The 64,435-nt window shown below is 40.4% G+C and overlaps 3 protein-coding genes and 1 long non-coding RNA gene across 8 annotated transcripts in view; 2 read left to right on the top strand and 2 right to left on the bottom strand.

Moving 5' to 3' along the window:
• LOC145433028 (uncharacterized) overlaps nucleotides 1–13,966 on the bottom strand; it is a 14,442-nt gene extending 476 nt beyond the window's left edge. The window contains exons 1-8 of one of the 3 annotated variants that reach the window (XM_080309907.1): nucleotides 10,336–13,966; nucleotides 5,462–5,530; nucleotides 4,788–4,920; nucleotides 3,985–4,052; nucleotides 2,829–2,966; nucleotides 2,256–2,359; nucleotides 1,936–2,007; nucleotides 1–244 (exon numbers count right to left, since the gene is read on the bottom strand). The exon at nucleotides 1–244 is cut by the window's left edge and continues 476 nt beyond it. In XM_080309907.1, coding sequence (XP_080166033.1) covers nucleotides 220–244; nucleotides 1,936–2,007; nucleotides 2,256–2,359; nucleotides 2,829–2,966; nucleotides 3,985–4,052; nucleotides 4,788–4,920; nucleotides 5,462–5,473 — 552 coding nt within the window. In that variant the 5' untranslated portion in view covers nucleotides 5,474–5,530; nucleotides 10,336–13,966 and the 3' untranslated portion in view covers nucleotides 1–219. Of the gene's footprint in view, nucleotides 245–1,925; nucleotides 2,008–2,255; nucleotides 2,360–2,828; nucleotides 2,967–3,984; nucleotides 4,053–4,787; nucleotides 4,921–5,461; nucleotides 7,502–10,335 lie in introns of those variants that run through there. The other 2 variants (XM_080309909.1, XM_080309908.1) reach the window with 2 other exon arrangements.
• A 7,382-nt stretch (nucleotides 13,967–21,348) lies between these two features.
• On the top strand, nucleotides 21,349–23,701 carry LOC145433027 (uncharacterized). The gene is made up of 9 exons (XM_080309906.1): nucleotides 21,349–21,501; nucleotides 21,569–21,849; nucleotides 21,914–22,054; nucleotides 22,118–22,246; nucleotides 22,314–22,457; nucleotides 22,513–22,732; nucleotides 22,811–22,973; nucleotides 23,032–23,274; nucleotides 23,336–23,701. The coding sequence occupies exons 1-9, from the start codon at nucleotides 21,479–21,481 to the stop codon at nucleotides 23,660–23,662; spliced, it is 1,671 nt and encodes a 556-aa protein (XP_080166032.1). The 5' UTR covers nucleotides 21,349–21,478; the 3' UTR covers nucleotides 23,663–23,701.
• Nucleotides 23,702–30,426: 6,725 nt separating this feature from the next.
• On the bottom strand, nucleotides 30,427–37,704 carry LOC145433026 (uncharacterized). 3 transcript variants are annotated; one of them, XM_080309902.1, is made up of 8 exons: nucleotides 37,623–37,704; nucleotides 37,500–37,561; nucleotides 36,804–37,010; nucleotides 35,387–35,569; nucleotides 33,908–33,979; nucleotides 33,312–33,501; nucleotides 32,534–32,681; nucleotides 30,427–31,531 (listed from the first exon to the last, which is right to left on the bottom strand). In XM_080309902.1, the coding sequence occupies exons 2-8, from the start codon at nucleotides 37,549–37,551 to the stop codon at nucleotides 31,286–31,288; spliced, it is 1,098 nt and encodes a 365-aa protein (XP_080166028.1). In that variant the 5' UTR covers nucleotides 37,552–37,561; nucleotides 37,623–37,704; the 3' UTR covers nucleotides 30,427–31,285. The 3 variants fall into 3 exon arrangements, with proteins under 3 accessions (XP_080166028.1, XP_080166030.1, XP_080166029.1); XM_080309904.1 differs by lacking the exon at nucleotides 37,623–37,704 and having other exon boundaries at nucleotides 30,427–31,465; nucleotides 37,500–37,614; XM_080309903.1 differs by lacking the exon at nucleotides 37,623–37,704 and having other exon boundaries at nucleotides 33,908–33,976; nucleotides 37,500–37,614.
• Nucleotides 37,705–50,924: 13,220 nt separating this feature from the next.
• Nucleotides 50,925–52,270, top strand: LOC145459340 (uncharacterized). Its single transcript, XR_013921353.1, has 2 exons — nucleotides 50,925–51,099; nucleotides 51,799–52,270. It is a non-coding gene; the product is annotated as an uncharacterized LOC145459340 (long non-coding RNA).
• The last annotated feature ends 12,165 nt before the right edge of the window (nucleotides 52,271–64,435 follow it).

The raw sequence follows: 64,435 nt of genomic DNA, 5'->3' as shown, positions 1-64,435 counted from the left end.
AGAGTATATATGTAGCATCGTCTGCACACGGCTCTATGCACGCTTTTAATTAGTATTCGAGTAAGGTAGAATAGTTTCTGCACATGAGACGCAACGTCTTCGTATTTTGGCGGCGAACGTCTGCCCGCTTTCGCCCACTAGCGAATGCGCTGCATATCCATCATAACGCTTCGTCGTGACGTTGGTGATACCGCTCGACTTGAATGCGACCTGTTGGCTTCATGACTTCGCAACTAGGACTTTCCTGAAATTGCGAAAAGTTCAAACGTACATATTGAATTGCATAATTCACTGGTTCTCAACCGGTGGTACGAGACGCATTGTCAGGTGGTATGCGAAACCTGCGAATTTGTAAAATTGTTGATAACCTAATTTGTATTACGTTTTATAACCTAATTTGTATTTTTTTAATTAGAGAAATCAGGTGGCATTTTCGCTTCATAACTGCTAAAACTTCAGCACTCACATAAACAGAATGGTCGTCTGAGATGAAATATTCTACTGTCAATAGGCTACTGATGCAAACATATTGTTGTTGAGGGATGTTTTGTTTTGGTTTTGGAACAAATTTGTTAGCAAAAATCCTTTTTCTCCTGCGATATACATAACCACTATTCCAGATTAACTTCAAAATGAGCTGCTATATGGGAAGAACTAGGTTCGACGTTAATGTTTTGTTTCTCAATTTTCGTGCCATATATGTCGAGTACATTCCCAAAGATGTCGTCGGAAGCGTTACGTGTTATTATTACATTGGCCATCAGGTGTCTTTGTGAAAATGGATTTTCGGCACTCGTTAATATCAAATCGACAGCGTGGATTGGAAAGGCACGAACGCGTATTCAAGAAATGCAGCTACATAGTTCGCTTTGAGATAATAATAATAGAAGTCCTCCCAATTTCCACATAAATAGTATGATGTTACTTTCAAGAAAATTCATTTTGTTACTGTTTATCAATATAGCCTACAATTCATATTTGCTTAAGACAGATTGCGGTTGAAGGATAATTGAGCTAAATTTGAACTCAAACTTGGGGGGTCCGCGTGGTCCATGACGATTCAAAGGGGGTCCACGAAGACAAAGAGGTTGAGAATCACTTATCAGTGACGTCTTACTAAGTATGAAAGATGCGGAAAGCCCAAACATGTACCATTTATGCTACCACAAAGAATATAATTTCAGTTTTAATCACAATTACGATATCGGTATTATGTCGACCATGCCTATTTCATTGCACTTTGCCTGCGTCATGTTCACAAATGTGTAGGGTTGTTCAAAAATAACTTATTCTTTCGGATTCCGTGGATTCACTGATTAAATTTCGTTAGACTGCCTCAAAAATGCTGCCAACAAAATTTGGGGCAATTCTAAAAATTAGAAGCCGCCGCAGAGCCACTTGGAACTTTTAAATTTATTATAAATTTTGTTTTAAGTTGCCTAAAAGAACGATGTATAACAATTTATGATCACTTTTAACCGGTACAAGCGAAGTTATTGCAGTTGAAAATTATGGATACGCAAAAATAGCATTGTCCGTGGGAATTCGCAGAATTGTGAATGAAAAATTCATATAACTTCGCTTCCACCGGTTGGAATTGCGTCAAATTTGTTTTGCATCGTTTTTGTAAACAACTCGACAATTTCATTGGGTTGACAGTAAAATTGGAAACTTTTTTATTTTAATTTTTTATAATAACTTCACAAATTTTAATTGGCTCTGCGGCGGCTTATACCGGTTGGAATTAAGCCAAACTTGGTGTGGAGCGTTTTTTAAGGCAACGTGACAATTTAATCAGTCAATCCCCGGCATCCGGGAAATAAAGTTATTTTTGGACCACCCTATTGTGTAGCATAGTATGACATATTTCTTATGCCGCGTTTTTGAGACCTCAGATCAAAAGCGACTCGTATTTTGATATATACATACATTTACTTTTCCGGCGTCGAATCACCGAGTTCATCTTGCTGCTTCTTCTTCTGTTCAAGAAAGGCTATCAACCTCAATCTGAAATGCGGTGTGCTGATTGTACAACGTGTAACAAGAACGCTGAATTCTATCCGACCGAGATTAGACATCACATACGCAATAAGTAATTATTAGGGAGCCGTGAAAAGTACGTTATCTGCATCCCAGACGCAACGCGCACGTCTCCAAGCAACTGGCGTGCACACTACACATTACATGTAAGCCGCAATAAAAACTTCCACCAATTTACAACGATGTATTGACAGCACAATCGTAAATATACCGACCTACTTCGCCTTTTTGCTGAAGGTGAAATTCGTCTCTTTTTTAATACTTTACTCGCGCTGTTCATGGAAGGGACCGGCGTTGATGCTTCAGATGAAGATACGACCTGCAAGTGTGTGATATATAGGTGGGGGAAATTTAGATGCTTATTATAAGTATAAAATTGCATTTCGGATTCATGTCATCATATTCGTTGGTCAACGTTGATAAAAAAGACACTTCATGCCATCCATTCACAAGACCATTCACGTTGAAACTTCAGATGTTGCCAAAATGCTCAGCGTTACTGATCAAGTATACATAGATGCAACTACATAAATTTGCACTCAATTGCAAGTAGAAGTAACAATTCCCATGGCATGTTAAGGATAATCCAAGTATGAAAGTGAAAATACCTGAGAAGTCCGCAAGTAAGTAGCCTCAAAGCGTAGATTCGGTGATGGGGACCCTAACCCTAACCCTAGTTTCAAAGTTGCAGGATTTATCTATGCTACTAACTAAAACGACAATTGGACACTGCAAATAGTGATGCAGTGATACAGAGGCTATTCCGACCGCGCGTGCTACTGTCTTACCCGAGGAGGAGAGGTCTGAGGTTCAGCCTGTACTGCAGTGAAACTGTGTACGCCAATAGCGGGTGACTGCAGGTCTATTGTGGCATCAGTAGAGGCGGGCGGAACGAGTAAGTTTTCCAACGGAACGTGAACGATGTTCTGTACGAGAAAAATCAACGATATGGCTAGGAACAATGTTTCGAGTACTAAAAATCCGTATCGAGTATAAATTCTAATGATCGAATCGAGTGCGCACTGAAATTATATTCTCCGTGCCATCAAGATTTGAATTATCAACGAGAATTATAGTTTCGATACTATTATCCACCTTAGAAGGCTGTAAACCTCGAGCGGTCGCATCACAGCAGCTATACGCACGTTAGTGGAAATGACATATCCGTGAAATCGTGATCGACCCAAAGCATTGACACAAAGTGCAATGAAATGAGTATGGTAGAAAAACCAGAAACCAACTTATCTTCAGTGTGATGTAGAACTTGCTTTGTATTATTTGTAGTCGAATAAAAGGACCATATTCGAACTTTCCACATCATTCATACTGCTATGACGTCATAATAAGTAGTGGTACTTTATCAAGAGTCGAATCATTCAAGTATTCACTTTTGCTAGTCCCTAATCAAAAACAATAAGCAATTCAATCGATATTACGATTATATTGTTGTTAAGTAATGAATGAAAACAAGATGGTTACGAATATATCAGAAACTAAGTACTTGGGTGCTTTTGAGTATATTCAGTTCTACTTCCACTTGAAGTAGTTTTGACACGTCTTATAGATCGCTACTTCTACTTGTAATTGATTAGAAATCCACAGCGTTATTTCCAACACTACTTGAGTAGCAACGCTGACTACTTTGACCAGCTATGCCTCCATTTTTTAAAATAGGCGAGATACGAGATTAGTTCGATTCGAACTCACGCCATAACAATTGAAATATCGATCGTGTAAGCTTATAGCCAGCGCCTAACACATGATGGCAGAAGTGAGTTCATTTTCATTTCTAGAATGCCACTACGGCAAATAACAACAGCAGACATGATGTCATGGAATTACGCATGGTTCACACTCCCAAGGGTATCCATAATGTTGTAGACCATGTCTCAATGGAATCGCAGTATAATGTAGCATACACAAAATGGATTAGTCTTTTCTTACCTGCGGTGAAGATATCATGTGAGGGTGATGAAGTATTTGCGCGTTGTGAACAATGTTATTCGTAGGAACTGAAAAAATAATCAATAAATAAATGATAATTGTCTTCCACGACTTATAGGACTAGACTAGATGTAAAAGGGGTTGATGAATTCTAGAATCACAACAGCAATGCCTAACCATCAACCATACCATATTACATTTCTAAATGCTGGGAAATTCTAGCTATAGGATTATAGACATACAACAAGCGTGTATATCCACTAATATCCATTTATATCACAATCATTTTATGGAACATAATTCGCGTACTACATTCAATCAATCTGTTCTGTATCATGTCAAATTTGAATTATATTATTTATTTATTTAATTCCATCTAATAATTCTTTATATTGTTTGCAATGATAAATTCTCTCTCTCTCTCTTTATTTTGTGAGATAAAGGCCTACTGAGCTAAGAGTAACCCATTTTATATGTATATGGGTGTTCCCTGTATATTCTACGTTCTGTCAAACCGAGGTTTCAGTAGTGCTGGTGAATTGTGGTGCTGGTTTATGGTACCACCAACCTCATTTTGGTAATTTCGGATTTACAATGCCACTTCGGCTGCAATTTTCATTTCGTCGGTTTACTAGGCATTGACGAAATTTATGAAAACTGGTTGCAAGTGCATGGCTTGACCCGCATAAAATCATATATATTGTAAATGTCACGGTCCTAATTAGTCATTGTCTCGTCTGAAGTTGGCAATCACAGAAAAGATACGTCGTGAAAACCTCATAGCTAATGTATAACTACATTACCTGTAAGAAATGAATGGTCCAACAATTGAGGCGTGGAGTACTGGTGTGGACGAATCTGTGCGGGATGCATCGGAATCGTAGGCAATGCGCTAAGCACGCACATATTCGGTGATAACCACAGCGTAGATGCAATCTGTAAATAGCAAAGAGTAAAGATTCCCTGCATAAGAATATTATCGCCGGTTCAAGGTTGAAGTAAAACACCTTATGTGAATGGAGAAAGGTCCTAGCCTACTGATACTCGAGGAGAACACAGAAACACATTGTCGAATTAAGAGGCGTATACACAGTATATACAGTGGTAAAGTCATCTTCATAAGTGGTTCCCAAACTTTTAAAGCTTGTGACGTTGTGGCACACTTTTTTCAACGCAATAGACATGCTTGTTCAATGTTCATGCGAACACATACAACCGTAGCGAACATGTATGTTTATGAGTTGATTGCGCGCTTTTAAGAAGTCGCATATGCTTGTCTGCACGCCTTATTTGAAATAGTAGGTATACACTTACAGTTATCTTACGAAATTACCAACAGATTAGAGAAACACCTGAGAATTTGTGGTGGCACACAGTTTGGGACTCGTTGCAATAACAATCGCACCCTCGCAAAGAGGGAAATAGGCCGAGAATGCGAGGCAAACAAAGACAATCATATTATGCAAAATTTGCTTACTTGATGATCCATGAGCGAACGTTTCTGTCAATCGCACTCTTCTAACTATCCACTATTATGACGAAAGAACTGCACAGAGAGTATTGAGAGTTTTAAATTTACGCATTCGCTTTATTATACATCTAAAATGCTCCTGTAACAGAAACACAGCCTGTTCGTCAAAATACAAAATCCATGTAATCACAATTACGGACAGCATCATTCAGGCTGACTAACGCCATAGGGATTCAGTCAGCGTTATGGCGCGGTGACGATTACAATGCGGGTTCATGCTCAAAATTCCCATGAGCTGACTCTCGACAATAGAGTCAAATCTCGTTTTTGCAATATGGTATTGTACTCTGACTTTTGGCAGCTGAGTAAATGTCTCGGACATCCCGGAGGAGGCGTAGCGTGTTACCGAATCTGGTCACATCAATCCTATTTGCCATTGAAGATGTGAGACATGAGTGTCAGACGAAAAATATTTATACCAAGTCCAGGACGAAGAAATTACGAATCTATCGATCTGTTTTACGATTGACAAGTTTAAAGAACCATAGAACAATATTATATCCCCGAGAATTGTAAATATATTATAAAATACACTATAGCAGAGGCGTGCGTTTGAGCAACATGAGGTCCGCGAAGATTTCAATTTTAAATGTGTGACCCGCGAAATTGCTTTCAGATATACCTTATAGTCAGGCCGTGTTATTTTTGGCATATGCCAAAACTGCCAAAAATAACTTATTTTTGGCATTTTTCGATTTTTATTTTTGGCAGTTTTGGCATCGTCCTCTAAATAGATAGTTTCAGCCTCGAATTAGTCACAAAAACGCTTTATTTGGGCTAGTTTGTCAAAAGACACCACAAAATGTGCAGCATCCACGTATAATCAGTGCCAACAAACGATAAGAAGAAGAAAAAAACTAACGATTGCATAGGGTAATAATATCAAACGAAACCACAAAATGTGCAGTATCCATCGGAATCGGTGCCAATAAGCAAAAAAAAAAGAAAGAAAAGCCTAACAAACACGCTCAACAGCTGATTGTTACAGCTGTTGAATAGACTTAAATAGTTTGCACTGTAACAGTGCTTCCAAACTCAGGTCAGCTAAGTTTCTCCTGAATTCTTTTCTCGCCCAGCGAATCTGGGAAATATCGGCTTCAACAGTAGCCGTTGAGGGAAAGAATGTTGCCAGTCATCCACAAAAGGTTTTCAGAGCTTCAAAATCTTTGGAGGGCCGAACCGGCTTCCATGCATCATGAAAAGAGATCACTTCGCCAGTGCCATCGATCTTATCGCGGAAAGAATTTTCTTCCCGATCCTTTTCCAGGAGTTTCCTGTGTTGTCTCTTAACACATTCTATTTAGTAGCCCGACTATCATTTCCCCTTCAGTCTACCGATATATTTTCGGAGGACTTTTGTCACTTCAGGTGGCTTTAATATTACCAACTCGCATGGAAGAGTCCTGGGAAAGTTGGCTTGTTTAAGAACATTGACGCAACAAGACTGTCTGGCAAAACGAGACTATGCAGCTCAGAAATAGCCAGACAGTTTGTTGCGTCACAATGTTCAACTGGATCACAATGCAAAAATTGTGGTTGATTTTGGGGATTCCAGTTCCATGAGCAGAATATAATTTAGATTTTAATAATCAGTACTGCGGCAGCTTCTCATTGATACCCGTTTTATCAAATTTAGTGCCCGACAAGCCGGTCAAAAATGGTTGTAAAATTGCCTTTCGACAAATGGAAAGTATGACGTAAACCAAATGCAGTCAGCCGTTCAATCTCGCTGTGCCCACACCATTTAGGACACCATGCTTTCCCCCCTAATGGGTGGGCTGGACCCAGATTAAGAAACCTGCCTTTCACAAACGCTCTTCTCGCTTGTAACGAGGTCCTGTTAACACAACACCATGAACGAAATACACTATTTGGCAGGCCGTGTTATTTTTGGCATATGCCAAAAATTGCTTATTTTTGGCATTTTCAAATTTTTATTTTTGGCAGTTTTGGCATCTGGCTCCTGAAATGCCAAAAATAACACGGCCTGCTTATAGTCTTGCGTACGATTGAGCTGAACTCAAGTGAGCTAAAATTGAGACAAAACAATAAAGATATGCATCTTTTGACTTGGCATTGGAATATTTCAAAGAAAATTCGGTTAAAAACCTTGAGAGATTTGAAGAGCTTCTTGTCGGTACAGAACTTCAATATAGAAGCGTTTGTTATATTCGTATTGAAATGAACCCGAAGATATTCGTCAGCAACTAGTAGGGAATTGGCGAGAATATCATATATCCATAATCGTATCACAAAATATGTCGTCACCGGCATGATATTTCGAATAATCGGGGCGAAGATAGCTTACTGTACTATTTTAGATGGTACACGAACGTCGAATACCATGTGTGGGCGCAGACTTGGTTGGCGTATTTTGATAAAAGGCAACTCCTATGCACATAAAAGAAAGCGTCAACAACCTCTCCCGACAACACGAAATCTGCCGTCTCGATATTTTTCGCTCAAATAGGATTACCCAAAAATGATTTGTAGCATCTCACGCGAGTTTGTTCCGGGTTTTTCTTACTGTTGTGTATATTCCGGCACCTAATTTTATTGATAAGTCTTCCAATGTAACTATACTAGAAATCACGTGCGCGACCTGCGGATTTTTATATCCTTATTTATATCTGCCTGTCTGTCAAGAAGATTCCACACCGCACGGCATACCTCTGTCGTATGGTCAATGGTAATGTTATTACGTATCTCCTACTACAATATAGACTTGCGGAAAGATTGTAAATACTCGGGCCGTTGGGAAGGTACTGGGGGCATTTGCGGGCAAATTACGTTGTTTGTATCCCAGTTAAGATTAAAGCTGATATGCCTGAACTAAGTTGATACACGCGGTGGACTTATCACCAAAATCGAAAGGACCATATACTATCTATGGTATGCCCGGCGGATGAGTATATTCAATGTTATGGGCAATTGATTTTAAGTCTAAGGAAAAGTCACTTGCGCGTATTCCACCGGGACTCGTTACAATAACATTCACTTGCTGTTTCAACCACGCGACATCCCGTCTATTGTCGCGCACCATTGTTGTGAAACCTACTGTGACCGTGTTTATATTAATTATGATTTTGTTACGAGCTATCAACCTTACGATTTGGGTAATGTCGGATACGTAAACTATCCCTTTGTCGATATAGCACATCAGTCACTCACCGCTAATGTGGATTCATTATGTTCTCGAGAATATTCTAATTGCTAATTCTGCTTCATATTCAAGGCTTCGTCCTAAGCATCGCGCGGGTTTATGAGGGTCGAACATAGGCAAATAAAGATAACAACCATTTCCGCCATATGCGGGCGAACTAGAGTCTTTGTATGCAAGTATGTTCGATCAAGAAATATTACCCTATTTAGATTTAGAGCAGGGGTGTAAAACATACGGCCCGCGAAGCAATTTTGAATAGATTGAGAAATCCGTGTGGTATCCGGCGTATTTCTATCAAATGATGAGATTTTTCGTAAGAAATAGTTCAATTAAATAATCCATTTACCTTAAGAAAACAAATGCCAGGTATGTGGAATGGATAGGCCTCATTGTAATCATCCTATAGCGATGTTGTAATTTCACTCTATAGTCACCGAGAAGGCAAAAAAGTGCACTAGCGCACTGAATTCAGACTGTGGCGGATAAATGAATTAAGAATAGTTTTTCACAGAAACGAGAACGCCAATGCGAAACAGTTGTACGACAGTTACCAAATATGATTTAAATATATGTGGTCGCACTGCTGTATATCATTTTAACATTTTGGAATCGTTTGACCGGTACGGCCCGCGAGTGATCTGAAGGTTTGAGTCCGGCCCCCGACGCAATTCGAGTTTGACACCCCTGATTTAGAGCCTATTGAAACGGCGTAGTCTATATTTTGCCAAGTCCGAAAATCAGCAATAAACGTCTCAAACAGTACTCTATACATAAATCAATGCGAATACAAAGGCTGGTTGCCAATTTATATCCTGCAGACTCGCGTTCGGCCCCTTCCCAGATCACCCAGATTAAATCCTAAATTCTGTCAATATGACAGAAAAATTATATGCCAACTCCATCAGTGGGTGCAGGCAAAGTGATATTTCATCTCGAATCTTTTTGATAACCGACTTATGGGGAGGGCTGGGCACAATGATCCGAGTACTCGAATTTGAATCGAGCATTAGTTTTAATGATTCCAATCGAGTAGTGAAAGACAATTTTTTTCGAGTATTGAAATTATACGCTGCTCGCCACCGAAAGTTAATTTATCAACGAGAATGGTAGTTTCAACGCTATTACTACTGTGGAAGCCTAGAAACCTTGATTGGCCGTATCGCAGCATACAGAAAATAACACATCTCCGAAGTCATGATCATCCCACAGCAGCATTGTCACAAAGTGCAATGAAATCGGTATGGTCGAAAAAATACCAAAAGTATCTTTAATGTGATCTATAACAGGCATTATATTCTTTGTGACTGCATGCAGGGTACATATGTGAAATCTGACATATTACATTATGTTATGACGTCATAACGAGTGATACTCGACTCGACTCGAAGCATGATACGTGATTCGGAATCGAATCACTCTTGTACTCGATTTTGCCCCGCCCTGCTTATATGGGCCATCATCTGCCAATGTTGGAATGAGTTCTCTGAGTTACGGTAGATATCACGTTGGTACAAAATGAACATTGAGTATGCTCAAGTCATCACATCCACCTAAAATTATGAATCGGAAAACCGCAGACAGCAAAGGCATGAAAGGAAATTTCAATAGAGCCATCGCGAAGATTGCGTCAAGCTACAATTCGTACAATATGTGTTACCAAAAGATGGTCGAAGGCTAATCGTTTCGGATGCAGTTTAAACCAGACAACGTGACAACCTGAAAGTGAAAAATCTTTCTCTCGGCATATTCAAACATGCAATCGATATCACACTGCTACCACGACACAGACCAACAGAACACTATCACTATCAAATTTATAGATTACATATACGTTTCTTAGACTCCAACCAACTTTTTCGGTAAACAATTCTGAATAAATGGCATTCGGCCCCAAGAGTCAAATGTAGCAATTTAGACGATTCGCAATGACATACTACTGTATGCGTCTGAGGTCTGACATACTCGACTCTCGACATATTGACCAATGGACATATTGACCAATGAAGTAATAATTATCCAAGTACGTGCAGTATAAAAGTAGAAAATACGCTACGATTTACTTCTTACTATGTGAAATATTTAAGTGGTAAGTACAGTAATTCAGGATTATTTAGGGGTACAAGTATCTTCAAAGCTAGAGTCAACCTGGTAAAACTAATTGCACATTCGTAATCAGCAAGCTCAAAAACCCAGAAAACAACTACTAGATGTTCTGTTATTTTTCCTTCATTTTGTTGGCCAACGTAATAATAATTTGAGCATTATGATAATGGCCTTGTTCTGCCAAGCGCATTCAAGTCTACCTATAGTCATTGTGTTTATGCTCATTTAGACTGCACTTTAGGGAATCTCTGTTGAATTCCGTATTTATCTATAATTGGGTTTGTTGTGATGGCAACAAGAGAGTTCGAAAATTCTTTAGATGCGGTCTTTCCTATTTGTGTGCAAAATATCTTCATCGGCAATGGCAAATATTTCCACCCAATTACGCATTATCAATAGTCGACGCGAATCACTGAAGAGCAATCCCAATTTCAAACTATGCTGCATGAATTTTCGCTTCGTCGCATCGGGAGATTTTGGCGATCCAGTAAAGTCTAAACGAACCTTCGCATACGGAGGAACGCGGGTGTGTTCGATATATCTCGTGGGAAAGGAAAACCGTACAGGTGTCGACCAAATTACATTGGAAACTTAGTTTGCAATCGAAGAAATACGGACATGTCAGCGATAGATCACACTGCGATTGATCCATATGGGAATGCGAATCAATGACATTGACTTGCTGTCCATAGGCCAATAATCTGATGTTGAATCCAGTGCTGGCCAGCTAGAATATTTTTAGCTTTCCCAAATTCTAAAAAAAAAAATAGAATCCCAGAATACGATAAAAATCTTGGAAATTCAATTGAATTCATAATTAGGAAGAAACGCAAGTAAATAAAGTTAATAAAATCATAGTTCAGTCACTAAAGCCCGAGAATGGAAAATTTCTGTACACCAAGCTTGGCTCGTTTTGCACCGCACAGTTCTGTAGCATTTTCAGAAAAACGAACAATTAGACTAGAATTAAAATCAGAGCATAGAGACACTTCGCGAATTAGATTAGAATAAAGTTACCGGTATTTCGCTCTAATTAAACCACTAGAATTATCTACTTGTTTTCAAGTTTGATTGAATCCCAGCGATCGATACATCTTCTTTAGTCGTAATTAATACTAGGAAATCTCACAGACGAACTACCCGTCCCTGAATTGAAATAGTCGAATCTAACGCTTCATTAACGACCCTGCGTTGAAGTATAGAGACTACAATCTCTATAGTTGAAGAACGTTTGCGTGATACGCATCATTAGCTTATTTCTTCGCATGGATTAACTTTTTATATCTTTGTATGCACTACTAGGTACTTTATATGTCAAAACAGGATCAGTAGGAAGACGAATTTAACGCCTATGCCTAATCTCGTAACTGCAATAGATCAGGAAACGTCGATAGGGTAAAACAACATCACACGCTTCTCACTGCATGGTACCACCAGAATGATCGCAATTTCATCATATGCCGATAAAAATATGTCGGACTGCATTCAAGCTGGTTTCCCCGCGGTTACGGATTGATTGTTTACCCGGCGTGCCCAATTACTGCCCATGATCGGCCATCGATCAAATGTAACGACTTCTCGTGAAGCGCCGTAATTGATCGATGTACATATTCAATCGTTTCAATTTACAACAATACCAACAAACGGAATAAGAACATTCCTATTTAATCGAATCCGACAATCCATCATACGCGACTGGTAATTCGTGCACAATAATTCAAACTCAATGCTGTACGATAGAAGAAGAACCAACGTTCTTCTCAAGCGTACTGCGAAAACTCCCAATCAAAGAACTATAGAACCAACGGTAAGTCAATTTTGCTTTGAAGGAACGCCATGTGAAAATGGGGTTATGGATATTTGGCATATCACGATCAGAGTTGGATCAATTGTAATTTGTAATTGAGCTGAATGTAATTAATTACATTTTTTCATGTAATTGTAATTGTAATTGTAATTAAAGCATTTCTATTTTGTGTAATTGTAATTGTAATTTGATCAAAATTTTGCTTCATTACAATCTCAATTACATTTTCATGGAAACCTGACAATCACAACATAAAATAATAATTTAATCAATCATTTATTCGTCGCACCAGTAAAAATCCGGTACGAACCAGGATGACGACGAGGGGCCTTAAGGCCTTAGCAAACAGTCACCACATGTAATAATTAGCCTATTTACATCGGTGTTCTATGCGTGCTGCGTTATAACTAGATAATTCAGTCACGCTATACTGTTCCCATACTTCAGTGCCAACAGAAAACTCCGTGAAGTACAATATAGGCTAAACCAGTGGTTCTCAAACTGGGGGCGTGACCCCTTGGGTGGCGTGAAAGCATCTGAACGGGGCGCGACGCTCCAGTGAAGCCGATTCATCTCCGTTTTATGGTTATTGCTCGGTGTATAGTCTGAATTTCGTATTGGAGAATTCTCTCATCAACACTCAACAGTCATAACCTTCCATACCATCAAACCATATATAAGGATTGCTAATTTTATGGTTTCATTGTGTGCTACGACGATAAGGGGGCGCGAAATATTCACTGTCATAAATGGGGGCGTGCCTAAAAAAGTTAGGGAACCAGTGGGCTAAACTAAATCTTAATATTTCAAAAATGGATGAACAGCAAATTAACTCTTCTGAAACCTGTGCTGAACCATTTCCTACACCACGGTCAAAGTTTTTTTTTAATCTCTGACCAGTACCGAGGCTTTTGCATCAAAAGCAAAAAATAAAATTCAAGTTTCCAACTAAGGCTTCATCAAACTTGATCACGCATTTGTAGATATGTTATCCCAATCTTACCTCCAATCTTGGCCAAATTTACTTTGGCCAGAAACTTTTCGCACCCTAATGTTCATCAAATCCAATCTAACAGTTTCCGAGCAAGTGATAATGTAAATGCCAACCACAATATTGTAATTCTTAGTTATCAGGAGGTTCTTTCCTTTTGCATTTATTTTAATTTTACGGACCGTATCGGTATCATCCTTATCGCTGGCGCCTTACCAATTACGTTTTATTATCCTGAGTCAGCTCTAAGTAGCCTAATCGTTTGATTACATTTCGTTGACTGTCCTGTAGCCTATTTCCTGTTAGTCGCTCAAACCTTTGGTTCTTAACAGTCGCTTGAAACATTTTACTGTGCTTGTAGTTTTCAGTACTCATGATTAGGAATAGTTCGAATACGTTCAATTTTTTTTAATTAAAGGGTATTCTACATATCAGGAATGAAACATGTATAGCTCGAGATTGTTGCTAATTACGTCACTACGTCACTACGCTGCTCACTCTCGAAACTAAATGACGACGACCAACCCTCACGAGTGTCAGGTGAAGGTATCATTGTTCACTGTTAGTGTTCAATTGTAGACTGCAGTTCTCTACCTCCGAGAATCTCTTCGATGTAATATTACTTGGCTCTGTCTCATTAAGACGAGAGCACCGAGTCTGCAGCAGTATAGAACAAAAAGCAACTTGGCGTTGGGAATGGAGTACAACCACACATCCAACTGACGACTGTAACGCGCCTTGTCTTCGGCTTACCGATTAATTCTACAAGTTTCGAGTTATAGACCGACCTAAAATGCGAAATGCTGAATAGGCTCTACAAACTAATTATAGTATAAACTTACTCCACTCCTGATCAGCCGTTTTCATGTCAATTTTCAGAGTAAGATATCTTCTACACTCGTTATTATTACAGTCGCGTTTGTATACATTGGAGCGATAAAAGTTTTATTGTTATCGAGTAAAAAATCACGAGTAATCCTTACTCTCACTAATGCCTCTGTTTCCGTTTCTCAGCCGACGCCGTCAATGCGCTTGTAAATCAGTTTACGGCGGCTAATAAATTCAACGACTCCATCGCCGCGATATATTTCACGAGTTTTAAGTCGGAGGTGTAGTTATGCTATAGACTCGATGGTTATGGCTCCGGAGTGTAATAAAAATAACACGGTCACCGGTCATTGCACTTCTTACGCTAATATACTACAGGGACTGTACCACCGTGATTGTGGCAGAATTTCATTTGCTTGGTACACTGCGCAGTACAATGTGTACAATGTGTACTGTACAACGTCCATGTGTAGAAAATGTGTTTATTCACTGAATTCACATCATAGCATATGGGACAATTCAGGCCGCCGGCATAATGTAATGATAACAAACTTTTGTACCGGTACCAGAAAGTGGCGTCTACCTGATTCGCACCCTAGGCTATCGTGGAAGCCATCGTGACAAACTATTTCTGTTTACAGTGTGGGCTACTGAAGATTACGCTAGCTGCTCTGAAGTCACTGTTACATATAATACGCTAGTCATACTGTTTACGAGATAGGCTGCAATCAATCTAATGCTGGACGGGATTATACACGCAGCGCATGCATCTTTGGCTTTCACTGTGATGCTAGTTTAAATGATAACTAAAGTCGATGTAGAACAAAGGAGCTGACTACATGAACTGAACAGTGAATATATTCTGATTGCCCTCCTAATAGAATCCTATTCCGGAGCCACGCTCGTAAATCGGTTTAACGTTTCGCATCGCAGACGCCTTTGTTATGATTGAGACAAAGCTGAAAGCTCACGCTTGAGGTTGTCATCATTGCCGTTGAACCATAAACTGGGAGGTCGAATCGCATTAAACTGCTGGCGGAAGACGGATGACAGATGGTCGAAGTCTTATATGCAACGTACATAATTTTATTTCGGAGTATTGTCAAACATGCTCCAGGAATCACTTCACAGCAGAGTTGGACATCTGGAAATCATCGAGCTTTTCCAAAATAGATTAGAATTAGAATTATAGCTACACCTTTCCCAAAATTATATCAGAATTAGAATTACCAAGTTCGCAAAAGAAACACAACAAAAATTAAGTTCAGTTCATATCAAACCTGAGTTCATTCTCATGAGCACTAGTCAGTTCTCCTGTGGTATTGTTTTTGGAAAACCAGAAATGAGAATAAAATTAAAATGAGAGCATAGAATAGGGTTGCCATACGCCCGGAATTTCCCGGACATGTCCGGGATTTCACTGTTAAAACTGCGTCCGGGAGGAATTTCTAAAATATGCCTAAATGTCCGGAATTTTGAAGGCTTGAAGTAAGCTCATATCTTTTTTTCGTAAATCAACCTAAACAAGACTATTTTTGGGCAGATTTCTGCTACATGAAATTTTTCTTCGCGCTGCGCGCGATTTAGTATCATATATATTGGTTTTAATATGGGTACTACCGCCATCGCAAAAAGTGCGATCAAAAAATAAATAAAAAATAACATTAATTTACAAAAAGAAGTCTAATTGTAATCGCAATTACAATATAGCGGTATTCATAGAGTCGTCGTTCTAGGTCGTTTGGATGCTTTATTCAAAGATGTTGGTTCTAAACCTGGGGGTAGTTTGCCTTTATTCTGGGGTTCGCGAAGATGTTGAACGTAATAAGCTTCCAAAATTGGCTCTGAGTAAGTCTGGGCAAATGTGCCGTCAGCTCATCAAATTGTGAGCTGGGCCACGGCACATTTTCAAATTGGAAATGGATTCGCGACCATAAAAGGTTGGAAAACACCGGATGTGCGGTGTTTATATAGCTCAGTGGTGACGTGCACACCCGCATTAGGCTGATAAATAATCTTATCGGCGTGACATGAACATGACTAAACGATGTACAATTACGCTCCTTGCATTTTCGAAGTCATCATCCTACATCAGCTCTATTCTACCGCTGACTCTGATTATGTGGACAGAGAGAGCATTAAAATTATACAGTAATATATGGAAGAGCCAATATTATTGACACAATTCATTCAAATTATTTAACGACCAGATGCATATAGCAAACCCCCAGAAGTTGCATCGAATACCCTACGATGGGCCCAAGACCAGTGTTTATTTGGGTGGGATGGGGCTGCAATATGTGGCTACGGCCCAGGTTACAACATACAATACACAACCACATACTCCTGAACCAGATCGCGACCACCTCTAGTCGATAGACAAAGCGTTGCTGGTGTGACGTCATATTGATCGACAATGCGCTCACATCTCATTTTGAAATCCGCTAGTGGGCGCTGAAGAGCGTCCGGAATTTGTGAAACAAAAATATGGTAACCCTAGCATAGAAACATTTCACAAATTAGATTAGAATTCGAATACCCTCATTTTTCTTTAATTTAACTAATTAGACAACTTGAATTATATAGTTATCCAAGTCTGCTTCACAGTAGCCTATCAATAATACGGTAACACGACTACAAGTAGTGAAACCCTTATGTAGCGTGTCTATAGAGCAGCGATTCTCAACTGCCGCTCGGTGTCAACTTTAGTGCCAGTCCGTCATTATACATTACAAGTTTATTCAACAATTGCAAAATGCAAGACTTTGGCTGGTTTTCCGCTAATTATAGAAATCAAATTGCAAATGTTATACTCATTTCGAACCTATTTTTCTGCATCGTGTCTCAATATAGAGCCTACACGGACCACTGTTGACTTGGCGTAAGTCGCAATGCCGCAAGACTTCTATCACACTCTTGTGAACAAAATCCGTTATATTTTGACGGTACAATTCAAGGAAATTTGCCAGTGCAATAGCATCTAACGCACAGCAAGGTCACGGTTCTTTCAAACTAAGCCGAACAATCGAAATCAAGGTATAGTAAGTTTTAGCAGAACTTCACCTCGCAGAATGTTCAATGAAAGCACATATCAAAAAGGGAGCAGCAAATATCCAATGTGTGCCTTCAAGAGACAAACATTTGTCGTAATTACGTTTTGGGTTAATATTGATTTTGAAAGTTAACCGGTCCGCTAACTTCGTTTTGAAATTTCAAGGCCCACAAACTAAAAAGTTTAAGAACCATTGGTCAGATGTCGTTCCAGTCAGCTAGGACAGAGGTGGGCCGGTAAAACTTCAAAACAAATGTTGAGGACAGGTGAAACCTCAAAAATCGAAATTAACCCTTACTTTGGTTAAAATAAATGTATGCAATTCAAGGGTAATATCTTCATATTTAACATCTTTGGAAATTCATGTTTTTGTAGGATTTTCATTTTTATTCGGCTATATCTTGGCCATGTTTATGTCTGACGCAATGTAATAGTTCAATACTGACTGACGGGTCGACGTGAGCTAATTTTTTTCAATTGTGGTTATTGTGATTAGACCACCTACGCAGATGCGTCTGTTATTGTACTCTAAGCTAAGCCTAACCGAAATTTCCAACATAAATGTTGGGCAATTCAAAGCATAACTCACAATGAAAAGCAAATCGAACGTGAGTGGTTACGAACTTATAAAAAAGAGGTTCTTAAAACAACACTACTCAAGGAGCTGTTTTCCCCGATTCAATGCGCGATGGTATTCCCTAATTCCTTAAAAGGCGACAGGTGATTCGACTGTGTTGCACATCTGCATGTTCGCGAAGAAATTCGTTTGGCACTACCGGAACTGATGCTGCAGAAACGCTGATCACTTGTAAATTATATTGGTAATATTGAAATTGAAGATTTAATTTATGACATTTTAACTGCTGGTGAAATACAGCCCAGTATTAAAATGTTGCCAAATCTGTTACCAAATATAGCGAGTTAGTCACCAGGTGTGACTACTATCAGATTCGACAGTGTGGCCCATATACATAAACCAACGATACACACCTATTTGAGATACCAGAGCACGGAATGAGCCTCGACGCATTTCTGATGCGCTCGCGATCTCAGAAAAACGATTGCGGTGACGCGTTTGGAATGTAATTTTCAAGTAGTCTCATGCCGTGCATACAAATCATCCAAATATTGTAAATTTCGATGTTATTTTTGATATGTAGGTTGATAGGACTTGAAAATATTATAAAAACATAGTTTAAACAAGCACCCTACACAGAGTATTATAATCTCTATCTGGAGTCTTCTACACTGATCGACATGCAGTCATAGACATAAACACGTTGTATTAAGAGTGCATTGCAAACAAATTTCGTTTGCGAGCAGAATCAATTTATCCATCATAAACTATTCACGACGCGTATATTCTTACACAGAATAGTATTATTTGTTCCACTTCTATATTCCTGGCCGTAAGGTTGCGAGACGCCCGAAAAACATTTCCTCGCTTCCCATTAAACGAGTGTAAACCGAAGTGATAACTGATAACGGAGTCTTGTACTGACAAATAATGGCGTTGCATACATACGATCCAAAGCGATTATTCGGACACAAAGGAATATTGAAAGTAGTCGGAATGCACAGGTGTGATTAAAGTGGAACTAACACAGTATGTTGACAAGCGCAAAATGTCATCTCCCAGTAACGCCGTGATGGTCAGAAGAAAACACACAAACCGCTTACTCTCTGGACGATTACATGTGACGGGTGGCATTTGTGTAATTAAGGATGTAGTTTTACCTAGTTCTACCATAAACGAGAAATCTCCTTCAATACACATCCAATGTATTACTATAGATAGCTGGTGCACAAAATAGCTGTGCAGCAACATCGTGTTAAAAGAATAAACCAAAAAATATAATTTGAACGCAAAACGAAAACACGATAATGATTATTTATTGGAAATCAGAGTGACTTCTACTGCTGCCTACCGAATATCGGTTCTGAAACGTACGGCTTTACCTTGGAAGTTTCATCGTATTGTTCGGTCGAAACGCAACAGCGTAATCCCAATATCCTAATTACGAATGATGTATGGTCGAAAATACTAGAAATTATCTTCAATGTGATGTAGAACTTACGGAATTTCTTTGTCGTCGCAAAAAGGTACACGACACATTACCACCTGTTATAAATGCATGCGCGAACAAAATATTCCTAAGCGTTATCTTACTAACTACAATGCCCTCTAAAATCTATGACCCACAACGCTAATACACGCTTCCGTTACCAGCCATAATGTCACTTATGAAATTTGAAAGGTTATCACGACTCAATAGACTACAGCGAATTTAACTCGACCCTGCTCAAGTATGGATTGGATAGGTTATATTATGCCCTCGATACGAGATGCGAATGCGATATACGTCTTCACTCTTCACCGATCGATGAAACGGGCAATCGTAACAATGCATACCCGTCGCCTAATCATCAATTAACGCGTATGGTTTCTTCTGCTCGATTGTGCATAATTTAATCAACTCTCAATGACATCCGACTACTGTATCATGGCGTGGTTTGTGAAGGCAAAGTAGCTACTGGCAAATACGATGTAATAGTTCGTTATATGGAGTCCTATGCAATAATATGCATCTTGTGACTACATGACTCATCACTAGGGTAAGTTTTTGTTGCACTAAAAATCATGTGAAAGTTGCATTCAATTTTACCAAAAGTTGCATTTATATATTTTTTGAATTATTGGGGTATAAGACACTACTTAAGGTTCCGTTGTATAACCCAACAGTCTAAATTTGCGGGGTATCAGCTGCTTTCGTTTCTTTCTTCGTTATTCGATCGATCATGCATAGATTCCCATGTTCTTTAGGTTTGAAACCGCCATGACAGCATTTGGATGTCATCGCGTGCAGAAATGCCAAATTCGGTACTTCCCTACTTCACGGACGGCCTGGCGAGACCGCCCAAAATACATACGCAGCATATACGACACGCAACAAGAAAATAATTTCCACAAATATAGCCGAACAACCCAGCGATAGTCCTTAAAACAAGCGAAATACCATATCCCAAACCCCCTATAGGTCTACAAACGTTGCCCAAGGCATTGCAGTAAAACGCAGCGTTGACGACTTCAACAACATCAATAGCCTGATAAGGTGACCCAGTGAGAATGTAATTTTCGGCGGTCTCGCCTTGGCGTCCGTGAGAGGGGAAAGCACCCGAAATTTAAACGACATCGAATCAATCAAGCGATCTATTTAGAGATATTTCGAGTTATATCGCGCTTGGCTGGGGTTGTTGAATTTCTGGCTTGTAAGCCATCTCCTCATAGATTACATTGAGATGCAGATAATAATCCTTTACATAGCTCTTTGTTAAACAAATCAAAGTGGAAACATACTAAACATAGTTTTACAGCATTTTTTAATATCCATCATCGGCATTTTGCGCAATACTTGATCAAAGTTGCCTTAAAAAGTTTGATGAAAAAATTGGAAAAGTTACAAAAGTTTGCAATATAAAATTTCCCTAGTCATACTACATATATTGTGAGTATTTAGGAAGCTCTCATAGAAGCTGCAGAAAATTTGCAAAAGCTGCAAAAATTACAGATATGTCTGTAATGTATTTTCCATCTACCTACACCTACTGCGTGGGAAGCGTGATCAGAAACAAGTCGCTACCATTTTGGGTTCATATATTTGTAAATCTGACTATAACGTTCGGTGCCTCATCAACCATGAACCTCACTGTACGTCACTCTCCGGCATACTTCATAGAGCCATGCGTTCCTTGTATTCCGTCCTGATCATATATGCAGGAGTATCTAGATATCCCTAATCATAGGGTAATTGCTTTTTGTCCAGTCTCAAACCTACCTAACTTATAAAATTATCCAAATACTTGATGGATTTCCCGAGATGATAATAAGAAGTGATCAAGCAATCAGTCGCTTCAGACTGCGCGAGATCACTCGGGAATATAAAATGAAGCTGTCAGTTGGTTTGGAGTTAGAATCTGGGTTTTGCTTCTGTTGGAATTTGTTTTGCGTTCGATAAAGAATGGTTTTGACATGTTACTTTACGTGAGTATAGCTGGAAGACGTTTCAGAGTTAACGCTAAATGTGACTATACAATAGACGTGTATTCAGGTTCCTCGCTTTGAGCTGCGTTCTGGCCGTGGCTGGTGCTACCGACGAGAAAATACCGAACGTTTGCGATACTGGGCCGTGCGTCGATGGTAACCAACAATGCCATCCCTTATCTGAGACAGACTACCGCTGTGTGTGCTCTAGTGAATGTGGTAATGCCAGTTGCAATGCTCGGCCTTGTCCGAACGTGAACCACGTATGTAATGCGTTATCCCACACTGACTACGAGTGTGTCTGCCACCCGGATTGTCAAGGCGCCAACTGTTCCAACTGCCTGCAAGGTGAGAGGATTGATGTCCATGAAAATGGTGTATTACGTAAGCTTTACGCTTCATATCGTCACAGACGCTAGGCGGATCCGAAACGTTTGCGATACGCGACCTTGTACTCATGAAAACCAAATATGCATTACAATATCGGAATCCAGCTACCAATGTATATGCCCGGACGGCTGCGGGGGAGTCGATTGTTCGAACTGTCTTGCAGGTAAGAAGCATATAGTCGACAGTATATGGGCGGGGGGAATGCTAACTCCCGCTTACCATTTAGATTTGACACCATCCGCATGCAGCCCGAATCCCTGCGTTGGTGATTGTTCCTGCTACGAGTCGTGTAAGCACGCTGGTGGCTATTACTGCCGTAGTGATACCGGTTACCTGGGAAAGAACTGCGCTGTTCGTGAGTACCTGGGCGTTTGCTGTTTTCTAGTTGGCGATGCTTACTGATGTTTGTGGCTACGATCAAGCTGTTCCTGTATTGCGGTGCGAATCTGACAAAATTGTGTTGAGCGTCTCCGAAAACTTCGTCGACGAATACGACCTGGGCATGAAGAATAGCTACATATCGGTAGCACCCAGCCTCCATGAACACACTCGTTCGGCGTGCAAATGTAACTGAATCTAATTATGATCATGCATTTATTTTAACGAAGAAGTTTTCAACAGTATATTTCCCAACAAACGGCGCGTATGAGATGACGATTCCCCTGCCGTTCTCGGCCTGCAACACCACGTCGCGACGAACTGAAGAGGGCGTCGTATTCACAAACCAAATGTGGTTCAATCGAGAACTTGGCAGCGCTATGTTCGACATGCCAATCCCCGCCGTCGAGTTTCAGTGCACGTACAGTCGCGTGTACGAGCTCGTTACATCGATTCAACCAGTGTAAAAGATTTACTTTTTTTTCGTGTCCTTGTACCTTCAATCGATATATCTCTATCATGTTTCCCGGTTATATTGCAGAGTCAGCAATCCAGGCTTGGTGGTTTCAAAGACGGATATCTTCCCAACTATTTCCTTGTGCAAGGTCCCTACTTGCCCTGGTAGTTGCCCGGACATATACAAGGTTAGCGGAGGAGCCTCTTATACTGTGGGTGAATTGATACATGTTACCATGTCGCTGGACGTAAGTGATAGGCTGGACTTGTGGCACCATCATTTTCTTATCCTTTCTCATGTTTTAGTCCGGGGCCATGAACACCGGAATCACTCAAATGTACTTGTCTTGTTCCGGTGACGAATCAAGCCGCAGTGTACTTGACATAGTCGTTGATGGATGCACCGCTCAGTCGGGCTTACTGTCGAAAATTCGTTCGTCCTTTACATCGGACATCGCCTGCGTCTCCTTTCAAACGCCACGTACGTTGCAATGCACGGAATTCTACATTCACGCGGAGTTGATGTCCTGTGCCAGTGACGATGTAGAGGTGGGTAGCGTAATAATTTCTCTTCGTCCGGATATCTGCGTATTACATTTCACATTCTCAGGTATGCTCCCCTGCCGCCGACAACGTAAGATGCCGATCTTCGCGTGTAAGACGTAGCGCACCCCCCGTGGCCTGGATCGGACCAATTTTCGTGTTCAATGGTTCCGATGGCTCGGGGCAAATTACTATTAACGGTATGGATGAATATCTGGACGATGTGATCACGCGCATTGCGGCGACTATGCCCCGTGGAGCTACTGAGGAAGAGAAGTCTCCTGGAGTGGGCGTGATCAATGTTGTCGTGGTGGTCTTCATTGCGGCGACTGTAATAGCGTTGCTAGTATTGATTCCGTTTGCGTATGCTCGATCAGGGCAAAAACGTTTTTGATTTTTGCAGTCACTGAACAATATACTATCCAGTTACCCGCAGTCGATGTGTGATAGATCGATGAACATGATTTTTCCCAGATTTAGCAAGGCGATTACGTCGTCTGTAGCCGAGGAACAAGGGTAGTGCTTCATCGCCAACGCAGTGACGTATCGTTAATAGGGATGGTGTGAACCTCTGAAAGGTTCAGGTTCGTGTGAACGCGAACCTTTTTGAAAGGTTCTGTGTGAACGCGAACGTGAACCTCATGATGTCACGTGACGTCATATTGCTAATTCCAACCCTACATTTCAGTGAAGTGATAGCCTGTATTAATGTACAATTGTACAGTGTACACCAGTGATTCCCAACCGCGGCCCTGAGGGCCGCATGCGGCCCCCAGCTAGCCTTCTTGCGGCCCCCACAAAAATATTGAGAAATCGACTTTTGCTTGGCTTGGAGTCTGGAGTTTTCAATTAGGATTGCAGGAAAGTTGTGAGTAGACTGCTGAGATTACGTCACTGCTGTTTCAATGTAATGTGCGCTGCTGTTTCAATGTAATGTGCGCTAACTTTCCTGTTGAACGAGCAGTAGGCCTACCTACCTATAGGTATTGACAGGACCGTAACTGCCGCACCCCAATTGGGGGGAGCGAGCTCGAAGGGTGCCCAAAATTATTTAGTGAACTAGCATAAATTATAGAGTATTTTATGAAGTTTTATGCAACTTTTTCAAAAATTTTCCGCGCTGCGTGCGATTTCAAATCTCAAAATACCTTAATTATTGGCTACCCTTCCAGCAAGATAGAATACGCAAGATCTATAGAAATGGGCATATCGGCGTCGACCATTACCGCGCCACGACGTACTAAGACATATAAAGTTTTACGCCATGTAACATGCGACTCCAAGAAGTGTGCCAGAACGATCGGCAGCGAGAAAACATTGGGCGAACTGACCGAAAACTTCGTTATGTATATACAAAATACATATAGGTGGCCTATAATTGACCATAGGCGCCTAAATGTCTGGCGCCGAATGTTCCTGTCTTGGCAATCTGAACCTCACGAGACAAATAGGGTCCATCCCGTAGGGAAGAATTATATGCCAGTGAAGAACTACCAATTTGAAATCGTGTGCATCTTTTAGTTTAGTACGTTTGGGCCATTCTATATTTTTTGATATAGCAGACTGGAGGTCACGAAATAACATCATGTAACGAAGTCGTACCAACGGGTCCGCCCGTCCGAATATCTTTAATTATTATTTACGGGCCCTACAGTTTCCAAGACACCTCACTCAGCTCTGCCGGTAAATCTGATTACGTGAGCAGAGAGGACAAGTAATTGATAGCAATATATATGTAATTCCCGATCTTATTGACCTATTTTATTTTGAATTATCGAAAATTTTCGCACTCCACGCTGGCTCACTAAACGGTGATCCTGATTTCGTGGCAGAAGCGAACAACGGGACGGGGGGTCGGTTTATCACCCTATGGGAGCTAAAGACCTAAGTGTTTTGGGGGGCCTGACGAAGTGCTGTTTCGTTCCTGCCAACGGATATACGCCCGAAGATGTTTAATTATTATTGAGTGGTCTTATCTATTCAAACACAACTCACGTGAGTACTCGGCTCAACCGGTCAATCTGATTACGTGAGCAGAGAGAGGATAAAAATTGATACCAATATATATGCAATTGCCGATTATATTGACCGATTCAATCATGAATTATAAAAGAATTTCGCGCTTCGCGCGAACAGTCGAGAGAAGCTGCCCAAAACGGACACCCGATTTAGATGATAAATAGCGGTAAACAGCCATCTAGCCTGAGGGGGGCTGGGGGGTTTCGAAGTTCGGTTTATCACCCTATGGGGGGCCCAAGAGCAACGTTTGGGGGGGCTGACGAAGTGCTGTTACGGCTCTGGGTATTGATAACTAATTTACGGATAGATGTTCAACAAGTGACTTACGATTGAATACGCCTAGATACGTACTGATTAGCCGGCAAAAAGAAGCATAATTGGTAGTCCTATAGCTCGCGACCCAAGCGTCCGAATAATTTATTGATATGTCGGTGTTTATCGAAAGCAAGTGTCGCACTGATTGCAAAAATATGAATTGAAATCTCGCCAGGGCAATAAAACTACTCCGAAATAGCCAGCAAAGGTTGATTGTTCTGAACAACGGGAGCGCGACAACACAATAGCCAATGGCGTCAAGCGAATGATCGGAACAATGCCAATTTTCATATTTTGGTGACTATCTTGGGTTCCTTTCATTGCCCTGGTATTCGTGCGGCCCCGACCGTACTCTGAAATTCCAAATTTGGCCCTGCCATCGAAAAAGGTTGGGAACCACTGGTGTACACGATACCTAGCGACGGCTCGGGTCACATAAGGCCGCAATGGTGAAGTACATATTGACGATTTAAACGTTGCCAAATGTACCAACTGGTGAAATCGAATGATGTAATAATCCCATAAAATCAATATCTTCAGCCGCTTTGCTAACAATTTCGATGGGACTTGTAAGGGAATGTAAGTAAGCTTACGCCTTGATGGTCTAGGTCAGACCGGACAATGTATTCAGCGTCTGAGAATTGCTACGTTGATATTGAACAGAGTGTAAAACGGGTTTCTGTACTGCTACCGATATCACCCCTTTAACATATGTAGTGCAGGATTTAGAGCTTATTGTCTCTGGTGATCTGTATTAGAAGCGTAGCTAACCAAATATCTTGGGATTTCGGCTATACTTGAATACTTAACTCGAGAAGCTGTTCCTTTGGTGAAGTTCTTCGTAACAGATATATACTCAATACAATGGTTTATTCAGAACGTTATACAGTAGTTTGCGTATAGAGTCTCATAATCAAAAGTAATCTCTAACGCGTGTTACCTACACTTATATAGAAGTCTCGACTCTCGAGTAATCAGAACGAGAAGTAGTTTCTTATTCGAGACATAGTGAAATATCATGGGCGAGTGATCACAGCGTTATCACTGCAGTAGCCAACACCCCAATCGCACGGATTTGGTTTTTATGATACGATAAACATGAAATCAAGATTGTTCCCGTACGCCTGGCATCGATGTCACTTTCATTGATTGGTTGAATAACATCATTCGCTGACTAACTATATGTAGTGTATTTCGCTCATGATATTGTGTAATAGCGGGTCAAGCTCGCAGCAGAGTCAGTGCATGTTCATTCAGTGTTGATTTTTTTTATGCTGCCAGCGACATGCACAGAGTGGCTCGCAGTTTAAATGCAATAAATTTCTACCACAGATGTTATAATGAAGCGAAAATCGTAATATATGAAAAAGGTTCACAGTGCAGAACCTACCAAGGTTCGTCTGTGAACGTGAACCTCTAAATTTCCGAGGTTCACACACAGAACGCGAACGTGAACCTAACGTTCACACCATCCCTAATACTTACGACGTCGTCAATGGTTTCGCAGTCGCGGGACTTCTGGGAGCTGGCGCGAAGTTGCTTGCGAGTCCGTAAGTATGCACTTGAAACGTACGTTTGGTGAAGGGATTGGTGTTGGCAAATCTTAACACATTTAGATATGCAGCCTACGCAAATTGCACCACATGAATGCACCTTTATTTTAAACAAGGAATCATCATTGGATGATAAATCCGATAGATGCCAGACATGCACCACTATATAGGCCTATAGTTATAGCTATAGTTATTTGTGGGTGATCGTTGTTGATAATTTTCTCATACTACACTAAAATCCGGAAGCGTTGTTACCATCGGACTGTATATCGGCGCAGTGTTTGTGAGTTATAAGTATTTGTATTAATTTTTGAATGTGTCACATTCATCATGATGCTAAAATCCCGACTTGTATATACTTGCATTTATGTTAGGTAGGCAGATCTCATGCAGGTATTTCACACTACTTATTGTATATACACTTATTGTATTTAAGCTTAGCCAAACGCTGGTGTGGAATGCAATTTCGTTATTGACTAGTGATAAAAAGCAAAGATTAATGTAACAGCTATATACTACTAAAGAGGTAAGGATGACATAGCTGCGGACATTTCGCCGTCAATATGAGATGTCATGAATTAGGCGCGCACCTACATATGCAAGTGCGATGGGTGCGCGAATTGAAATTCCTGTAAAATTGAAGCAGGTCCGCGTCTCCTTGCGTCTCCCTGGTTATAAGAACCACTGATGATGTTTGGGCTTTTTTTTGGGGGGGGATGAGCTGAAAAAGTACGGTCAGACTAGAAAGGCGTCATCTGAAAAAGAGTAAGAGTCACTGTTACAAACACGATAGTTTTGGTAGCTGTATACAGCTTTTATACATATATCTAGACGAGGTTTCACCGACACGTATCCCGCAAGCTCATATTTTGCGGCCCGCGATCTTATTTGAGATTTCGGAAGAAATGCTGAAATTGAGCCCCGTTTCATAATATTGTTATTGTTTCAAAACAAGCTATTCCTCTGTGCCAAACATCACTATTCCACACTAAATGAAATGGTTTTGCATGCCTGCCTCCTGCTTTTTTACAGTATAGGGCCTGCATACGCCAAATCCGTACTGTCCGAGTATATATCCATACCCGCCATCTGTAGATGCACTGAGAAATTTAAATATCCTGCACAGCTAATTGTCAAAATTTAAAGCACTCTGAATGCATTGCAACTTAGTATAGTGCAGATGTTTTTGATATTATATGCAAACGATTTGCCTAATCCCCCTATATTGCTGTTGCAGAAGACTTCAATGATTTTCTCTTGTGTCCACAGTAAATAATTATATACTAAGTCAGTTGCATATTCATGAACATACTGATTATATGTATTCGGCGAATAAAAACAGTATTTATTCGTCAAAACATGAATAAATAAAGGTCGTATGCTCAATATTTCAATGTAATATAATCGCTTTGAATGTACGGACCTACGTAAGAGCGATGAAATACTAAACTTGAGAAAAAGTAACCGATTTTTAGGTCGATTTATAAATGCAGATTGCATATACGGGTATGCATTTATACATAATGTACAAATAACTTTATTAGAATTGAATTCGGACCGGCATGATCTGATGTAACAGAAAGAGATGTGGATCTGCGCGCCCTTATCCACTGGGATATTAACACAGATTTAACATTATCCATTATGCATTGAGGGGTCTGTAATAAAAACGTTTCGGACGTATGGTTCGTGGCCAGTATGAGTATTTCGATAATTTAGAGGTTCGCGTTCGCCAAAGCACCTTGGTAGGTTCCACCCAGTGAAAACTTTCGCGTAATATCAGAATTTTGCAGTAATCCTATAACATTGCTGATTACAATTATGTAAGTTCCGACTTGCTATCATTCACGGCATCACGACATCCATAGAGAATTTTGTTGCAAATAAGGCCTGCTAGAAGAGGTTGGTCGGTTGGTTGAGGGGGCGAAATATCGTAATGCTATCATCTACAGCTGCAACACCAATGGGTTTCGGGTTCGAGTCCGACCGAGGTCGACTCCAGAGTTCCTACCTAAGTTTCAGAGGTTTATCTATAGGCTCCTCCTCATCGGTCTCTCCATCTCATCCGTGTAAGCGGTGTCTTATAAAAGCCTAGAAGTGGACCGTACTATAAAGTCGGCAGCTACGCAAAGAAAATGAAAAAGGTGCTTGGTGTAAATTACCATAGGATGTAGTCGACAAACACCATGAATACCACAAACAACAACAACAAGGGCAGGTTGAGCGATCTTTCCGCGTAATGAGTTAGCGACACCTGACACAAGCTAAGTGACAATTCGGTCAAATGATGCCAAAATATTACGATGTAGTTCGAAGATTCACTGAGCAGTCCAGCAATGCTAAGCCTAAATAAGAGGCCCTAAATGAACCGCAAACTAACTCCATAACTAATTTTACCAAGATGTAGATCATTGCTTCCGGTCGCATCGTCATATCAAGCTTGGCGTATTATACCGCTAGCTCGTAGGCCAGTGGTTCTCAATCTTTTTTTCTTCGCGGACCCCACGGACCCTTGCGGACCCCCGAAATAAATTTAGTTCAAGTTTAGCTCAATTATCATAGTATTTCCTGCATGCTAGTGGTAAACACGGAAATATCATCATACTTTAGGTAGCAATTGTGTAGACCTCTGTTATTTCGAAGCGAATGCTGCAGCTTCATTTCTTGAAATACGTGGTTATGTGTCTTGAATTGATATTACCGCTAGCCGAAAATCCATTTCCACAAACATAGACGGATGGGGGGGGGGGGGTGAATTGAATACTAACGTCTAACGCTTCCAACTACACCTCTATGGGTATGATCCCGACATCAATCAATCGACAGATTATATTTTAATCTGCCCAAGACGCATACACACGCAATTTACAAGACACACAATGCGATGTAACGGACAGATAGGGGGATGCCGAACGATCAACTGAACTGGCGATGTTTTTCTTTCTTTAGAAGCTATTTCTTGCTCTATCTATTTCCGTATCGGGCTTTTTTTCTGGGCTTTTTTCTGGGCTTTTTTGACGCCGTAAGAACAACCACACGGGAGAAGAGAAGCCCAGAATAGCGTCCGACGTCCGGAATCGATCCCGGGCGGCCTGTCTGGAATCGATACCGGGCGGCCTGCTTGGATGGCGCCGACGCGCACCACTACGCTATCTCCATCAACAAAAAGTACGATCTTTTTAGTAGACATATCAACTCCGCCCCGGTCATTTCTATCCAGTGACACATCTCTTGAATATAGTGATTACGAATATCGCAGGAGAAAAGAGGCTTTGTGGTGAGGTTTCAACCCCTTTGTTACAGATTAGGAAACAACTTCAGAAATATCTATTTCAAACGACAGTTTAACCAATTTGCTAAGACTGACAACTGCAAATAGAAAATCAGGCTATCAACCATGTTGCAAATTTGGAGGATTCATGGACCCCCGGTTGTGAACCACAGCTATAGAGTGTATTATGGATATATATGCATCTGAATCTACATACTCCCATCAACTTCAACGACGTAACCGGAAAATATTTGCTGACTCGGAAATTGGCTTGAAATCTTACAGTATGATATGTCTCGACTTGACCTGATTCCGGTCACTATTCAAATTTGCGAGACCTGGCTTCAAAATATTGAAAATCACATGACTTGAGTCCAGATAAGACCTACGCCCAGCATTGACTTCAACAGAGGTTCTCAATTTTAACTAACCTGTCGAGCCCTTACGCTAATCTGCAAGGCTTCGACGAGCCCAAAAATTTCGACGCGTCACGATACAAAAATGTACCACATTACACACCTAATACAGTACTATAAGCTACTACTGCTGTACAAAATTAACTGCGCATCGACAATAGTGTTAAATGAACAATACCATTAAAACATAATTTTTCACACGACACAAGAACATTATAACGAATATTTACTGCAGATCAGTGTGAATTCTACTTAATGAGTCGGGACTGTGACTTGACCTCCAGCTCACCCCCTGAAACTGGCATTTCAAACACATGGCGTTCGCTTGAGTAACGGTTAATAACAGCCACTGGACTAGAGGTAAATCGCGAATCGAAGGCGGTGACTTGATTCCAAATCTGCCTGCCATATCGACTGAGGGTGAATATCTTGACTAGCGGTAGTTAATGTTTACTATCATCTTCCGATGAATCGTCTTCGAAACTGTCCGAATCCGGCGCAAACTCGTCGTATTGATGATTCGTTTTTGATGGCCCGATAGCTCTATCATCCGGTGTCACCTCTTCGTAAATGTGTCCCGTGTCTTTCTCCGAGTGCGCACGTGTTATGTCTTTGTCGGGCGGCTGAAAAACCGTACCGTAGTTATTTTCCGCATACTTTCCGCCCGCTGTCGGTAATGTCTGATAGCCCTGTCACACAAGAAGACGCAGGCGCTTAATTGTATTTTGGGAGATTCAGGTTTAACGTGACAGAGATGTAGCTGCGATTGTTTGTATCAAGGAAATAAATTAAACTGTACAGCGAAAAGATGATATATATGATATCCGTTTAAGAAGTTTGAATTGGTGTTCTGAAGGTATAGACTGCGATTGCCCAAACATTCAATGAGAATGACAGCGTGCCGACTTGGTCTGGGCAAGTTTAACGCTTCGAGTTCAGTAACAATACGATTTTTTTCAAGAACTGAAATTATACGCTCATTGCCTAACAGTTGTGTTTTAAAAGAGTGTTTAAAAAAAATTCAAAAGTTGTACAATTATGCCATAATTGTGTAAATACTTCCGACAAAACATATAGTACGAGCCTACGGACGATATGTACCCGATATGGTCAACGTATACATAATGAAATGGGTATAGAACCCTCGAAATCGTCGTCGGTTCAACAGTTATAGTACGTATACGTACTATAGATCATTGGTACGGACTAGATGTTCTGATGATGATGATGACCGCCGACTGTAGAGGTGCTGCATAACGATGTAGTCATGGTTAAAGATATTTTTATCCGTTTATGACAGAGGTTGGAAGCTCTTTACTGGAGTACTCCGAAGAAAATATAGATACTTCACTACAGACCACATACGATCGTAGGCCCCGCGGCAACTCTATTGAGATGCGGGAGAGGACCTCGTCTCTCTCGCGATGACGATGTACTATGAAAATCAAGACTATGACGCCCAGGAGGCCCAACTATAAGTCGGCAGTTCTAAAGTCAATTAAAAACGTGTGTGCGAGATGTAGAATGACTATACAAGTCATAAGATCTTTAAAACCAAACAAAATAAACTGTGTCGCAAGATTTAACTGTATATCTGTAGGTTAGTAATCTATAATTCGACTCTAAAATCGCGGATCGCAAAGACGTTCACAGCAGTGCAGGTGATCTATGCGTATGTGACGTCACATTACCTCATTACTGTAAGCTTGATTTGTTGCGGTGTCCGTTTCTATGGTTTCGTATAAACTCGATTTCGCCGGTTCGAATTCTCTCTCGGTGCTGCATTGCACATTAGTGATGTAAGTTACGTGATCCTGAGCGACCTCTGGTTCCTCTGCTCTGTTAATATACGGGTAGCAATGCATGTGGAGAATATACAAAACGGGATCGCTTACATTAGAGTACAGATGAGGTTGGAACAATGATGCATAAAACGACATAGTAATTCACTACACGTTAAGTTGCATACGTGAAAGAGACGACTATTTTTGCATTCCTCTGATTTGAATCATAAGAAAATATTCGAATACGCAGAACAAAACAATATACATTACTAGGGCGTCGAGTATCTCTAATTTTGACAGTATAACAGTGTGCATGTGTGAAAAGTTCAGATATGTACCTTTCACGCGACCACAAAGAACATATTGCAAGCTCTATACGTCGTATCAAAGATCAGTCGGTATTTTTTCGACCGTACCTTTGTCAGCGAACTTTTTGATAATGCCAATCGAGATTTCAGGATGGGGAAAGCGTATCGAAACTATATCATTCACGTGGATTGTCGTTGTTTGTTTAACAAAATTAGTTGCTTATAAATCTTAGTTGAATAGGGCGTATAATTTCAATATTAGAAAAATTCGTCTCTCCCTATACTCAAATAGAATCATCACAATTAGTATTCGATTCGGATTCGAATCCTGGAATCATTATACCCAAACTTAGTCATTACTATATGCATATACGAACCTTGTATTTTTGAATATTGCTATCGCAACAATTATAACTACCACGGCTACCGCGATCGACGACGCAATTGCAATGGTCACGAAATCTGTTTCAGAGGCATTGCGAGTGGAGTTGAAGACTGGAGTGGCGAGTTCGCGAATTGAAGTTTTTTCCAACATATTCTCCACCGTCGTGACTTCGAATATAGATCCTAAATGATGGACAAATCAATTTAGCGTTGTCATTAATGAAATTAGCATAGTTGGCGTAATGGTGGAGCGTCCGTCTTCTTGATGGGTATCTCGTGGGTTCGATCGCCGGCCGGGTCAGACCAAAGACCCGAGGTTAGTAACACTGATATCCATGGCTCTCCCGCTTGGCGCTTAGCATTACCGGGATACCACGGAGAGGTGGACTTAAAAAATCTGACAAAGCTATTTCTGCACCTTCCTTGTCCGGCAGCATATGCACAATTGCACATCATGCACTCATGGTGTGCTGACAGTGCAGTGTGCATATGCACATATCGTGTATATGTATATCACCGGTCGGTGTATGCCGCAAAAAGATCAAGGGCAAAAATGTACAACGTTCATCACGATAATAACATGACTTACGGTTATTTCCCACTGTTCCTCTTGATATCGCAGAAATTGGCATAGAAGATGTGGTCACATTCTTGGATCCTTCTTTACCAGATAATGAAAATAAATGTTCATAAGATGCAGACGAAACTTTAAATAGGTTATCGGCAACGCGCAGCCCTGATTAGCATTATAGGGACAGACCTTCTCCTGATACAAGAATTTAAGGTCAAGTTAACAACCAATGCACGAATCAGTGATGGTGTGACAGTTGTGTCTGTGTCCATATCGAAGTGTAAGTTTCATTCAATGTATCTGTTATAGAGGGAAAATTATGACAACAACCAATGCGCGTTACTATAGCTTAAAATCAAGTCAAATTAGGGGTAGATGCATATGTTTCGTCACTGGACCGCGGGTTTCACAATGTTGACACCAAAACTTCAAGAATGTGGGTGACTCTTTGGTCGCGCAAATTTCTACTCGGCGTTACTTTGATTAGCTATATAGAGACGAAACGGTTGACTTTGAGAACTAGAACATTTTCGACTTTTCCAAATTAGATTAGAATAAGAATTATAGCTTCAATATCTCCTGATTAGAATAAAATTAGAAAAAGCCTATACCTCTAGTTTGTTTTTCTATTTTTGAATTCAAAACTTGGAATTATAGCTAAACAGGTTAGATTTAGTAATAATGGATTCGCAATAAACTTGGACATTGAATCAAATCCAAATCAAATCCAGTTTTTATCGAATGATTGTTCATTCTAACGATAGGCTTACCATATTTTGGAAATGTAAAAAGAGGACACTTTTTCAGAAATTTGCAAGATGCAAAACCGGAGTAGAATTCTCAAAAACCGATGAATTTTTCCCACTTTGTGATCGGTTGACTAGAAAAAAAAAAAAAAGTATTCTTTTCGCTCAGAGCTAAAATCACCGCTTTTCCCTCCGAAATACCCGCCGGAGCTTCACTTCTGCGCTAATTTGCGGCATATCACTCGCAATTTCCTCTAAATCTGACCTAAATTTTCAAAAAAGAGGACAAAATCTCAAAAAAGAGGAAAAAAGGGCGTCCTGCGAGGACACTCTCAAAAAAGTCAAAAAAGAGGACAAATCCTCTTAAAAGAGGACGTTTGGTAAGCCTATCTAACGAGCATGATCTTAATAGCATATGTCTGTGCAACAAGTTTATCTCGTGTCGCACTATACAGTTCTCATGTAGCATTTACAGCAAAACCAGATATAATATTAAAATTAGAGAATAAAAACATTTCACAAGTTTGATTAGAATTAGATTACCGACATTTCGCTTTAATTAGTCAAATTAAACAACTAGAATTGGCCAGTTCAACCTTGAATTATCTGTCCAAGTCTGTTAAAAGGTGACGAAACGTGAACCCACAGCAGGCTCCGTTACGCAGCAAGGTAAAATAATACACTGCCATCTTTCGACATCTTCATTATTTCAATATACAACATATTGCACACAGTACAGCTGAATTTATACCTACAACGCACGGCTCATAAGAGAATCTGATCACGAATCCTCTATCGACAGCGTATCTTCCATAAGTCACGACCAGGGGATACTCTTTAAATTCCCTACAGTCAGGCGCTTCACATGTTTGCTTACAGGAGTCGGGGATGTATGTCCGGGAAGCCCGGGGCTTGTGTCGACATAGTTCCTCGCCTGTCATGAAAAAAAATATCGATGACTCGAGATTAATACAACGTGGTTTGATATTGAAGCGTAGCATAAACATAACTTCATATTTGCAATTAGGGCTGAGCACAATGATTCCAATGCTCGATTCCGAATCGTTTATTAATTCCAATCATTCGAGTCGAATAGTGAGAGATGTTTTTTACGAGTATGTTAAAATGATACGCTCATTGCCGATAAGAGTACATTTATTGATGAGGATTATAGTTCCACGGTGGAAGTTTGTAAATCTCGATTGGTCGCATCGCAGCATACGAAACAACACTATAGTACAAGTGGCGAGAGATCGTAGTGGTGTAATCCACAGCTGCAACACCAATGGGTAGCGAGTTCGAGTCCGACCGAGGCCGACTCCTGAATTCTTATACCTCAGTGTTGGGAGGTTTATCTAGGCTCCTCCTCGTCATCTCATCCGCGTAAGGCGAGCGGTGTCTTATAAAAAGCATTGAAGCGGGCCGTGCTACAAGTTGGCATTTATAGAATAAAAATGAACAAAATTAGCCTGGTGTATATGACCATATATAGTAGTCGACAAACATGAATACCACCAGCACCACCACCACCACCACCAGCACCACCACCACCATACCAACAACAATTCAATTCAATTTAATGCTAAATTTCATCATTCCAATACACCACAAGACTGCGATACAATGAAAGATAGGTAGGTGTCGAAACGACTTGGGATAGTCTTCGATATCAGACACCCACCTGGCCTAGGTGATGTTAAAAAGGAGGCATATGTACACTGAATGAAAAGTAAAAGAAGATAGTGTAAAAGGGCAGGGGACAATAAAGGTGGCATGTGCCGGAAGGCGGGATCGATATGCCAAGGCTAATAAGCTGGCTAACTAGTATTGATTCGGTAGAAATTGTTTGTATTTCGACTTAAATGTGGACATGCTCGATGACTGTCGGATAGCCGGCGAGATACTGTTCCATAAATCAGGTCCGGCATATTCGATAGAGCGATGATCTTTTTGGTCTACCATATGGTAGTTGGACGACGTGGACGCCCAGTTTCACACGTTAGTGAAAATGGAATATATGTATAGGTCGTAATCAAATTCCTAGCATTGTCACAAAGTACAATGAACTAGGTTAGATTGAAAAAATATTACGTTGAAGGTGATATAGAACTGGCACTTTTATTGCAGAATAATATGCCTCATTTTCCCGTATAGGACTCGCGCCTCACCTTCTATTAATAAATTCCTGTCGCATGCAATTCGACTGATTACGATACTGATGCTGTAATTTCTCTTTTCGAGGGGTGCGTATATCTTCCATTCGCAAATATCGTCAACGTCGTACCCTTCGTTTGCTCTGATAAATCCCAGATGTCCGAAGATCCTCTTAGACCGCCCAGAAGGACATAGAGCAGCGCTGGTCGGCACCGTTATTACTATGAATGAAAAACGTGAACATATGTTATGATATAGCGAAGTAATTATCTATCTTAGCATAGGGATCTCATTCCCTTGCCATCCTGCTAGAGATAATTACGACGCGCGTCGTATTCCGCCTCCTGGCAATTTATTTTAACCTGCCTTAGTGCTCAGATGTGGTATTGATATATCAAAATTATCAGGGCGATGCTCGAGGCCGATGTCATCTTATTGATGATGAAGTTGTCAAAATGTCATCTAACCATATAACGAAATTCCGCCTATGTATGAAAGTACATCTCTATGGTTGCACAGATATATAGGCTAATCACTGCGAACAATTAGTAGCTCTTGAAATTGGATAAAGATTTGTTCTTGAACTTTAATTACAGAATTTTCGTTTAATTTCCGTGATTTTTGTTCTCGATGACAATTGGTAAGCATGTCCTGTGCATTTTCGTGATTATTGTATATATAGGGAAATATATGATAATTCGTATACTTACGTATCATGAAGCTTAGTTGTTTAGGAAGATGAAGTATCTTCGAAGTTGTCATCGAGTATCAACTAATGTAAATATATGCAGTAAATACATACAGTCTGAATCAAAGATTCGGCATGAAGTTACGCGCTGTAACAATTCCACCGTTCATTTTGCCTGTCAGAATACATTTCATCCCTCTGTCACTGAATAATCAAGCATTTACAACGATCATTTACTAATCTCATCCTTCTACGCCATACAAAATTGGAATTTCCTGTGAATTTTATACCACAAATAACTCCTACGTTTATAATTACGATCCCAATGCCACATAGAAAATTGCTACGCGATGCAAGATATACTCTCAGATCACTGCTTGCAGTGTTTCTCGCCGCTTCCACGACAACTACATTTACTTTTAGCCTGCCGGGCACAAAATGCGCTACAAGTTGAAATGCTAATGCGGATATAAATACTGTATAATAGGTGGATAACTTATATTATCCATATAGATACCTCGGAATATTTATTACACTCATTAATATTTCTGTTTTCATTCTGTATCTCGGCTGTGTGGAGTTTCTACCAGACTGTCAACTGACTATCAGACATTAAAATCCAAATATGTCGCCGATACACCAACACGCCTCGTAAATGATCCGATTTGGCGAGAACTAACCGCACGTAATCTTTTCCAATCTGATATAGCCTCAATTGATGGTTCGTAATGACTGATGAAGGTGGTTACTTCTGGGTGCTTCCGAAATTTGTAATTACATCTTTCACGTTCGCCAAGTTCGCGGCAATCAACGGTTTGTCAGCGAAAAGGGAATTGTACGTAGATTGATACTACGTGATAAAACTCTTGTGTATCTTTGACTCCTCAGTATTATATATGCCATAATATGTGGGATACACGCGCAGTACATAATGCAAGATCTATAAGCTAGTAATCGCTACAGAAAATAATACCAAGACTAATTGTCATCCAAGCAATTACCCAGCGAATCGACGATGATTCAACAATTCTACGATAAAGGTCAAGTCTGGTATATTGTAGGCAAACTATACTTCATTATCATACTTCCAAGTTATATTTGACGTAGAAAAGACCTACCTCGCCCAGACATTGCTTCATTGATCATTTGCTACCATCGTTTTATTTTTCTTCAATTTTTTTTAACTACTGTAACATTTTTTACAGCCAGACTGTTTAGAGTCAGGTGTACCTGTTTGATGCTGATGTGATCAGACTAGATGACCTTCACGGTCTTATCGATCATTCCTATCTAATACCGAATACTGTGCATGCATATTTTCTGTACCACCGTCACTGCCGTGTGTTATGTATCTTGGTTTGATGAAAATAAAGACTCTCTCTCTCTCTCTCTCTCTCTCTATCGTCTATCATTTGTATGGAATTTGTGCTCTTGGTATTACGCATTTTGATTTCAATGGGAGATTTGGATGGATGTAATGTAAGCGGTAACGTTCAGAATTCGCCATGCATCGATATATATTAGGGATGGTGTGAACGTGAGGTTCACGTTCGCGTTCTGTGTGTGAACCTCGGAAATTTTGAGGTTCGCGTTCACAACAGAACCTTGGTAGGTTCTGCGCTGTGAACCTTTTTCATATATATTATAATTTTCGCTTCACTATAACTTATTTGGTGCAAATTTATTGCATTTCAACTGCGGACCACTCTATGCATGGCACTGGCAGCATAAACAATCAACACTTTGACAATTTCAAAAATTTTACTTGCTTCCTGACAAAAGTTTGTTCGAAATATCCAGCAATCCGTTTGTGTATATTTAGTGACTCTCTGCTGTGAGCTTGACCGGCAATCACACAACATCAAGAGCGAAATACTCTATATGTAGATAGCGAATGATGCTTATTAAATTGATATCGTTTTCTGATGTAAAAATCTAGCAAGGTTACGTGATCAATCTTGTCTTCATATGTTTACTGTATCATAAAAACGAAATCCGTGCGATTGGGTTTTGGCTATTGTTGTATAACTTGTTAGTGGGGTAATAGCGGTAGCAAGTATAGAGACCCGTTTTACACTCTGCTCAATATCCCTGTAGCAATAATCAGATGCCGAATACCTTTTCCGGTCTGGCCTGCACCGTTAAGCCGTAAGCTTATATTCTCTGGCAAGTCCTCGTCGAACTTGTCGGCAAAGCGACGAAGATATTGATTTATGGAATTATTATATCATTTGATTGCCTCAGTTGATACATTTAGCGACGATTAAAACGTCAATATGTACTTCAGCATTGTGCCATTATGTGGCCCGAGCCGTCGCTATGTATCGTGTACATTAATATAGGCTATCACTTCATTCAAATATAGGGCTGGAATTAGCAATATGACGTCACGTGACGTCATGAGGTTCACGTTCGCGTTCAAACAGAACCTTCCAAAAAGGTTCGCGTTCACACGAACCTGAACCTTTCAGAGGTTCACACCATCCCTAATATATATTATATACTAACAATTGGGATTCTCATAAAAGTTGGTAATGTAAACGAATTTAGTTAAAATTCGTGATTTGCAATTTCCATCTCTTACCTTTGATATAAAATTTCCTATTTATGAAGGAAACAATATTCTTCCAGTGCTTGCGGTTACGTACAAAGACAGGAACTTTGCGGGTTTCACAGCAATACGCGCGCGCGAGGCAATCTCCGTAAAATTTGATTTCGGATGTAAAATTCGCCGCTCGATACGCTTTTGAGGAAGGGCAAGATGGACGTATGTAAAAATAGATGATGGCAATTTCATTTTAACCATATCCGGCTCATTTACGAAATTAAATTTTAAACATAAACCCAATATACTCGATGTTTGGTCAATGCAATTTGATCACGTTTTTTCTTCAGTGTTATGATATATATCCCATGATGCGATTGCTAGGGGCTGCGTTTGGTGGTCTTGAATTCTTTTGGCATCTCCAACGCATTATTTTTTCGGACGAAGAAGCTTTTTAGCAGAGCAAAGACAATTGCACGAACTGGAGTTATCTCTGCTATAGGTCGCACGCGTAAGTACAACTTCTGACTAAACTATAGCTGAGTCGAATTTATAAAAAAAAAGTGTTACATATCGCCATATCTTCTTGCTCTCAACGTCGGAAATCCAACGCCATGTTAAACTGAAATGTACGGCCAATGGTAGTTACAGCGAGGGCTGGACATATTTATTTGATTGATTTGAATTTATTATACCAACGCATTCATGTAGTATAGTATATAGCTATTTCCAAGTACGTTTATTTTTACCAGTTCAAAGTACCACAAGGCTGCGATAGCATGAAAAGCTAGGAAGGTATCGAAATGACTCAGAGTCTAGTCTGTAAATCAGACACCTACCTTGCCACAGAATATGAAAATAAGAGGCATGCACACTGAATGAAAAATCATACAAGACAACCTAGAGCGGAGAAGATATGAATATGAGGTGGCATGTGACACCAGGCGAAGTCGATATGTCCAGCAGTGATATCGAGCGCTGTCTCTGATTTCTTGAGTAGAAACTGCTTGTATTTCGATTTGAGAGAGGACAATAATTGGCATGCTTGACGATTGTCGGATGTATCCGTCGAGATACCGTTTCACAGTTGAGGTCGGGCATATACTTGATAGAGCGATGAGCAGGCCGGGTTATTTTGGGCATTTCGGGTACCGAATGCCAAAACTGCCAAACATAAAAATTGTAAAATGCATGAAGCGCCAAAACAAGTGTGTAACGCTAAATTCCTAAATAGAGGCCCGTGAATCCTACGGAAGGTCGCGGTCTGCCGTCCAAGGGATCTATGAAAATGAATGAATGAAAATCTTAGCGGCAAGGCAAAATAGACGAGTACTGAAACCTGGATTTACGATACTGTTGATTGATCAACCCGGGTAGTAAATGATATCGAGCAATCAGAGGGATGTAGCTCAATGTCAAGGAATTTTCCTATTGTCACCTCTCCACGCGCGACCCATGCTGCATTTAAGTCGACGCGTACATAATTTCATTTAGTTTCAACTTGTTCATGAAAATGTCAGCATATCGTGCGATCACGTGCAATCTCTTTGGACAATAGCAGGGTTACCATACGTCCTCCTTTAGGAGGATTTGTCCTCCTTTACAAAAGAAACTTCCCCCTTCGCACAAATGTTTTTTTTGGCCAATAAATACCATATCGTTAAAAAGTGGGTAAGCCGGGAGCCGAATCAAAGTGATGACATTTTTTTAGTCAACACAAAAAGATTTCTAGTACATATTTCAAAATAAGCTGTTTTCAATTACGGTAAACTAACTTTCCCGATTCCAAAATATGGTAACCCTGGACCACGGTGATATAGTTTCATCAATGAACAATTGAACATACACATTTACACAGTGCAAAATGCCTCAGTCGCCAAGAAGTAACCACCATCAATGCCTACCATACACAGGCCTGCGAACATTCAGTGTTTTAGTGTTTTTTTTTGTTTGCCCGTTGGATATTTTTTCATATTATATTAAATAATAAAGCCACTCGTGATTTCTCACCATTGGTTTGCAAGTGAAGGGCTGTAATTCAAACGCATCAGCAACGATTTTGAATTGTTTTCATAAGTGGTATTGTGATCTGTATGAATGCATGTATTTATGCTTGCATATCGAATCGCTTTCGAATTAGATATTGCAGAAGCAGTCGGTCGGTTTTATAGTGCGTGAATTGACTTTCGAACAGCGCTGTCAATTCGGTTTTTACTATCGCTGTTTGATGACACAAAGTGGATACTGCACGTTTTGCGACTTTCATTTGATATGATAGATTACACCATACAGCAGAGGTGTCAAACATACGGCCCGCGGGCCGCATCCGGCCCGCAAGACGATTTCATCCGGCCCGCCAAGCAATTCTGAGTAGATTAAACAAATCTTATATTTTTCAGCACAGCATTTGCAGCAAATGTTGAGATTTTTTGCAGGAAATACGTCCTTGTTCATAGGCTCCATTATAACCACCCAACTACGGCGCTGTGGTTTCACTCTAGTTACCGCTATAGTCATATATCGATGAAATTGATATCCAATTTCAAGAAGACAAAAAGTGAACTCTAAATTTAAAGTTTCATACAAATATCGACCAAATAATAGTTATTTACACAAGCTAAAACGCCAATGCGGAACCTTTATATGCAGTTTACGTGGAGAAAATATTAGTTGCACAAATGCATTATTAAAATATCTGCAGTCGCACAGCCGTGTCACTTTCGACTAATAGGGCTGGGCAAAATCGAGTACCTGAGTGATTCGATTCTGAATCACGAAATATGCTTCGAGTCGAGTCGACTCGAGTAATTGAGTATCACTCATTATGACGTCATAACAGAATGTAATACGTCAAATATCAGATATGTATCGTTTATACGTCACCACAAAGAATATAATGCCTGTTATCCATCTCACAATACATACTTGGCTATTTTTTCGACCATACCGATTTCATTCCTCTTGGTGATAATCTTGTGGGACAATCATGACTTCGGAAATGTGTTACGTCCTGTAACCTTCGTATATAGATTCGTACCATATGTTTCGTATGCTACAATACCGCCAATCGAGGTTTCGAGGTTTAACAGTGAAAATTAGTTCCGAAACTATAACCTTCGTTATTAAATTACCTTTCAATGGTCAGAAGCCTATAATTTCAATACTCGAAAAACATCGTCTTTTACTACTCGACTCGAATCATTAAAATTAATACTCGATTCAGATTCGAGTACTCGAATAATTGTGCCCAGCCCTACTTTCGACCCAATAGATCCCTAGACATGAGATAGAACGGACTCGCGGCTCCACAGCGCCATATGCAGGGCTAAGCCAAATTATGGCTAGATCAGGGGGAGCATAGAATATGCCAACTTATATCGTTGTTAACCTAACGCCACTGTTTTAACTGTTCCTAACTGTATTCAACCGGACAATCGTATTTTTGCAAACTCCAATGTTCGTGAATAAAGGTGTTGCGACTTCCTACTTTAAAAATCCTATGATCCGTGTATTATCTAAATATGCTTCAAGGTATTCAAGTGAAAAGCAAGAGCACGAGGTGACATTTTAGTATCAATTGATTGGTCCGGCCCGCGAGCGATTTGAAGGCTTGAATCCGGCCCGCGACGCAATTTAAGTTTGACATCCCTGCTATACAATGTTTTACATCGTTAATTCGAGTACACAAATATGAAATCCTGGCGATGCCAAAACTACCAAAAATAAAATCTGAAAAATGCCAAAAATAAGCTATTTTTTGGTATTTTTGGCACATGCCAAAAATATCACAGCCCGGCGATGAGTCTTATAAATATATGTCACATTAAGATACAAATGATGGTGATAGATTATTATCGACCTTTCGTTCTAATTATAGTCTCAGAGACTACTAGAATACGCGGGATGGTTCCATCTTAAAACGCCGACAGGCGAGAATAAGTCGTTACAGCAGAACAGACGAAAATATATTTGCAGACCCTGGATATGGCCTTAGTGGGTTGGATATCATAAGAGTAATTACTGGGTAACTCCAATGCTTAAATCGGGATTGAGCGCGTTGGCGACACCTGCAACTGGTACGGCAAGAACTATAGATGCATTTTGTGAGCAGGCGGGAGCTTTGGCCGATCTCATGAATCGTCGAAAGACAGGTGGATCACATGACTTTGCCAAGTTTTCCATATCATGCAAAATTGTGTCTCGTTCAAGGTCACCATACTTTATGCTTCGTTCTATATACTTCATTATGTACACTCTCAGCAAGAACAGAGTGTATTCATGTGAAAAAATGACCTATACCTCACAATTCAGAAATCTCGTTCTCGGTGTGTCGCAGTGTTGGGATGACTCGAGTCATGACTTGACTCGAGTCATACTCGAGTCACCTTTTTCGTATGACTTGACTTGACTCGGCGTATCAAAAATGTGGATTGACTCGTGACTCGGAGCAAAATTCACGAGTCAATTTCAAGTCATCAAATAATCGGTGTCGATAAAAATACCTGTATCTTTCATATGTTCCGATTGTTCGCTAAACGCCGGTGTAACCCTTGAGAGCGACCAATCATTCAATGATCGTGTGTTTTACTAAGCCTCCATTGTTCTCTCACAAAAAAAAAGTGACCAGAAACGAAGTGATCGAAGCTTACGTTGTCGTAAACTTGTTTCGTAGTAAAGCAATTTAATAGCAAAATATCCATTTCTGTTCTCTATTCTTACCTTAACCAAACCTTTTCTTATATTGAAATTGAATTCGAATATAGTTTATATACTCCCCAACCATTGGCGCAGGCTCGAATTGTATCATATCAATATGTAAATGGGTAATGTATTGCATCGTATCAATGCGTTTCTCTATTTTGGCTGGTAACTATAAATTGAGGCTATGCAATTACTTACGTAGTTAATAGTTCTACGTATATGTGAACGATACAGCGCCTTCTTGCGTGTATATTTAACTCTTTATTTGTTCATCGGTTCAGAATTAATGACCATTCAATCTGTATTTTAGACATCTAGCAAAATGCAATGACGTAATCATGCCGCATACTTTGAAACGGCAACTAGACTTGAATTGTGACTTGACTCGTGACTTGACTTAACTTGACTCGACTTGACTCGAGTCACCTGCAAAAATCGAGTGACTTGACTTGCCTCGAGTCACCTTCGAAAATCGAATGACTTGACTTGACTCGAGTCAATATGTGCAATGACTCGAAATGACTCGTGACTCGAAGGTAGTGACTTGATCCCAACACTGGGGTGTCGATCTAATATTTCACCGAACTTAGTGATTAAACAGCATTTTCTCATTTGTGAGCTCCAATTTAACTATTGCACGATTTGAGCTAATCATCATTCTCAATAGGCGTTTTTCTTTGCATATATATAATCGCTAGCTTCGTTCTTTGGTTACTGTGCGTTAGGGACAGTTCTGGTTGACTCAAGGATGGTATGAACCTCTGAAAGTTTCAGGTTCGTGTGAACGCGAACCTTTTTGAAGGAGCTTTTGAATGAAGCTTTCAATGAAAAATTTTCATTTTGTTGACCAGTGATAGGTCAAGTAAATATAATGAGCCTAATTCCGGAAATCGGATTTCCTTAGAATGAATGGAAGTCACAGATTTCGTATATATACAAACCGAACCTTTGTCTTTGCTGCAGCAAACTAGGTGACTATTAAAGTAGGTGACGACCAATTAGGATTCCAATTTACATATCTACATTATGGCATAAAAGTTTCTTCTGTAAAGACACATAGTAATAAGATGCAAAATACTAACAGTATGGAAATACTGTCACACAGTAGAAACAATATTTTGAAGGGTAGAATCCACGACATAAAATGTGTTTCGACATGAGTGGTCACCGGTCACCGGCAGTCTACTTAAACAGGGCCGAAATGCTTATCCTACGATTCCTTTTAACCGCCATCATATATCACATCCCATTTCGGTTTTAGGGTTATTATAAAACGCAGATAAGATGGCGACGGGGAGCCTGCAACATTGAAGTAGGTATTCTTGAGTCGATCTAACTTATATACTTATTCATCCCATAACGTTGTCTTGTTGCAATTATAACATGTAAGTCCTAATGAAGACTGATGGGTAAGGCTATTTTTGGACCTAAAAAAAGGAAGATTTTGACCTTAAAAAACTTAATTTTGACCATATTTCGACCTCACATATGTAAATTAGGTGTTTTCGCACGTAATGTTGGGATAGTACTACTTATTATTTTCTGGTTGGAACTGTCAGTCTTTATTTAATAGTTTGGCCTAAAAATAAATTTTGACTTAAATTTTTCTAGATGAACAAAACTTTACTTTAACGACATCTGGACCTATGAAGAATTCGAGTAGTTACATCACGCCTCATGGTAGAAATAATTGAAATTTGTTGTAGTACAACGAAAGATACTTTCCTACATTCTCGGGTAGAAAGTGTCTGTCCTTGCCAAGAATGGAAAAATAACCTTCAATAGCAGCAGTTGTTGGCTAGCAACACCAAAGTTGTGCGTACACTACTGATGACACGCCGTGTTGCTCCATTCTGACAACTTTGTCTACGTCTCAATTGTCCATCATGCATGCGCTTCTTGATATAAGAACCAATACCCGCACGCTGCAGTTAGGATATTGCGGTACGATGAGCACAACACAATGTCAACCTTTTTGTTTACTTTGACCGTTTCTGATTAACAATCAGCAGACAATGGGCCGTCTACAGCAGGTTTGCCATACCGTCCTTATTTCAAAGATTTGTCCTTATTTTGAAGGGTCTTAGAAAACTCAACTATCCTTATTTCTAAGAAATGTCTTTGTTTTCGACTTGTGTCCTTATTTTGTCTTATTTTCAACAACTACAGAACTTCGATCGTTTTCTCCTGGTATCTGTGTTGCATATTTAAAATTATGCTTTTGCGTCGAGATTTTATGACATCATGTTGAAACGATCTCCCGTGGTGTACACCCCACAGTATATTTGACTAGCTAGCTAAGGCAGTGAGTGGTGCAGCAGTTTCGGCTGTACCAAGCTATCGCTATCATTTTGGCAGTACCAGGTTTCTGATGTTTAGTCTACAGCAGAATAAGCTGTGGAGAAGGCAGCATTTCTTGCGCAGTGCTATCGACACTTGCGTTAATAAGTAGTAAAGCTATAGATCATTGATATATTAATCTAAATTATATTGCACATATAGTTTTAGCTATTCATAAGGCAAAATCTGATTAGTTAAAATGAGCAAGCGTAAAAATGTTTTTCGTGACGATTATGAGAGAGAATTGAAAGGTATCAAACGCAGAGAGAGAATTGAAAGGTATCAAACGCAGCTTGAAGGGCGAGTGTTTCGCACATTGCAATATCTGCAATTGTGACATGAACCTGAAGGCCATAGAAAAGATCGCTATTTCAACTCACATTGATACCAAAAAGCACAAGAAGTGTGTCATAATGATTAATTCAGGCCAGTCGATGAATAATTTTTTCACAAGTCGATCAGAACCAACGACCACAGACTACAAGGCATCTGCTGCTGAGGGTACCTGGGCATTCCATACTGTCAAACAACGGCAATCATTCCTCACCAAGGATTGCACATCGCAATTATTCAAAGCAATATTCCCCGATTCCAACATCGCAAAGAAGTTTGCTTCGGCCAGGACCAAGGCGACAAGCATTGTTACTGGTTTCATTTTTTGTGTGTGTGTGTGAGCGGGGGCTGACGAAGCACTGTTTTGGCCCGGAGTAAAGGTGAAGCTAGACCTGGACTGTTGTGAGATCCATGAAGCACTTTCTAATAATATGGAGTTACTGGAGCAGATTGTTTCTCGCGAAAAGTATGGAATGTGCTATGCCACGGCTTGTATAAATACTAAGTCTTCACAAAAATGCTTTTTAATCCTAACCTAATTTTTCGACCGTCCTTATTTTTGGATCCATGTCGATGGCAACCCTGCCTATAAGGTAGGCTACAAGATGTAAAATGTCAAATGATAAGTTCACCGACCTTACCATCATTTACGATACAAAGGAAATGCACGTTGCAAAAATATTTTGACTCTGCAAACAATTTTAACAAAATTCTGACTTTTTTAAAAATCCCCCTACAGTTTTCCGGGTTTCGCATCACTGTAACATGTTTTCCTATTACTTTGTAAGAATAAGCGCAATTAACCTAGCATTCGGATCTAAAAAACAAGGCTCTCCCTACATCTCTATAGAGACAAAAGGCACAGTCATGGACGTATGGAAGCGAGATAGACAGATGCTGAATGGAAGTTTGGAAGTCGCCCCAGAAGCATACGAAAAGACAATGAAATAAGACCTATGAACATTACAACATTCATTATCATGGCGCAAATGACCTCAATGGGCGATGAGCGCCAACATCGTTCAATAAAACAAACAAACAAGTCTCCCTGCGTACGATTTTAGACGACTTCCAGCCACTCATTCATTCACCATCTGTCACTCCCGCTTCCATACCTCCTTGTCCGTTGTGTTTTGCTGCCGATTTTGAGGCTCGGCGCACTTGATCCGTCTGGGATATTTTTTATACACCGCTTACGCAGTGGGTCGGCGATGAGGAGCCCAGATAAACCTCAGATCACAAAGCTAGCTTATCCGGTAAAATGATAATGATGAGAATAATCATCTGGGTAAAGTCACGCGATATCACGCGAGGATTATCTCGAATCGTCTGGTGAAACTAGACAGCGCAGTAGGTTGGCACGATTAATGGTTTTTATTCAGATGATCAGCATTCTCCCGGAGAGGCTGACTTTATGATTGCCCAGACTGGTGATCACAGATGCTTCCGTTCTTGTCGCAGCTCAGGGGCGCGCTTAACGCACAGCGCTACTCGGTTCCCATGGATCCATTCATACGTCAAATGAAGTCTGGAAATGCATTGCATTTGCAATTGCGTACACTTTACGCCATAACTGGGCGCAGCGCGACGCGATTCTGACTGGCCCGCGAAAGTAGTCTAGAATTTAGAACATAAAACCTATGTTTGAACACTAATGTGTGAACAAATACGACAGGATGTCTAAACTGAACCGGAAATGCATTGAGCCTGTTGTTTAAGCCAGCCTGTTCATATCTGTACATGCACTGTACTGTACAGCAAGGATGTCAAACCTTCAAATCGCTCACGGGCAGGACTAAACACTGTAGACAGGATTCCAAAATGTTACCTCATGCCATTGCTTTTCACTTTCATACTTAATTTGAAAGCATAGATAAGTATATTACATAGTATCGCGGATCATGGGTTTTATCATAGCAAATGGCAACACCTTTATTCGCGAACAATGAATTGGTAAAATCAAGATGATTGGCCGGCTGAATACAATTAAGGACCTCTAAAACAGTCGCGCCCAGCGACAATATATTTTTTGCTTCTTTCACTTTAGTCATAATATGGCGATAGGCGTATGCAATGTGAAGAATGCAAGAGATTTACCTGTAGAAGCGCAAGTTGGAATTTGGTTTTTTTTTATTATTAAGTCGCGGTTCGGGTTTCTCTGGAGTTCGGGTCCCGTTTGAATTGGAAGCGACACAGTATTTCCACCAGAGATATTTGAATATTAATTTGTGTATCTAATACATTCTCCATGTAAACTGCATAAACGGTTCCGCATTGGCGTTTTCATGTTCCATATTTCCATAAACTCGGACCTGAGTGTGCACTTTATTGCCTTCTCGAAATTGGGGGTCAATGTCGCAGACTTGTTCGTATAGTGGTGATAAGATTTAATTTATAGAAGCAGGATCGTAATGACTCGACTCGGGTCCGACTCGAGTCAAGTTTTTTTTGGTGACTGGCGTAAAATGAATCGACTTGACTCGAGTCAATTTGTGTATTGACTTGACTTGTACTAAAGTCCAGGGTTCTTCAACCGAGTGTTCGTACACCTTATGGTGTACCATGATGTTTGAAGAGTGTACTACTCGGATAGGGTGTACTGGGGTTTACCAGATTTGTATTACAATTGAACTATAACTAGTCATCACAATAAATAGGCAAGTTCAGGCTTCAGAACATGTTGACCGGATGTGCAATATCGTAAAATGTTCATATCAGCTGTGAGCAGCTTGTAAATGACATTCCTTTTGTGATATCGTCAGCAAATGTTTCTTCTCGTTATTTACAGTTGGTAATGGACCTATTGGTTCCTTTAGGAGTAGAACAATGTAGAATTAACATGTGTTCAGCTTGCGATATTTGTCTATATAATTATCCTCGTGAAAATCGCCACGATGGCTCAGAATTTTTCAATGAGTTCTTCATACCAGATGCTTATAAAGAGCGCAGTGTACAAAATTGCAGGGGCGTAGCCAGGGGGTGGAGTTCGAAAACCACTATGGTAGATGATGGTGGTCCGGGCACCTCGAGTCCTCATTAGTATACTTAGTATTTCCTAAACGTTGCAGCCTTGCTCTTCTTATTTCGGTTGGGCCAGGGTGGCCAACCTGCGTATCGCCGGACATACGGCCGCATGCACCCGTAAAATCGTAATTATAATTGTACGGCCGTCTTCACATATTCATATTAGCGTGTGTTGACGGCCGTCAATAAGCAATTGGAATTGGTTCCAAATCTTTGAGAGATTTTAACTCGACTTAAAATTCTTCATCACGCTCAGCGCGACTAAGGGTGACTTGGATTTTTCGTTTTCAATATAATAGTGTCCTTGTAATCTGAGCACAAGTTTTTCAAGTGCGATTTTAACTATCTTCCGTTCCCAAGAATTTTGGCCTCATGGTGTCTGTCCGGTCCGGAGTTCACTATATTTGAAAACGCGTGATTATGGGAATCATCCTTTCGTCTTTTAGGGTTAGCACTTAGCAGACATATAGTATAGCCTAGTACAAGTACAAGCTATTGGCCTCCTCTGTAAGTAAAGTAGGAGATAGCCAGCGCTGTTCCGCTGAAAAGACTCTCGTACGTTATACCGCGTTGGAATTCGAAGAAAGCTACGGGGGAGAGAAAGCTGCAGAAGTGATCTGGCGCGCAACGAAAGGTCGCGCATTTCATTCAAGAAGCAGACTCGAAAGGTCGACAGCAGGTGCGTTAACTTACGATTTTAATTTAGGTGATGCTACGTTCCGAAGTTGGGTTTTCGGTCAACGTTCTTATGCTAGGAAGATAAATTATTTGAGTAGTCATTATCGGCAAATTTTCTCTTGACGCTTTTTCACGATTGACCTCGTGCTTTTACCTTGTTGCGGAAAGTGTTGCGGAAGGAACAGTATATAAAGTCGCAATGAATCGGATAAACATTGCAGAATGCAGAATTTGGTATATTGGAGTAATTTTCTTTAATTAGAGTCGAAATATAATTTCAAGTACAGTTTCTTCCAAACTAGATTAATTACAATTATCGAATTCGTGAAAACTTGGTCAATGAATGAAATTCAGTTCATAGTAAATCAGAGTTCGTTCTCCTAAGCACGAGAATCGTTCCGTACTATGCAGTTCTCCTGCAGCATTTTCAGAAGAAATAATCAACAGATATTAGATTTAAATTATAGCATAGAAACATTTCACAGTGCCTTCATGTGTAAGTGAGTATACTTGTCTTTCCGAGACTCTGTGCTACGAAGTGATTATATACGTTACATGTGACACGTAACCAATAAGCAATTTAAAACCACTGTTGAGAGGTAAGCGCCAAATAGAATTGGACATATTCATATTCCCAGTTACAAACCTGCGAGTTCTAATCAATGCTAGGACGTCAATTCACGTGGTGTTTTACTTTCAGAATTTCTGTAGAATACTCCAAGACACTCTCACAGACTCCAGAAGGTCATGCCATATACTTTTTACGCTTCCATTTCCGCTTCTATGCGTGAAACTGTTGCTGCTGGTACGCTGTTAGCATGTTACAAATATGGACCAGCCGTATACGCCACCGCAAGACCTGCACTGGTCGTTGTCAAGGACAAACTAGTTGCCTTATACGAAAAGCTCTTCCCGAAGTAAAATATCACCAAACCGATCTGCTGCGTGATGAACTGATGATGCGTTTATAAGCCTGCTGTCATATCCATATACTTTGGGCGAATTGATGAAGCTTTCCGTCATTTTTTTTCACCCTGCTTCTCCAGACGACAAAAAGGATTCCGTCGAACTATATGCCTGCCATCAAAACGTAATTCATTTAGGCATGTGAACTGATGATGACATATTCTTTTGTGAAATTACAAATGATTGGCGTGATTTTGAAAACATCACACTTGTTTATGATGATTTGTTGTGTTGTATCGAAGCATGAAGTCAGGATGAAACGATCGGGAGCCTATTTGATAGACTTGGAGAGACAAATCGAGTAGTGATAAAGGTAGATTGTGTTGGATTTTGAGCAGCCCAGCCGCAAGGAGCGTGGGACGAGATAGTCCGACTAATTTCAATGCAAGCCTCTCCTGAAGTCTCAAAATCGTGATCGTAACATGAATCAAAGCCGTGCTCAGTACTCACATAATTAAAAGATTTGCAGCATCGACTCACTATTATGTAAGTTTACACACTAACGGCTAAGACGTAACTCCTTATCGTGCCAGTACTATTTTGTTGGACACCAATCAATAGTGAGTATTGACTCAAAGTCCAGACTACAAAAAATCCCAAATGGACTATGCTATAATCAGACGCTGTCAAGATCTGCTAACTGAATCGTCGAATATCGGTGGGAACTCTTTCCATCTCTCGAATTTTCCATGGGAAATTTTGTGTAATTCGTGATATTAATGAATGATAATCTTCGTTACTATGTGCAGAGTATTTGTGACTGAAATTATATCTTACCTAATCCCAGGCGTTGCACACTCTGTCTCCCTGTGTGGAGTGCCGGTTATCCTTCTTGTGTTCTCTCTCTCTCTCTCTCTCTCTCGCTCTGTGTGTGTGTGTGTGTGTAGGCTCATGTGGAGCCAAATCAGTATCAGTGCTATCATATCCTAATTGGGATTTTTGTGACACAAAGGCTATTATTGATCATCAACTCATATCCTTAGAGCATTTTGATACCGATCGAGGATACTCAAGTCCATATCCTACTACATGTCGCCATCTGCCATTTTATTCGCCATCGATCGAGCGGGACCCCTGTGCTAGTACGCTCAAATGTTTCGTTGCAATATTATTGGTTTATTGATTGATAATTTCACCAGCTGTACCACAGCATTAATCCGTAACGAAAGACTCGTAGATCGAAGAACACGGGGTGTACACTGTACAATGTACATGCAGCATGAGCCGCACTATAGGAAATAATGATTGACGGTAATGAATTACTAGTCCCATAAAAATAAGATACAAACGAAACCAACACAAATGCATGAACATAACACAAAGTTCAAGTACTCTTTAAAAGCTATAAGTCTCCTCTATACGTAATGCCAGCGATAATCTGCATGTTCTACTGAGACGGCTCTCACTCTCATACCGCTTTAAAATTCTAAAAAAGCTTGGGAGAGATAAAAAGCTGCATGCATTTCTCGCGTGCAATCACTGCAATGGAGGCCGCAAGTCATTCAAGAACAACACTGGACAGCGGGTATGTTACTAACGATTCTAATTTACGTGATCCTCTGTTACAACTTTGAGTTTTCGGTAGCGTTATGTTAGGTAGATAAGTCATTTGAATAGTCGCTACCGTCAGCTTCTCTGACCCCTTTGTACGATTTCCCTAGTGCCATCTCGCTGGAAACGGTTGTTGCAGAAATGCTAGTAATGTGACGGCAGTAAATGCGATGAAACATATAATCTTTTAAAAATTTGGGATTTCACTATAATTTCGCATTTCTCTATAGAGAGAGAGAGAGGACATAGTTTACTTTTGTCCTTGATGTTTCTGCGGAATATGCACCGACTCATGATACACATACACACGATCTGCGCATATGCATCAGTGATGATCATCGGAGGGACTTGGATAGCATTCGGACCGGATTTTTGCCTATTTTGTGACATTCGGAGCGGAGTCGGAGATTACTACAGATATTTTTTCGGAGATTTTCGGAGTGTTGTCACTTTGCTTCGGATATCCTTGGATAGCTCTGACCAGAAGTGACTATTCATTACAAACCCAAAAAAACAGACAGTTGACACCTTGTAATATGACGGGTAGCATGCAAAAATGTTTGCCAAGGATCAAAGTGACTAAAAATCAGCCATCTGCTGTTATAATAGTATCTGTGATTAGTCATTGCTGTTCTAATAATATCTGTGATTTGTATTGCTGTTCTAATATTGCCTATAGTTTGTCACTGTTGTTCTAATAATCTTTTTTTGTCATCTTCCTTCGGTCTTAGATGCAATACCTCCCAACGGAGATGAACTTCATTTACACTGCTTCAAGTTAACGGTGCTCTCTGTGTGTGCTACCCTTGCTAGTTCCTTCCTATGCTTGCCAGTACAATTTTCGATCCATTTTTATTTCGTTCTGTTTCAGAGATACAACTATAGTGATATTCTAGTAGAGAGCTAACTCTCAGCGGAGCTGTACATTTGGGATTCTTCGACAATGTTATTGTATGGCCTACCTCTACCGATATGGATGTTTCCGATACTTGAAAATATTCTTCGGATTATTTCGGAGTCTGGGATTGAGCTCTTTGGATTCGGAGGGAGATTTCCTCATAGACTAAAGTTATCGGAGGGATTTAGATTCTCGAAAAGCACTATCCGCTCATCACTGATATGTATACCATGAGTGCATGATGTGCATATGCCGCTGGACAAAGAAGGTGCATACTGCATATATAGCCTTGTATGGCTTTCTTAGTCTTGCACCACCCCTCCATGCTATCCCAGTAATGCATGAGCGCCAAGCGAGGAAGTCATGGATACTAGTTTTACCGATCAGGTCTTTCGTCTGACCCGGCCGGGGATCGAACCCACGACCTACCGATCAAGAAGCGGACGCTTCGCCATTAGGCTATCTTGTCTATAATTAGCACAATTAGACAACTGGAATTTGTCCAAGTCCGATTAACATGTGATCTGTGACGGGAGACTTTCACCGCCCCGAATGGAAGTTACTAATTCCAATCCAAATCACTCCCTGCGAAGATCGTCTAGTGGCGACAAAAAATGAAAAGTCATTGAACTGTATTCATCATGGATTTAACTGTGGTGTTTTGCAAGTGCCATTATGTGTAAGCAAAGTACATAAGTCTTTCCGAGACTCTCTGCTTCAAGACTCTCTGCTACAAAGTGATTCTATAAACATTCCATATGGTATGTAATAAATAAGCAGATTATAACCACCGCCGTAAGGTAAGCGGCAAATATTTAATTGGACGTTTCGTATTCCCAGTCATAAACCTGCATGTTATAATCGAGTTTTTCTCAAACTATTTTAGTCACCCTCCTGGTGACAGCGAAAAATTTCGCGTCTCGCTTATCACCATATAAAAAATATATAAAAGAGCGACGAGGTATGTTTGCAATCCCTACGCATAGTTTGACGAGATAGGAAAGTTATGACCGATTACCATTAAAGACTTATCAAATACCAATTTCGGATTATACACTGAGTTATAAATACGAGCTGGAGGTCAAAAATAATGAAGTGGAATGGTAGCACGTAGCAATTAGATATTTTAGCGATTTCGGTGTCTAATCCATTATATTACCCGATATGAGCTTAGCTTAACCGTGCCTGACTATAAAATAAATCAAATACCAATGGCGCGGGCCGCACGCCATTCAAACTTTGCATCTTAACGCGACAAAATGTTTCTCTATACGTGTCGCATATTTTCGGCAAGAGAATATTTCAACTGGGTACTTTTGGGCTGCCAAAAATGTGACAAGAGTGACAATCTACATAACGTTTCCTAATTGAGTAGGCCTATATTAGGGTTGCCATACGTCCGGAATTTCCCGGACATGTCCGGAATTTCACTGAAAAATCTGCGTCCGGGAGGAATTTCTAAAATATGCCTAAATGTCCGGAATTTTGAAGGCTTGAAGCAGGCTCAAAAGTTTTTCGTAAATCAACATAAACAATATTATTTTCAAGCAGATTCATGCTAATCAAAATCGTTCATCGCGCCCCGCGCGAGTTTGCAACGTATAAGGATATTAGTATGGGCTTCAGGCACCACCCTCGCCAAAAAATGCAATCAAAATAAATATAAATAACCATCATTTACTGAAATAAGTCTGATTGTAATCGCAATTATAAGCTAACGGTATTTTCCTAGAGTTGGTTAAGGCCGATTGGATGCTTCAATCACATACAATGGCTCCAAATCTTGGGGTCGTCCGCCTTTATCTGGAGATCGCGATGATGTTGAACGTAATCAGCTTCCTGTGCCGTGTGTAAGTTTGGGCAAGCTGATTTTTTTTAGTAATCAGCTTATCAAGTTTTGAGCTTTGCCACGGAACATTTTCAAGTTGGAGATGAGGTCGCGACTCGCGAGCATAGAAGGTTGGAAATCACCGGATGTGCAACCTGCTGGTGCATTTTATAGTAGCCTAATATATCGAAGAATCAATATATCGTTGACAGAATTCATACATAAAATATTGCAGCCAAATGCATATAGTAAGTGCCCAATAAGTTACATCGACTACGGAATGGTGGGCCCAAGATCAGTGCTTTTAGGGCGGTAAGAGGGGGGAGAAAAAATGTTGTTTCGGACCTGATTAAAACACATAAACAGCCGCACCGACCTAACTGTATAGCAGGGCTGTCAGACACAAGACTGACAGGCCAGGCACGGCCCGTCAGATGATTTCATCCGGCCCGTGGAGCAATGGAGCAATCTATTGCTAACCCTACTTTAACGCAGAGCGAATGTTTGTAGTTGTATAATTGTATATGTGACTCCAAGATGTATTATTGACTCCAAGAAGGTTGCGTTTACAATTCGCTGCGTGTTTCTTCTTTCGTTCGACGAACCGGCGTAACCGCGCCGTACGGCCTTGTTAGCTGACGTACCACGAAGCCTGTCTATTGGACACGTATTCGATGGATCACACTGACGAATATATTTTGTTTCTGTCTCCACGACTTGTAACTTTATTGAATCACGTACGACAAAGTAACGGACTTCCGAATCAGCGAAATATCAAGAATTGAATGACCGTCTCTCATAGCCTCGAGAGAGTACCTGCAGCAATTGTTATCTACGTTCACACGACAAAATATACGACTCACAAAGGTCTTATCAGGTTTTAGTTCAGGGAATTACGTAAGGTTTACCAACTCCTTATCGAATAATATTTAAATGGCGTTATACCAATATACTCCGTTAAAAGTTCCCCCTTCCCACCAAAATAACTTGGTGCAAAAAAAACGAGTATATTGGTCAAAATCTCAAACCTAGGGTCATACAACATATGGACTGGGGCTAATCATAGGGACTGGAGACAGGAAACGATTTTATATGCAGGGGCAAAAGTAAACTAATGAAACGAAATACCATACAAGCGTGGCAGCGTGGCAAGCGTGTCAAGCGTGTCAAGCGTGGCAAGCGGAAACCCTATTTTACATAACCATCTCGGATCGACTCGCAATATCATCGTTCCGTCCTACTGGCAACTGAAACTCAGATCAACAATAGTTAGCGCTCAAACAAAACAAAGAAATAAAATACATAATTAAACCATCACAAAAGCGTTACAACCGTGACATTACAGATCACTTCGCATGCACTAACATGATATCATCAATACAATAAAAGAAACATAATAATTAGCCCAAAAGCGATACCATAGAGACAACCACGATCTCATTGCCTGCAATAACATACCGTCATTAAACACAAATGCAGAACTAAAATATCAATAGCACAAAAGCGGGACAACGGTGACATTAAAGATCACATGCATGCAATAACAACAAAGTAATGAGCATGAATAATAAAGATCAACAACGAAAGTAACTAGAATACAAGTCATAGACAGAAAAAGTCTATGTGCACTGACGAATGCCACCAACGTGTACGCAAGGCCAACATCATAATTCATCCAGCAATCATGCTTCAAAACCCACAGAACATGCCATTCACTGTCATTCACTTACTTCTTCTACTTTCTCATCATTACTGTTAACCCGTCCAGCGGGAACAGCAATCATCCGTACCAAATCCGTGTTGCTCGTTTCGCGACTACGTAACAACAGAGGGCTTATGACAATCCAACAACCATTCTACAGTGCCCAACTCAACATGACGCACCGTTCGCGACCACAACCGGGCCTACACGAGACTAACATTTATTACTACAACGCATACTTCAGCAACGAGCTTCGGTGATCCCACGTTACATTCTACGACGGGGAGTCACAACATGATGCAGCAATCCTGCATTTACATAATATATCAATGCGCAAATCACGCTTTTCACTACGCATATCTTTACTTTACGCGATTCAACAATCGATGAAGCAGCAATCCTGCATTTATGCAACATATTAATGCACAAGGCATTTCTCATCACGCATATCTTTATTCTACGCGATTTAATGCAACACGTAATCATTCAAATGTCTTGGTCTAACAATTCGTCTCCCTCTGGACGTATATCTTGGACTTGACTCGGTGATATTTCTGCAATCACGAGATATTTTGGTCTTAGCATTATCGCGCACGCGGGATTCACGCCTACGAATTACGCGATAAACATCAACAGGTAAGCAATCAGATACACGCTCTCGAGACGCGCTACCAATACTACTCGGACAGCCGCTCTCGCTGTCATCACTACCAGAAGAAACTACACACGCGTTACCGCGGAGTTTAGTACAGCTTTGTCCGCATCAACGGGCGGAAACTGCTGCAAAACATCATCGAACGCGTCGTTATCTACATCAAATGGCGGAAGGTAACATCAGTCTGTTTATGCAGACTACTGAAATACAAATCAACAACACTAGGCGATCAAAAAAAAAACACAAACATCACTTAATACCTCAAAACAACACATACACGATATTACGGCAACATTAAAGGATACATTACATTAGGCATTCAGAAAACCGATAATATCACTCGCACAACAACTAATTAGCAAGATACTGCTATGGGTAGAAAAAAAATCGAATATTCACCTGCAATCATTTTATTCTAAATTGATATGAAACTTCCTAATTCATATCACGTAGCATTTAACATTGGTATATACCAACAGAACGAGAGTGTGCCCTATTTATTGTATTACATGCAAAGCAATGTTTGCAACTATCATGCACTACCGCGGTGCATATTTTCTCAATGATATACTCAACATAAGGGTATCGTCGTATGGCAGAGGCCTAATATCTCTTCATCAGGCTTGCAATATATCATTATTCATCACACATACATATCAAGCTATTCAGCTATTGGATGCATCATGGCATCGAATAAATAGGGTAGCCTTCTTGCCACGGGTTTACCCGCACACATCTCTTATCAAAACATCATGCTATATAAGCACCTGCGTCCTACAGCTCTAGCAGCGGAGGATTTGACTCGCAGGAAATGCGACCCCTATCTGGGTATAGAAACCAATGATTGCAAGTTACTTTACAAAACTATACTTTGCCAATATCCCAATAACAGTAACCAACTAACGTCGTAGTGTAAGAGAATAAAATCGATCTACCTTATTGTTCTAATCTGTGTGATGCATGCTTGGAGCACCACTGTCCGCACATCTGCTAAACTTCAGCGATTTCCGAGCATTTTCTGACACTGCAGACGTCTTCTTCATTGTTGTCTTTGTTACGGCGTATTGATCGTCGAAAGCACAACCCCGCTGCATTTCTTCCTGGCAATAACGTCTCGTCGTTTTCTCTGAATGCTCTTTCTCGCCGCTGTGCAAGGCGAATCTTTATATTGATCGTTTCCGTGGTCCGTTGCTCGGTCTTGCTATTTCTCGCCGTCGTGCAGGGCGAATCTTTATATTGTCTTCGGTCGGCCGGTCGTCGTGATTAATTAAATGTCGGGGTCACCATTTAACGCAGAGCGAATGTTTGTAGTTGTATAATTGTATATGTGACTCCAAGATGTATTATTGACTCCAAGAAGGTTGCGTTTACAATTCGCTGCGTGTTTCTTCTTTCGTTCGACGAACCGGCGTAACCGCGCCGTACGGCCTTGTTAGCTGACGTACCACGAAGCCTGTCTATTGGACACGTATTCGATGGATCACACTGACGAATATATTTTGTTTCTGTCTCCACGACTTGTAACTTTATTGAATCACGTACGACAAAGTAACGGACTTCCGAATCAGCGAAATATCAAGAATTGAATGACCGTCTCTCATAGCCTCGAGAGAGTACCTGCACCAATTGTTATCTACGTTCACACGACAAAATATACGACTCACAAAGGTCTTATCAGGTTTTAGTTCAGGGAATTACGTAAGGTTTACCAACTCCTTATCGAATAATATTTAAATGGCGTTATACCAATATACTCCGTTAAACCTAGCAAGTAGCAATCACCAGAGCTCACATTACAGATGGCGCAATTCATGACTTATGTTCCACTTCATTCCTCGATGGGCAATACTTTGCTAGTGTGACGTCATATTGACGGCAAATGTGTTACACCTCATTTTAAAATCCGCTAAGGGGCGCTAAAGAGTGTCCGTAATTTGCCTTACTAAAATATGGCAACCCTAGCCTATATGCAAAGAGGCTATATACTTCGGCCTCATTGTCAGCCTTTTCGATTCAAACCGTTATTTCTTAGATCCATAAGGCATATTATGCGTGGCATATGCAGGGTTGTAACCAAGTCACAAGTCAATCTCACTTTTATAGTTTTGACTCTCGAGTCAAGACGAGACAGCGACTAGAGGGTCGATTCCGAGTTATAGTGTTGTGACTCGAGTCCAAGTAATTGTGTTCACTGTTCAACCCACTTTTTTCAACTCTGCTCGAGTGATATAGAATGGCTCGCATTCATATTATCGTAATTTTCGTCAGTCCTAACAGTTTCTGGCCCTATTTCCAAGTACCAGGACTGATGAACGAAATACCAATAATGGGCGACTTTAGTATTCTTCGAAGTCAAAATGAAATGTCTGTCTTGGCCGTCATAGTCTCGAGTCATGCACATTGCACAACGACTCGAGTACAATTCGAGTCAATACACCAAATTGACTCGAGTCGATTCGAGTCATTTTACGCTTTTGAAAAAATGACTCGAGTCAAGACGAGTCACCAAAAATCGTGACTCGAGTCATTACATCCCTGGGCATATGACACGAACGTAAAAGGATATATAATATTAATTAAACTTGAAATAATTAAGCATATTCCGAGTTCAAAAACATCATTTTTTCTCTCTGCCGGCTTTGCGCCATCCTTCGGATGCTTTCACGCCCCCAACGGTGGCACGCAATGTTCCCTCTAATTTTTGACGAGTCTGGCACACTCACCAACTCACTGCGCAGAACCTTGGACAACAGTGCGTAACGACTAAAAAAAGGTGACCACTTCGGATTTTTTGTGCGCAACTTAGATTTTCTGTGCGCAGAGACCGTGTCAGCACTGCGCATTTGCGCACGTGCGCAGCTTAGAGGGGACATTGGTTTCACGCGCCATAGTTTGATAACCGCTGTTCTAATCAGGGCGGTAATTAGTATGGTATTTTACTTACAGATTTTCAGTTGCTAACAACAACACTCTTACAGACTCCAGGTGATGCCAGAATTTACTTTTTACGCGTCACTTTCCGTTGCTCCTGATATATGGCGCCTCCGGCCTTTAGCTGTTGCCGCTGGTAGCATGCTATAAATTCGGCCCAGCCTTCTACGCCACGGCTAGATCTGCAATGAGTGGTATCAAGGACAGACTGTTCGGCCCAAAAGATAAGGATCAATCATCGGCCAAGGATGATTTGAACAATGGAAGATGCATTTTTTGTGCTCAAGGAAATTTGTCAAGATGTCTCGCAGCCCCACGACCTGACCACAAACAGGATGTGACTATCACGATCAAGCCTCGGGTGCACTGGGACGACAATTTGGATGGAATGAAAGAGACCCATGCCGGCAAAGATGGCAAAAAACGTACAGTTACTCGTCGACATCCATTGATTCGACAGGGTTAGTTTCATGGCAGCAAGGTCTCCAGGGATTCTGAAAATTAACCTTATATTTGTCAAAATCTGTTGCAGCCCCACAAACCGAACACGAACATGATTAGGCTGACTTGATTAAGCCTCAACCCCCTGCCGCATTGCAATGTCCAGAGAATCAGAGGTCATATATCAAGATTCCTGACGGCAGTGTGGCATATCTGTAAATCATGATGGGTCGGTGTCTTTCGATCGCCTTGCTGATACAAGACATAAAGCCCCTGTTTGACGATATATGACCGTCTATGCCAGTGATTCCCGACCTTGTTCGAATAATCACCACCTTCTCCAGCTCAACTCAAATTTTCGCCCCACAATATTTACGGATCAAAAAAATAGGACATAAATACGGTAAATGTATTCATCTAACCCTGATCGCTGGTGAATTGACTCAAAAAAGGTCATTTTTTCGAGTAGGTGCTCTGAAAACCGGTTTGCGCGTCCATTTTCTGCTTAGTTATGACTAAGGCGATTTTTTTACATAAAGAAGGAAGATTTTGACCTAAATAATCAGAATTTTGACATTTTTTACCTTAAAAAACTCAATTTTGAACAAATTATGTAAAGTAGGTGTTTTCCCACATAATGTTAGAATTGTACTACTTATCTTCATTTCTGGTAGGAAATGTCTGACTTTACGAAGTAGTTTGACCTGAAAAAAAACTTATTTGACTTGGAAACTGACAAATTTTACATGAAAAACTGTTTTTACGGAATCTGGACCTATGAAGAATTGCAGTTTTTGACTTTGTAAACATTTGACAATTTTTTTGCCTAACGCAACAATTTTGACAAAATTTTGACTTATTTTGACATGTTTAAAAAAACGCCCTGGTTATGATCTTTTTTAAGTCAACTTTCGTGTCATATGCAGAATATGCAGTCTTCATGTGTATTTTCTGGCCGTTTTAATTAGATATATCTCACAGGACATTCTAACATTCTGACATTATTATTCATTTGTGAAACTGCAAATAATAATTGATGCAATGTTGGAAATATTAAATATAACACTTGTTGAAACGGAGTGGAGTTTGTACCTCGCACTGGTTAGTGGTTATACACAGATCAGTGGAACAGTATCCCGCCGGCCATCCGGCAGTCGACGAGCATGTCCACATTCAAGTCGAAATACAAGCAATTACTACTAAATAAATACAGTCCATCCTCAAGATTACCGGACCACGACTGACCTATCGATCTCGCTTCCTATGACATGCCGCCCTATTTCTTGTCGCTTCCTTTTTCTATACTATCTTCTTTACTTTCATTCAGTGTGCATGCCTCCTCTTTACATCGCCTAGGCCAAGGTGGGTATCTGATTCCATAGACAACTCCTAGTCGCTTCGACATCTTCCGTTTCTTTTCATTGTATCGCATTTTTTGTGGTGTATTGAACTGATAAAATTGCTAATAAACCAATGATGATGATGATGATGATCACATAGGTAGCCTAACTATGTTATTATAGAAAAGATTAGCACTGTATACGTGGCTTCGAACGAAGTTTAGTATTGCATCGATGTTTGAAGTCAGGACGAAACGTTCAGGAGCTCATTTGACAGACTTGAGACATAAATCGAGTTACAATATAGGTAGAGTGTGTTGGATTTCGAGCAGCCCAGGTGCAAGAAGTGAGGGACGGGTTAAGTCCGACCAATGTTTATGCAACTCCCGTCTCTTAAAACTCAAAATTGCGATCATAACTCGAAGTCGCACCAGCGCTCACTATTCACATAATCATGATTTGAAGCATCGACTCACTATTCTGTGAGCTAAACGAGCTCATAAGGCTACAGTAGCTCCTTATCGTGCCTGCCAGGAAAATTCTTTCGGACACTAATCACTTAATCAGAAATGACTCAACTTCCCGACGACACATAATCCTACATTGACTATGGTCTGATCAGAAGCGGTCAAGGTATGCTAACTGATTAGGTGAGCGTGGCAAGTGGAATTGAATAATTTGGCGACGTATTTGAGCCCAAGTGAAGCCCAATTTCAGAATCGTCGAATATGAATCAGTTTTTATATTTTTATTAATATTTTCATCATTTCCAAACATCACAAGACTGCGATACAATGAAAATATAGGAAGGAGTCGAAACAACTTGAAGTAGCCTTTAAGATCAGACACCCACCTTAGCCTAGGCCAGGGGTTCTCAGCCCTTTCTTGGCCGTGGCCCATTTTCCGGTTTGAAAATGTGCTGTGGACCACCTCTTATCTTGGAGTCATAATTCTGTCCAATGCGTGGTAGTCGACGACGCCGATATGCCTATTTATCTAAAATATGAGCATTTTTCTGTTAATTT

This window comes from Botryllus schlosseri, chromosome 2, assembly GCF_051294905.1.
Source record: "Botryllus schlosseri isolate E-star chromosome 2, Bs_hap1, whole genome shotgun sequence".
In the NCBI taxonomy this organism is placed as follows: Eukaryota; Metazoa; Chordata; class Ascidiacea; order Stolidobranchia; family Styelidae; genus Botryllus; species Botryllus schlosseri.
This window is presented reverse-complemented; position numbering and strand designations above follow the sequence as displayed.

Bases quoted from the DNA above. Each gene is read 5' to 3' on its own strand.
- LOC145433027 (XM_080309906.1), top strand. From the start codon at position 21,479: ATGGTTTTGACATGTTACTTTAC. The intron at 21,502-21,568 runs GTGAGTATAGCT...ACGTGTATTCAG, and splicing joins GTTTTGACATGTTACTTTAC to GTTCCTCGCTTTGAGCTGCG. The intron at 21,850-21,913 runs GTGAGAGGATTG...ATATCGTCACAG, and splicing joins CTGTTCCAACTGCCTGCAAG to ACGCTAGGCGGATCCGAAAC.
- LOC145433026 (XM_080309902.1), bottom strand. From the start codon at position 37,551: ATGACAACTTCGAAGATACTTCATCTTCCTAAACAACTAAGCTTCATG. The intron at 37,011-37,499 runs GTAAGTATACGA...TTTCATTCATAG, and splicing joins ACAACTAAGCTTCATGATAC to TAATAACGGTGCCGACCAGC. The intron at 32,682-33,311 runs GTTCGTATATGC...GTATATTAACAG, and splicing joins GCAATATTCAAAAATACAAG to AGCAGAGGAACCAGAGGTCG.